The sequence below is a fragment of the Dipodomys spectabilis genome, unplaced genomic scaffold (assembly GCF_019054845.1).
Source record: "Dipodomys spectabilis isolate Male_0828 unplaced genomic scaffold, ASM1905484v1 ptg000266l, whole genome shotgun sequence".
Taxonomy (NCBI): Eukaryota; Metazoa; Chordata; class Mammalia; order Rodentia; family Heteromyidae; genus Dipodomys; species Dipodomys spectabilis.
The window spans coordinates 5,250,029-5,320,729 of NW_024870943.1; the positions used below are offsets into that span (position 1 = coordinate 5,250,029).

The window sequence follows — 70,701 nt, forward strand, 5'->3', positions numbered from 1 at the left end:
CATCTCCCAGGGAGATCTGTGGCTTCACCCTCTTGAGCAAGCAGAGGGCAGAGGGGACATGAGGGGACAGTGCCTTCCTGCCCTGACCCAGTCTGATGTCATTATTTCTCCAGGCATCACAGGGGACTGGAAGAACCACTTCACCCCAGCCCAGGCCCAAGCCTTCGAGGAAACATTCCAGGAGAAGATGGCGGGACTTCCTCTGGAGCTGTTCCCATGGGACTAAGCCCAGATTTCGCTCTGTGTCTATGGGGATGAAGACATGTGTCCCCATCTTACAGAGGTGACAGGACTGGGAGTGCATCATACCATAAGTCTCTCACTCAAATCTGGACATCTGAATTTTCTTTTTTTGTGTGTGTCCGCCATGGAGCTTGAACTCAGGGCCTTGAGCACTGTCCCTGAGCTTCGTTTGCTCAAGGCTAGCACTCTACCACTTGAGGCACAGCACCACTTCTGGCTTTCTCTGCGTATGTGGTACTGAGGAAGCGAACCCAGGGCTTCATGCATGCTAAGCAAACACTCTACCATTAAGCCACATTCCCAGTCTGACTTTGCCTGTCACATCTTTGGTGCAATCACCAGGAAGGGTGGCAGCCACATGCAGGTGAGGAGCACAAAGGGACCCGTGTGTGTTCTTGCTGAAATAAATGGGGCCACAGCACCGAGGGCTGACAAACATGGCTTAGTGTTCTGTTTAGCAAAGACGACCTGGGTGAAAGGCTGTAGAGGTCCCTCGGGTGGGAGCAGTGGGCTGCCCATGGCAGGAGGCTGCCTGAGGGTTTGCTGGATGTCCTGGGGAAGGGGTTGTCTTCCCTCCACCTCACTGATCTTGATTAGAAGCTCTGTCCCAACTTGGGACAACCTGGGATGAAGCAGGAACAGACACCAGATCCTGGAATTGAGGTTTGGGGCACCAGGAGCCTGAAGCCTTTTGCCAGCTTCCGGTGCCCTGAGTCCATTTGACAAGGTATTTATTGAGTAGGGCACAGGGGTGTACGTGTAAAAAGTGAGATCACCATTTCCTGACATCACAAGCACCAATACTACAATACAATCTTAATCACAAGCACCCATTGTGTGGTATCATCTCCCTCAAGTGATAAATAACTCCTTCATCTTAAGCAGCAGCTGTAAGCAGTAAATGACTTAGAGTTCACACAGATTTTTGTCTATGCCAAAGATCCCAGAAGGTCTGATGTGGAATTAGCCTACACCCAAGAAAGAAATCTGAAGTCCTATCAATCCAGAAGGGATTGACCTTTCCAGGAAGCTCTCAGGATTCTAAGAGTCCATGTTCAGAGGAGGCCTTCCATCCTCCCAATCCATTCAGCTCTCACAGCTCGGCTTATGGGGGCTCACAATCCCCTCTTTTCCTATGATTTCAGAAAGCATAATTCTTTTTTTTCTAGATAATATAAAAAATTTAATAACCTCTTTTAAAAAATTCTTGAGGATTAAATTTTAATATAATTTCCATAATCTATGCTTTAAAGAGTAGTTTCGGAGTTCCGGGAAGATGGCGGAGGAGAAGCTGGAATCTGAACAAGCTCTTGCATAGAAAACAGTTTCAGAGTTCCAGTGAACAGTCCCAAGCCAGAAAATCACACCAAGTGTGCCATCACAGGACAGAGAGTTAGTCAAGAGAGGGGAAGCTAAGCAGACACATCTGAGCGCCTGCCAGCAGCTGCTGCTGCGGCGGCAGGGTCGCGGCAGCGACCACCGCCGCGGGGGCCATACCTGAGACGCAGTCCGGGACGAAGGAGCCAGACGCAGGACGAGCGGATTCTACTCAACACCAGCAAGAACCGACAAGGAGCGGACAACTTCATCCTGCACTTTGCAGACCAGAGACGACCCAGGATCCAAGACTCGGCGTGAGTAGAAGCCCGACTTCCTCACTCCTTCTCAGGGAGCAGAGGAGGGAAGGCCACCCCTCCCCCCCCAGCACCGGTGATCTCCATCTTGGATACCGACAAAGCTCGGAGGAGCGCCTAGCTCCAGCTCAGGCCTTGGAATAAAACTAGTCATTTAGCAGGTCACAAGAACTTAACGGCGAAGTGACCTCACAGACTCAGTTCCATCCAGGGAAAAGTCACCCAGCTCAGGCGCCAGCCATTGGAGTGGCTCTCCTCACCGGGTAACCAGAGCCAGAGGCTGCCCCTCCCTCTAGCAGCCACCACAATCAATTGAAAAACAGAAACCCTGAGAATGGCTCCAGGCTAGGTGCTGTGAGTTTTTTTTCACAAAATAGCTCCAGGGAAAAGCTATTGTTTGTTGAAAGGCCTCAACTCTACCCAGAACCTAGCCTCATCACTGCATCCCCCTCTTTTGTGATTCTCAAAGCAGATCACCCTCCCAGTAAACTAACCTGGGAGGGGGATCTCAAAATCTTGGGTAAAGCAGAGCATTTTCCTGCCTGTTCCAACAAACTGACTTAAGAAACCAATCAAGCCACAGGACCTCAAGCTGACCAGAGACTCCAACCAGACTCTGGTTACAGACAAAAGGGAGATACAGGACTCTTCCCACCCCTCCCAAAAAAAAAAAAAATCAAAGAACTTTTTTTTTTTCTTCTTCTTCTTCTTTTCTTTTTTTTGTTTTGTTTTTTTTTTCGTTTTTTGTTACCTTATATATATAAAAAAAATTTTTTTGCTTTTCTAAAACTTTTATTAATCTTTAATTTTTGCCTCTTCTGAAAAAATAATTGTTTTCCATTAACTTTTTTTTTTTTCTCTTCTTATAATTTTTATTTTAGGAATACGTGAATGTGTGTTTTCCTTTCTTTTCTTGTCTTCTTTCTCTTTTTCTTTCATTCTTAATTATCTTTTTGTTTTTTTGTCTAGCTCTACTGAACTTCTGATCTTTTCTTCTCACTTTCCTATCCTTTCTATCTTTTCCTCTTTGTTCTTCTTTATGTGACTTAACTCTTGTCCTGCACATCCTCAGATAAACCCGTAGTTAACCAGTAGACCCTATCCCCCATTGTGTACACACTTAATCCACAAACTTATTACTCAATTCAAAACCTCTGAGACTTAAATTCATTAATAGCAGTACTACCTCTTTATACCTATATAATATTTTAAGCATTTTTTTTAAAGTTTTTCACATCTCCTCTATGTCCCTCCCTTTCTCTCAACATATTCATATTCCTCTATAAATAGATGATCTTTTAATCTCTAAAATAACATTAATTTTTACGTTTCTATTTTTTTTTTCTGGTCTCTTTTCATTCCCCTATCCCTTTCTTCTTTTTCTCTCTCTCTCTACTTGCATCCTACCCAACCTATTTCCTGCATTGTGATTAGGACATAGTTAACTCTCCCTGTGCCTCCCCACACCAATCTATCCCTATTTTTTACCCACATCTCTCCCTAACCCTAATAATCGCTGGTTTTCCAAATTCCTCTCTGCGGTTCGAAGCCCTTTAACATATAGTTGTTTGATGTCGAATAGATGTATCTGTTGAACTAGATTGTATCTGTAGACTATTGACTGTACAAATGCAAACTTTGGTTGATGGTTGCCTTAAGATAGTGTTCTAGAGTTCCGGGAAGATGGCGGAGGAGAAGCTGGAATCTGAACAAGCTCTTGCATAGAAAACAGTTTCAGAGTTCCAGAGAACAGTCCCAAGCCAGAGAATCACACCAAGTGTGCCATCACAGGACAGAGAGTTAGCCAAGAGAGGGGAAGCCAAGCAGACACATCTGAGCAGCTGCCGCTGCGGCGGCAGGGTCACAGCGGCGACCACCGCCGCGGAGGCATACCTGAGACGCAGTCCGGGACGAAGGAGCCAGACGCAGCGGACGAGCGGATTCTACTCAACACCAGCAAGAACCGACAAGGAGCGGACAACTTCATCCTGCACTTTGCAGACCAGAGACGACCCGAGATCCAAGACTCCGCGTGAGTAGAAGCCCCACTTCCTCACTCCTCTGGGAGCAGAGGAGGGAAGGCCACCCCTCCCCCCCCAGCACCGGTGATCTCCATCTTGGATACCGACAAAGCTCGGAGGAGCGGCTAGCTCCAGCTCAGGCCTTGGAATAGAGCTAGTCATTTGGCAGGTCACAGGAACTTGGCGGCGAGGTGACCTCACAGACTCAGTTCCATCCAGGGAGGGGTCGCCCAGCTCAGGCACCAGCCACTGGAGTGGCTCTCCTCGCTGGGTGGCCAGAGCCAGAGGCTGCCCCTCCCTCTAGCAGCCACCACAATCAATTGAAAAACAGAAACCCTGAGAATGGCTCCAGGCTGGGTGCTGTGAGTTTTTTTTCACAAAATAGCCCCAGGGAAAAGCTACTGTTCGTTGAAAGGCCTCAACTCTACCCAGAACCTAGCCTCATCACTGCATCCCCCTCTTTTGTGATTCTCAAAGCAGATCACCCTCCCAGTAAACTAACCTGGGAGGGGGATCTCAAAATCTTGGGTAAAGCAGAGCATTTTCCTGCCTGTTCCAACAAACTGACTTAAGAAACCAATCAAGCCACAGGACCTCAAGCTGACCAGAGACTCCAACCAGACTCTGGTTACAGACAAAAGGGAGATACAGGACTCTTCCCACCCCTCCCAAAAAAAAAAAAAAAAAATCAAAGAACTTTTTTTTTCTTCTTCTTCTTTTCTTTTTTTCTTTTTCTTGTTTTGTTTTTTTTCGTTTTTTGTTACCTTATATATATATAAAAAATTTTTTTTGCTTTTCTAAAACTTTTATTAATCGTTAATTTTTGCCTCTTCTGAAAAAATAATTGTTTTCCATTAACTTTTTTTTTTTCTCCTCTTATAATATTTATTTTAGGAATACGTGAATGTGTGTTTTCTTTTCTTTTCTTGTCTTCTTTCTCTTTTTCTTTCATTCTTAATTATCTTTTTGTTTTTTTTTCTAGCTCTACTGAACTTCTGATCTTTTCTTCTCACTTTCCTATCCTTTCCATCTTTTCCTCTTTGTTCATCTTTATGTGACTTAACTCTTGTCCTGCACATCCTCAGATAAACCCGTAGTTAACCAGTAGACTCTATCCCCCATTGTGTACACACTTAATCCACAAACTTATTACTCAATTCAAAACCTCTGAGACTTAAATTCACTAATAGCAGTACTTTATACCTATACAATATTTTAAGCATTTTTTTAAAGTTTTTCTCATCTCCTCTATGTCCCTCCCTTTCTCTCAACATGTTCATATTCCTCTATAAATAGATGGTCTTTTAATCTCTAAAATAACATTAATTTTTACGTTTCTATTTTATTTTCTGGTCTCTTTTCATTCCCCTTTCCCTTTCTCCTTTTTCTCTCTCTCTCTACTTACATCCTACACAACCTATTTCCTGCATTGTGATTAGGACATAGTTAACTCTCCCTGTGCCTCCCCACACAAATCTATTCCTATTTTTTACCCACATCTCTTCCTGACCCTAATAATTTCTGGCTTTCCAAATTCTTCTCTGCGGTTCGAAGTTCTTTAACATATAGTTGTTTGATGTCGAATAGATGTATCTGTTGAACTAGATTGTATCTGTAGACTATTGACTGTACAAATGCAAACTTTGGTTGATGGTTGCCTTAAGATAGTGTTCTAGCACAAAACTGGTGCTATCTTCATCTCAAATGGGCAGAGTAAGCCGGAAAAACACAAGAAAAATGGCAAATTCGGGTATCTCAATTCCCAATCCTGATAATCAGGGGTTAGAACAGATAATGAATAATCCAGAGGAGAGTTCCCAAACAGCTCTACAAACACTGGTGGCAAACATGATAAATGAAAAGTTTGACAACGTACAAAGGACTCTGTATGAGCGTGATAGGGAGAGAGAGGAGGCATCCCAGAAGTTTATACAGGAATATCATAAGCGTGAGGAAGCTACTCAAAAACTGATACAAGATTTGCGTGAACAACTTGAGAATACTCAAAGAGAAAGGGAGGAATGGCGTGAGCAGGCTGAGAACACTCAAAGAGATCTGCAGGAATCCCACGAACGGGAGGAAGCTAATCAAAGAGTAATACAGGAATTGAGAGACCAGGTAGAGAACACACAAAGATCACTAAAGGCATTCATAGAATCCATTAACAAAGAGCTGAAGGAAGTCAGGGAGACCACAAAGGGAATGCTGAATGGAACCCAACAGAAGGAATGGGAGCCCAAAGAAACCATAACCAATCAACTAAGTGATTTGAGGACAAACACTGAACACCAAATTAAGGAAGTAAAGAAATTCATACAAGACCTAAACCAGAGCTTCAACAAAGAACTTGAAGCCATCAAAGCTGACCAACTAGAAGGAAAAGAGATAAAAAACAAAGTAGAGAGTCTTGACAGCAGGTTAGACCATGCAGAAGATCGAATCTCAGGGATTGAAGACAGCCTAGATATTATAGAGAAAGAACATACAACCATCCAAGACAAGTCCAAGAAATATGATAGATCTATCCAACACCTGGAAGACACCATCAGAAGGACTAATCTAAGGATAATGGGTGTAGAGGAACACCTAGAAACAGAAGTTAATGGTCTAGGAAATCTGTTTAACAGGATCCTAGCAGAGAACTTCCCAAACATGCAAAAAGATAGGCCTGTCCAGATACAAGAAGCCTTTAGAACCCCAAATAGACCAGACCAGAATAGGACATCCCACCGTCACATTATAATCCACACAGGATCAACTCAGAACAAGGAAAAGATCCTTAAAGCTGTCAGGGAGAAAAGGGTAATCACTTATAAAGGGAAACCAATTAGAATCACCTCAGATTTCTCAGCAGAGACAATCAAAGCAAGAAGAGCCTGGAATGATGTATGCCATGCCCTAAAAACAAACAACTATCAACCAAGAATACTGTACCCAGCTAAACTCTCCTTCATAACTGAAGGCCAAATAAAAACCTTCCATAGCAAAGAAAAATTGAAACAATACATCTCCACCAAACCAGCCCTACAAAAGATTCTTAAAGATGTCCTACACATAGAAAACCAACAAGACCGCAATAAAGGCCAAGAAACTGCACCCAAACTGAGAATCCAAGAACCATAGGAAGAACCCAGTTTTCGCAGCCCCCAAGAAGGTAGATAACATGGCAGGAACTCCCAAATACCTCTCAGTCCTATCTCTTAACGTTAACGGACTGAACTCTCCAATTAAGCGACATAGACTGTCTAGTTGGATTAAAAAACAAGACCCTTCTATCTGCTGCCTGCAGGAGTCACATCTTGCCCATAAAAACAAACACATTTTCAATGTTAAAGGCTGGAACAAAATCTACCAAGCAAACGGACCGCATAAACAGGCGGGAGTTGCAATCCTAATATCAGATAAAATAGACTTCAAATTAAAATTCATGAAAAGAGATAAAGAAGGTCGCTACATACTAATTAAAGGATCTCTCCTTCAGGAGGATATTACAATTCTAAATATCTATTCGCCAAACAATGGAGCACCCAAATTTATCAAAGAAACACTACTTTCCCTCAAATCCCATATAGATCCAAAGACATTAATCGTTGGGGATTTTAACACACCACTCTCCCCACTAGATAGATCAACTCGGCAAAAACTCAACAGAGAAACCGCAGATCTAAACAGCTGCATAGATCAACTAGACTTAACAGACATTTACCGAACATTTTACCCAGCAGCATCAGAATACACGTTTTTCTCAGCAGCACATGGAACGTTTTCTAAAATAGACCACATTTTAGGCCACAAAGCAAACTTGTCTAAATTCAGAAACATTGAAGTTATACCTTGCATTCTCTCTGACCACAAGGGAATAAAATTAGAACTCAACACCAAAAGCCACCAAAGAAAGTCCGGTATCACATGGAGGCTGAACAACACACTGCTGAATCATGAGTGGGTCATGGAAGAGATTAGAAAGGAAATTCAAATGTTCATGCTATTCAACAAAAATGAACACACAAAATACCAGCTCCTCTGGGACACAGCAAAGGCATTACTCAGAGGCAAGTTTATAGCTCTGAGCTCCTACATCAACAAATTGGAGAGATCTGAAACTAACAATTTAATGACACATCTAAACCTCCTTGAAAAAGAGCAGCAAGATAAACCCCAATCCAGTAGACGGAAAGAAATAATCAAAATTAAATCAGAATTAAATGAATTAGAATCCAAAAAAACTATAGAAAGAATCAACAAAACAAAGAGTTGGTTCTTCGAAAAACTTAACAAAATTGACAGACCCTTAGCAAATCTTATCAGAAAAAGAAGAGAACACACCCAAATTAATAAACTCAGAGATGAGAATGGAAGCATCACCACGGAAACAAGCAAGATTCAGAACAGTATAAGGGAATACTTCTCAAAACTTTATGCTAATAAGTTTGAGAACTTGACAGAAATGGACCTCTTCCTAGCAAATATTGACATGCCAAAACTAAACCAAAATGAGTTAAACTATCTTAACAGGCCCATATCAATCATTGAAATAGAAACAGCAATAAGAGACCTCCCAGCTAAGAAAAGTCCAGGGCCAGATGGTTTTACAGCGGAATTTTACAAGGCCTTCAAAGCAGAGCTCACACCAATTCTCCTTCAACTCTTCAATGAAATTGAAAGAGAAAGCTCACAACCGAACACATTCTATGAAGCCATTATAACCCTCATCCCAAAACCAGGCAGGGACTCATCAAAGAAAGAGAACTATAGACCCATTTCTTTGATAAACATTGATGCAAAAATTCTCAACAAAATTTTGGCCAACCGACTTCAACAATTCATCCAAAAAATCATACACCACGATCAAACAGGATTCATTTCAGGGATGCAAAGCTGGTTCAATATACGCAAATCAATTAATATTATTCATCACATCAACAGGAGCAAGAATAAGAACCACATGGTTATCTCAATAGAGGCAGAAAAAGCATTCGACAAGATCCAACACCCCTTCCTGATGAAGGTTTTGGAAAAATTAGGAATCCATGGAACATTCCTCAATACAATAAAGGCTGTATATGACAAACCTACAGCCAGCATAATACTCAATGGTGAAAAACTAAAGCCATTTCCTCTTAACTCAGGAACAAGACAAGGATGCCCACTCTCTCCACTTCTCTTCAATCTAGTATTAGAATGCCTAGCTACAGCAATAAGACAAGATGCAGACATAAAGGGGATCCAAATAGGGAAAGAAGAAATAAAACTCTCCCTCTTTGCAGATGACATGATCTTGTATTTAAAGAATCCCATAGACTCCACTCCCAAATTACTCAAGCTGATTCAAAACTTTGGCAAAGTAGCAGGTTATAAAATTAACCCCCAAAAATCAATGGCTTTTCTGTATGCCAACAATGAGAAAAGTGTGGCTGAAATTAGGAAAGCAACTCCATTTGTAATAGCCCCACAAAAAATAAAATACCTAGGAATTAACTTAACTAAAGAAGTGAAGGACCTCTATGATGAAAACTTTAAAATCTTGAAAAAGGAAATCAACACAGAACTTTAAAAATGGCAAAACCTCCCATGCTCCTGGATTGGAAAGATTAACATCGTGAAAATGGCAATACTTCCCAAGGCTATCTACAAATTCAACGCAATACTTATCAAAATTCCACCCTCATTCTTCAAGGAAATAGAAGAGGCAATCCAAAAATTCATATGGAACAATAAAAGACCCCGAATAGCAAAAACGCTCCTCAACGGAAAGAACACTGCTGGAGGAATATCAATAACAAATTTCAAACTCTACTGTAAAGCCATAGTAATCAAAACAGCTTGGTATTGGCATAAGAACAGACCTCAGGACCAATGGAATAGAATTGAAAACCCAGAAATGAACCTACAGACCTATAGCCATCTAATCTTCGATAAGGGAGCTAAAACAATAGAATGGAAGACAGACAGCCTCTTCAGTAAATGGTGCTGGCAAAACTGGTTAACTACATGTAGAAAACTAAAGCTAGATCCTTATATATCACCCTGCACCAGAATCAACTCCAAATGGATCAAAGACCTTGAACTCAAAGCAGACACTCTGAAAACATTACAGGATGGAATAGGAGAAACCCTGGGTCTCCTTGGCTCAGGCCGAAATTTTCTGAATAGAGACCCGGAAACACAACAAATCAAAGAAAGGTTGGACAAATGGGATTGTATAAGGTTGCAGAGCTTCTGCAGGGCAAATGACATAGCTAGCAAGATCAATAGAAAGCCCACGGACTGGGAGAAGATCTTTACTAGCCATACAACGGACAAGGGTCTCATATCTAAAATATACTTGGAACTCAAAAAATTAAACCACCCAACAACAAATCCTCAAAGAAACAACTGCCCAATAAGTAAGTGGGCGAAAGACTTAAAGAGAAGCTTCTCTGAAGAAGAAAGAAGGATGGCCAATAGACACATGAAGAAATGTTCAACATCCCTAGCCATAAAAGAAATGCAAATCAAAACAACATTGAGATATCACCTCACTCCAGTTAGAACAGCAAAAATCAAGAACTCTAACAACAACAGATGCTGGAGGGGATGTGGACAGAAAGGAACCTTACTTCATTGTTGGTGGGAATGTAAACTTGTTCAACCACTTTGGAAAGCAGTATGGAGGTTCCTCAAAAGACTTCACATAGAACTCCCCTATGACCCAGCAATCCCACTTTTGGGCATTTACCCAAATGATCACAAACAAGGCCACACTAAAGCTACCAGCACAACTATGTTTATTGCAGCATCATTTACCATAGCTAAGGTATGGAACCAACCCAGATGCCCCTCAGTAGATGAATGGATCAAGAAGATGTGGTATATATACACAATGGAATTCTATGCCTCCATCAGAAAGAATGACATTTCCCCATTTGTTAGGAAATGGAAAGGCTTGGAAAAAATTATATTAAGTGAAGTAAGCCAGGCCCAAAGAAACATAGGTCCCATGGTTTCCCTTATTTGCAATATCTAGTATAGGTATGAGTCAAGCGGAAAAAGTCAGAGAATGTGATGTTAGGAAAACGAACCCTCAAATATGTATTTTAATGTTTCTGTTTCTTTCATGCATGTGTTTCTAATGCATTTATAAGATTATTTCTTTGTTGCTTTGTATGTCCCTCCCCCACAGTGTAACCCCCGCTTTCACTATATTTGATGTCAGTATAACATGTGGAGGAGACAGGGACAAACAAGTCGTTTAAGGATTCAGGTGGACCTGTTGCAACAATGAGAAATACAAAATGTCATGTCAAAACCAGCTTTACAACGTCGGTGGGGGGGGGGGGAGGGTATGATTGGGTGGAGGTGAGGGGGGAGGCTGGGAAGGGAGGTGAAGGGTAAACAAAGGAGGAGGCTGCAATGCTTGGTAAGAAATGTATGCATTATCCTGCCCATGTAATTGTAACCCCTCTGTACAGTATGTTCTCAAATAAAATAAAATAAAATTTAAAAAAAAAAGAGTTGTTTCCACATTTTTACATTATAAAATTTATTTTTACATTATAAAATTTTTTTTATTGTGAAAATAATGTACAGAGGGGTTACAATTACATGGGCATGATAGTGAGTACATTTCTTATCAAGCATTGTAGCCTCCTCCTTTGTTTACCCTTCCCATCCATTTCCAGCCTCCCCTCCCTCCCATCATATCCTCCCCCCCACCAAAGTTGTAAAGTTCATTCAGAAAGCATAATTCTCATTTCTGTTTGAGCTAGCGTATGCTGCATGATAGAAGACAAACCTTGAAATAGACAGGAGGCTACCTGGATAATCCATAAAACAGAGGATCTTGGGTCCACAAAAGCAAAAAATAAAAAAACAGGAAAACTATTCTGGAAGTCCCCAGTTATCACTGAATTTTAACTTTTTCAGCTCCTGTTTCAGCTGCTCTAGCTGGTTCTGAATCCTTTGAGAATTGCCAGTTATCTTAAAGCAGCTCAGTCCTTCAAACAGTTCACATCCTACATTCAACAGCAAACAATCTGTGGTGGTTCCAATGTGTCAAATTATTGTTCTTCCCTTTTTCATTTCTTGATTGATTGATTGATTGATTTGTTGATTGATTTCTTGATTTATTCATCTGTCACTTGGTTGAAAATACAAGGTTGTCTGCTGCCTTCTTTCTGGACACCTTCTTCAAGTCTAGGGACAGACAGAATAAAAGCTGCAGCTACAGCCCTATCCACAGTATTTAACAGCATTAAGTTATCACAGTTTCGTGTGAGATCTTGTCTCATGCATCTCTTATTCTGATGGGTCAAATTACTAAGACAGACAGGCACCATACTCCTAACACAACAGCCACAGGATAATTTGTCTGTAGAGCGCCCATATGCCTTTCCTCCACAAAAGAATGAACAGCCAATGCTGACTCTTTTTCCTTGAGGCAAACAGAGTCTTGTCACGGATGAACAGTTGCTAAGGTCATTTGTATAGCAGAAGCATGAAAACTCACAGTGAACTATGAATTCAAGGTCCAAAATTAATTTATTCTCTAAAATCTCATCTTCTTGACGACTAATTTCATCCTGAGTCATATTTTTTCCTCTTTTAAACTGACAGCATGTCCTACTAAACATTGTGTTAGAACTTTTTTTTGTGTGTCAGTTATGGAGCTTGAACTCTGGGCCTGGGCGCTGTCCCTCAGCTCTTTAGCTCAAGGCAAGCGCTCTACCACTTGAGCTACAGCACCACTTCCAGTTTTCTGGTGGTTTATTGGAGATGGGAGTCTCACAGTCTCTCCTGCCTGGGCTGGCTTTGAACCGCAATCTTCAGATCTCAGCCTCCTGAGTAGCTAGGATTACAGGCATGAGCCACCAGTGCCCGGCTGTGTTAGAACATTTTGCACAGAAGAGCCTTCTTTGATACAAAAGGAAGTTTCATTCATGTTTTGTTTTGTTTTTTTGGTTGGTCATAGGACTTGAACTTTGGGCCTGGGCACTGTCCCTGAGCTCTTTAGCTCAAAGCTAGCACTCCATGACTTGAGCCACAGCACCACTTCCGGTTTTCACCACTTCTCCCCAGGGCTGGCTTTGAAATGCGATCCTCAGATCTCAGCTTCCTGAGTAGCTAGGATGACAGGCATGAACCACTGGCACCCAACCTGACTAAATATCTTAACTCCATCTTTATATCACTGAGCAGGTCCCATTTCTGAGTTGTTACATATCGCAGTACAATTTAAGTGCAACAGTTTACCCAGCATAGGAACTCCCCAAACAGAGGCTTATACTGAGCAGAAGGCACCAGCAGTCTGAATAAGCATCATTATAAACAACCACGACGATGTATTCACTTCCTGTTCCTTGAACTTTTAGCATCTCTCAGCTTCTAGAGAAAGCTTCTTCACAGGTCCCCAGGTGGGAAGGGTCCCTGTTTCTCTTTCTCCCTGAGCCTTTAGTCCTCTTGAAGATTTTCTCCAGAGGTTCCTGGAGTTTGGAAGCATTTTCTCTTTATTTCTGGGTTTTCATTTCAGGGTAGGTAGACAGATGTCCGCTGAACCTGTGCACCCACAGGAATAACCACCACCCAATATTTTGACAGTTCCGGGTCTCTAGTTATTACCAATGTCATCCTTTCAGCGTATAGGTTAAGGTAAAGAAGCAATTTTTTCAGGTCTTTCCAAAGTATATCTTTGCTGAAGTATTGGATGGAAAAAGTAAATTTTCATAATTAAGGGTATAGAATGCCATTGCTATCTGTTCTTGGGGTTTCTAGTGACCTACATATATCTCCTCCGCCGCCCCTTTTTTTGTCAGTCCTGGGGCCTGAACTCAGGGCCTGGGCACTGACCCTGTGCTCTTCAGCTCAAAGCTAGCACTCTATCACTAGAGACACAATGCCACTTTCAGCTTTTTCTGAGTACTTTATTGAAGATAAGACTCTCACGGACTTTCCTGCTCCAGGCTGGCTTTAAACTGCTATCCTCAGATCTCTTGAGTAGCTAGGATTACAGGTGTGAACCACCAGCATCCCACTTGAAGTGCATGTGAAGTAGTCCTACTTTTCCCTTTTCCACTTTGAAACAAATAGTTTGGATAACTTTTCTTTCCAAGTCCTCATTTTAAGGCTACTCACATTGTTGATTTGCATTTAAGTTAACCCTTTTGAAACCTAGAGCCACTGAGAAACAACCATTTCTCTCCTGGCCATCTGGAATTTAAAACTGACTCTTTTTTTTTTTTCTGTAGTCTGAGTTAACTCTTAGAAAACCTTTAAACTCAAATAGCATAGTTTTTCTTTACATGTAGGAAACACTGTACCAAGAACCCAGACTTAATAAACTAATGATTCCAGAACAAGCTTGTTCTTCCCAATTTGTATCTAATTGCAGAATAGCAATAAAACCAAATTATATTATACAGATTAACCCTTTTTTCTTTATAATTCTCCTTTTAAAGGTTTTAATTTTTAATACATCCCAAGGGGCAGTTTTTAGGAATACTAATCACATTGCCTATATTACTGTTAGTTTTTAGTGTCTGTCTGAAAGGGAAAGAGAGAAGCATCTATATGAAATTGGCATAAAGTATGAAGTATTGGTATTGGGGCTGGGAAGGTGGCTCAGTGGTAGAGTGCTTGCCTTGCATGCATGAGGCACTGGGTTCCATTCCTCAGCACCACATAAGCAGAAAAAGCCAGTAGTGGAGCTGTGGCTCAAGTGGTGAGCACTAGCCGTGAGCTGAAGAGCTGAGGGACAGCGCCCAGGCCCAGAGTTCAGGCCCCACAACTGACAGAAAAAAAAGAAAGAAAGAAATGAAATATTGGTATTATAGTGCATTACTTGTGACCTTATTTAAATCACAGCCAATGTCTCTACATGTCAACTTTACTAATAAGTTCTTTACCTTATAAATTTAAAACATACTCATACCATCAGACATTTACTTGAACCTTAAGTGGTTAGACTTATTCATTTCTATATTTTGAAACGAACATTTAAGACAACTCTTACCTCCCAAATGCTTTTCTCAGCTCAAGGAAACTTTCTTTGGTTTTTGGTGTTGTGTTTGTTTCTTTTTGTTGGTCATGGGGCCTGAACTCTGGGCCTGGGTGCTATCTCTGAGCTCTTCAGCTCAAGGCTAGTGCTCTACCACTTGAGCCACACCACCACTTCTGGCTTTTTCTGCTTATATAGTTCAAGAAGAATCAAACCCAGGACCTCATGCATGCAAGGCAAGCACTCTAGCACTGAACCACCATCCCAGAACTGTTTTTTTTACACCATCATAATAGATTTTAAGCAGTAAAATACTAGATTATTTTGAACATTTTCACATACACTTACTTTTATACTTATGTACAAGAGTTTTAAAGCTCAATTAGATTATAAAAATGAAAGTTGGCCATGTGCCTGTTGCTCACACCTGTAATCCTAGCTACTCAGGAGGCTGAGACTGAAGATCCAGGTTCAAAGCCAGCCCATGCAGGGAAGTCCATGAGACTCTTATCTCCAATTAACAACCAGGAAACTGGAATTGGCACAGTGGCTAGCCTTGAGCTGAAGAGAACAGAGACAATGCTCAGCCCAAAGTTCAACCCCTATGACTGACAATGTGTATATATATATATATATATATATATATATATATATATATATATATATATATATATATATATCTGCCATAGATTCTTTTGGAATCCCAATGGCAAAGTGACATTATTTTGTCCAATATGATAAAACTGTGTGGTCAGTATTAGACAGACAACACAAAGCAAACTATAAGGCAAAATACAAACACAACAAATAACACTTTTTACAGCTATTTGAGAACTAGATGACAAAGAACAGAAAATGTTTAGAGAACTTTGTTAGCATGGCATATTAGTATACAAATGTATCTTTGAACATGTCTGAGGCATCTACTCTTAAGGGTCTCTAAAGAAAATTGGGCAAAAAGAGGGAACTCTTCCTAAATCAATTTATAGATGTAAAAGAAGTTTATAGAAGGGTCTGGAAACCCCCATCCTATCCCAAGATGGTTACTTAACTCTTACAAGGCTCAGAATTTGCTAAGAATTCTTACCTTTTGAACAATTTCTTTTTATTTATCCCGTTTGTTTGACATCAAAAACATTTTAAGACGTTTTATGGTGGATCCCATTATGGCTGCAGCAGAGGAGCCAATGTCATTACAGACTTCAATATGATTTGTAACATCACCGTTTGCAGCCTTGATGGAGTGTAAAGCCTTTGAACACTCAATTAGCATTCTTCAATGGTATATATTTGGAGAAGTTAGTCTCTTAACTCAGTTTGCACTTACAGTTTTATGAAGATTATCTTTAACCTGGCTCTGAAATCAACCAAAGGTTCCAGGCCTCCTTGCCTGCTATGTACAGAGGTGATAGCTGTTTATCCTGGCTGAGTTACCTCTTCCCTGTTCTGATTCCTGATCAATCACTTCATTTATGCCCAGTACCTGTAGGATCACTCCCAGTCTTTTAAGCTGGTCCTCTTCAGTTACTATGGGAGGGTAGACACGTTTATTTTTTTTTTTGGTCACTCCTGGGGCTTGAACTCTGGGCCGTGGCACTGCCCCTAGATCTTCAACTCAAGGCTAGCGCTCTACCACTTGAGCCACAACGCTGCTTCTGGTTTTTTCTGCTTATGTGGTCCTGAGGAATTGAACCCAGGGCCTCATGCATGCAAGGCAAGCACCCTACCACTGAGCCACCTTCCCAGCCCCAAGAATGTCTATGGTGGTTTTTTTGTTTGTGTGTTTGTTGTTCTTTTTGTTGATCATGGGGACGTGTTGATTTTTCAAAGCCTGGAAATGAGCTTCCTCATTCACTATATTTCAAATTATAGCTATTGACAGGGCTTTAGGCAGGTTTTGGTCACCTTTTCCCAGTCAAGAGTGGAAGAGAGATCGCCTCTCAGGGGACCCCATCACACCTAAGAGGGTGCAATGACATCACAGCTTAGGTCTAACAGGATCACAGCCCTGGCCCTGGGTGGATATGTGGGTGGATATCACCCCCTTAATGCCCTGTGATTCATTCATGTCCTGTGGGTTCCAGACTGCTGGGTCTGGCATAAAAATGTCAGTAAGAAATGTCAGTATAGGGAATGCATGAAGTGCTATGTTATTCAAGTGTTTGCTAGTCCTGACACTTGAACTCAGGGCCTGGGCACTGTCCCTCAGTTTTTCGCTCAAGGCTCACACTCTACCACCTGAGCCAGAGCTCCACTTCCAGTGCTCTGCCTTGGAACCTCCAGGCCTGCAGCCCCCATTCCCTCCTGCTATCTACAACATAGGGACCATATAGTAGCTCTGTTATTGAAGACCTGTGGCTAACACGGTAGAGCGCCAGGTAATTAAACCCAAATATCCACAGAGAAATGGCTGCATCATCCAAACCAAGTTAAGAGATCAAAATGGAATATTACTCAGTGTTGAAAATGCAGACAACTCAGATCCATGGGAAGCTCATAACACAACACTGGCATTAACAAAAACCTGAGCATTACCTTACTCATGTAACTGTAACCTCTCTGTCCAGTATCTTTACAATAAAATTAAATTTAAAAAAATTAGCACTGGGAAGTTGGCTCAGTGGTAGAGTGCTTGCCTCATATAAGTGACGCCTTGGATTCAATTCGTTACCATCGCATAAACATAAAAAGCCAGAAGTGGCGCTATGGCTCAAGTGGTAGAGTGCAAGCCTTGAGCAAAAGAAGCTCAGGAATAGCACCTTGACCCAGAGTAAAAGCCAAGGACTGAAAGAGAAAAAAAAAAAAAAACAGGCACCAGTGGCACACACCTGTAATCCCAGCTAATCAGGAAGTAAGGATCAAAGTTGGAAGCTAGCCCAGGCAGGAAAGGCCAAAAGACTCTTATATCCAAAGAGCCACCAACAAGACAAGAAGTGGAGCTGTGCCTAAGTGGTTGAGCCCCAGTCTTAAGCACAAAAACACAAGGACAGTGCCCAGGCCCTGAGTTCAAGCCCCAGGAGAAAAAATAAAATGGCTTTTTCCTCCAGAGAGAACATCCCACTTCCCGGGTACAGCCTACACCAGGCACAACCCCAAACAGTTCCCAGTTCAATGCTACCTAGATTTGTTCACTCCTGAATATCATAGACATGGGTTCCTGGCGGCTGGGAAGGTGACTCAGTGGTAGAGTGTCTGCCTCACATTAATGAAGCTCTTGGTTCGATTCCTCAGCAGCACATAAACAGAAAAGGCCGGAAGGGGCACTGTGGCTTAAGTGGTACAACACTTGCCTTGAGCTAAACAACTGAGAGACCCAGGGCCAGTTCAAGGCCCATGACCTACTACAAAAGAAAGAAAGGAAAGAAAGAAGGGAGGGAGGGACGGAGGGAGGGAGGGAGGAGGGAAAGAGAAGGAAGGAAGGAAGGAAGGAAGGAAGGAAGGAAGGAAGGAAGGAAGGAAGGAAGGAAGGAAGGAAGGAAGGAAGGAAGGAAGGAAGGGAAAAAAGAAAGAAAGAAATGGGTTTCTGTGGTGTGAACATACACACACACACACACACACACACCTTAAATGTACAGCTACATACTCAGATATGCACAGTCCCACACTCACACCATCCCCATAAAGTTACAGAAGTATTTACTGTTTCTCAAGTCTGTAAGGTCAGGATAAAGAAAAGAAGTCTGAGAAACTGTCCCTGCATCCAGGGGCCTGAGGAGCCGTGGAGACCCATGACCTGGGGGATCATGGCTGCCATCCTGGAGTGGAGAGAGATCCTAGGGGAAACAGAAGAAATTGGAAGGACAATGCATTGAGGAATCTTGGCTGAGATCTTTGAGTGATATTAGTAGATTGAACTTGGGGTGTTGATCCAGAAGGCCAGCCTTCCCTCTATGCGATTTTTCTGATACCTAAATCTCTTGGCAAAATAAACGATTGGTGCATTTAAAAATATTTTTTAATCCTATACTCTAGCATATTTACTCTTGAATTTCTGGTTTTCTGCCACGAACTGAAGATCAAATGAGCATAGTTCACCCTTTGAATGATTTCACAGTTGCCCAATAAAAATCCCTGGGGACAATCACAGGGTTTTTTTTTTTTTTTATCATCAATTAATCTTAGTTAATGATTGTCTTCACCATCCAGACTCAGCCACCACTTCCACGGTGGCAGTGCCAGTGGCCTGGGACCAAGAGCCAGGCACCCAAGACTCTGCCATGGCTCAGGACTATCTGTGGTACCAGGGCATTCCTTTCCCTCCTACGGATTTCTACCCTGAAGTCATAAAAGCAGCCCATGAGGAGCTGGTGCTGAAGGACGAAGACATCATCACGGTGACCTACCCCAAATCAGGTGAGCAGACAGAGCTGTGGATGCTTGGGAAAGGCCAGAGCTGTGGCCTCATTCCCAATTGTGTCCCACGTAGGAATGGTGTAGTAGCTCATTATTGAAGACCTGTGGCCCTGTGGTTTTGTGCCAGTCTTCACCGCAACAGCTCATGGACAGCGCCTAGGCCCTGTTCAAGCTCCAGGGTTGGCACCACAATTTTTAAATAGGTGTTTTTGAGGTGCTCCATGGTTCATAAAATGAAAAGGATGATTTTGAGGTTACCTGGAGAAAAGGTAAGATCTCAAATAGAAGAATCATGATGGGACATAGTTAGGACCTGGAAAACTTGGGGTAAACACAAGGCACTGGCAGGCCAGGGAGCCTGTGTGAAGGGGCCCGGGGAGTGGGGAGGGAGCACTGAGGGCACACTGCAAGGGAAATGTGCTGAAAACCACAGCCAGTGGGGCATTGCAGGATTTCAGCAACAGCTGACAGCTGCATTGAACCCAAATATCCACAGAGAAATGGCTGCACAATCCCAAACAAGTTGAGAGATCAAAGTGGAATATTATACACTGTTGAAAATGCAGACAGCTCAGGAAAGGATCCATCACATCCTTCCCAGGGGACCAGGGGGAGGCAGGCAGGCACAGGAGAAAGATGATTACAAGGTTTATTAGAGGAGCCATTTCTCCCCCAGAGAGAGAGCTCATGACCACCTCCACTGTCTAGCAGCAGCAGGGGCTGGGGGTAGGAAGTGAGGTAGGTGGGAGCTCAGGTGGGTCTGGGTGGACAGAGGGAGGGGCTAGCTGTATGGCAAGATCTCCAGAGCAGGGAGGAGCTCAGAAATGGGTGGAGCTGAGGACCAAAGGTGAGCATAATGCTTCCTAGTTAGACCCAATGTTCTACTATTATCAGGACATTTTGCCACTTGAAACCACATGAGTCAAGGCCATAGTGCAAAAAAACAAACAAACAAACAAACAAACTGTGTACTATTGCACTAACATACAAGGCCTAGAACTTCCAAAGTCACGCAGATGATAAGAAAATGATGTGGGTAAGAGCAGGTGGCACCAAATCATTATTCTGTTGTCATGGACAGTGTAAACTTATTAGATGACAAAATTCTGGCACTGAGTGAGATATGATTAAAATACACTAAAGACTACTTATCCATATCAGATTGCATGCCTGAAAAGTTTATATCCGTAAGGTCTATGTTACTTATGCTTTACCATTATATATGTGTATGTATGCATGTATGTATGTGTGTATGTATATATATATATATATATATATATAATATTGTGTATTCAGATAGAAATGAGTAATCTCTGCTTTTCTTTCTGCTTCAGGAACCCATTGGGTGATTGAGGTTCTCTCTCTGATTCACAGCAAGGGGGATCCCAACTGGATCCGATCTGTGCCCACATACGTTCGTTCCCCATGGATCGAGACTGCAAGTGGAAACAGATGCACAGTGGAAAGGAAGGAGGGTCCCCCCCTCATCTCCTCCCACCTCCCCATCCAACTCTTCCCCAAGTCTTTCTTCACTTCCAAGGCCAAGGTCAGTGATCAGTACCCAATAACTGTTCCATCAAGGCCTTTTCCTCTTACAAAAGCACATAGCCAGCAGCTCTGGCATTCTCCCTCTGTAGTTCATGGAGGACCCCAGAGTCCCCTACATGAGGTAAGGGTCCTCAGACCAAACAGAGTCCAAGATGTGGACCACGGCTGTGTAATCCCTGACAGATGAACTGGATGACTAACTGAAAGACTAACCAAACAGTGTTTTAAGTGGATACCCAGGCCTCATGCAGTCATCCCAGCTAAACAAGAGGCTGAAATCTGAGGATCAAGATCAGAAGTCAGCCCAGGTAGGAAAAGCCTATCTCTGAGGAGCTATCAAAAATAAAGCCAGAAGTAGAGCAGCAGCTCAATTGGTTAAGCAACAGCTTGAGCACAAAAACACAGGGACAACACCTAGGCCTTGAGTACAACCTCCAGCCATGGAAAAAAGGAAAAAAACTCAGAAAAGAAAAAAGAAAAAGAAAGTTGAGGTTGTGTGGTTTCAGTGTCATATGACCTGGTATCAGTGGTCTGACTCTGAAGGCTGTGCAGTGAATAAACACCTGATGCTCATGGCCAGATCAGACCAGGAGCCTTTGTCCAGCTTCCCCAGCCCAGCCCACACCACACACGATGCACACTCTTCCCTGGTACAATGCTACCTAGATTTGCTCCTGAACACCATAGAAATGGGCGCCTGTGCTGTGAAATCTCTGTTGTTGTATCATTTCAGCTCCCTCCTTCCATGGATTCTTGTTGTTTTGTTTTTGTGCCACTCCTGGGACTTGAACTCACAGCTGTCCCTGAGCTTTTGTGCTCAAAGCTGTTATTCTACCAGTTTGCGCCATAGCTCCCCTTGAGGTTTTCAGGTAGTTAATTGGAGATGGGTGTCTCATAAGCTGTTCTGCCTGGACTAGCTTCAAACTATGATCCTCAGATCTGAGCTGCCTGAGTAGCTGTGGTTACAGGTGAGAGCCACCCATGCCCAGACGTTTCAATGAACAACTCATAAATCTGCAGCCAAGAAAGGCTGACCAGGGTCTGCTCTCCTGTGTTTAGTAGATAAATATCCCCGATATGTTTAGGAAATGCGATGTCCCACCATTGTTTAATCCCTGGCAAAGGGATTGGATTGTAGCAACTCTGAAAAGTATTTCACAAACTAATGCACAACCAAAAGATCAACAGATACTTCAAGGTTGCAACAAAAATGGCTAGAATTTCTCTGAACACCAAGAGTGCAAGAAATGATGGGAATATTGTTTAATTCTCTCCTTTCTCCCTTGAAGATGATCTATGTCATCAGAAATCCTAAGGATGTCCTTATATCTGGTTATTATTTCTGGGGTTCTACAAATCTGGCTAAGAAACCAGAATCATTGGAACAATATTTTGAATGGTTCTTGCAAGGATATGGTGAGTAGACTGTGAAGGGAATGGAGAAGGATTTAAACCTCTTTGAGTGTCCCCTCCCTCCAAGGTCTCCTTTAAATCTCACCGTCTGTGGGTCCAATGCTTCCTCCTCCTAGAACTCACATTGGCTAAAGGCAGCACCAGACTTCTCCCATGATGGAAGGTCCCAAGGTGTTTTGAGCCCCTGGAGCTTCCGTAGCCATGGAGGACCGGCCCCCTCCTGTGTGCTCTACTCCCAGATGTTGGCTCACAGCTTCTCACTGGCTTCCCACACAGCCCAACTCTACCTTCCCTACGTATTTTTATGTTTTAAATTTGTTTGGCTGTCCATGTCAGAGTTTCTCACTTGAAGTTGGGATCGCTCTGTTACTAGTCATGCAAAAGTTCTGGGTCTGGGGCTGGGAAGGTGGCTCAGTGGTAGAGTGCTTGCCTTGCATGCCTGAGGCCCTGGGTTTGATTCCCCAGCACCACAAAAGCACAAAGAAAAAAAGCCGGAGGTGCCGCTATGGCTCAAGGTGTAGAGCGCTAGCCTTGAGCTGAAGAGCTGAGGGACAGTGCCCAGGCCCAGAGTTCAGGCCCCACGACCAGACCTAAAAAAAAAGTTCTGGGTCATTCCTCACGCTTGTAATTTTGTCACTCGTCCATGGTTCTGTCAGGGGTCCATGGCCTGAGTTGGGTATGAAGGGTGGGGGACCCCACATCTGTGCTCTGTGTACCTCATCATCTGGTGTCTCAGGCCCTCTGGGTTTAGCTTCACAACCAGTAGAAGTGCTTGGTGAGCTGTTTCTCCCCTGATTCAACATCTCTTACCACTTGGATCTATAGTCAGGGCTGGTGGTTCTCGCCTATAATCTCAGCTACTCAGGAGCTGAGAGCTGAGGGTCAGAGTTGGAAGCCAACCCAGGCAGAAAGTCCTTAAGGCTCTCATACCCACTCAATCATCATGATGAAGGGAGTGAAGGTGTGGCTCAAGTGGTAGAGAGGAGTGTAGAAACCGAGGGACAGTGCTCTGGCCCTTATTTCAAGCAAAGATGTTTCCAGTAGAATAAAGCACACCAAGGCCTCTGCAGACTGACCTGCTGGGAGCCATGGGCAGGGATGGGAGGTGCCTCGTGTGCGTGTGTCACAGCTCAGACCTTGCACTCTGACTTGTGCTCAGTTGTACAACTGATGGATTTGGGCCAAGCTGGCATGGAAGGCCCTCAGCCTGAGTTCTGTGAGGGCCTGCGGAGCTCGTTGTCCCGGTCAGAGGTTTTGGTCTGGCCTTTTGGGACCTGCTTCAGATGGGGCAAAAGTTGTGCTACAGGAACAAATTGCTTAGAAATCCATGTCCTGGCTCCACAGTGCTTGTGTTTGCTCTCTTTCCCTCTCCCTCCCTCTCTACCCCTTCCTTCCCCCTCTCTCTCAGCCATGGGGCTTGAACTCTGGGCCTGGGTGTTATCCCTCAGCTCTTTAACTCAAGGCGAGCACTCTACCACTTGAGCCACAGTGCCACTTCTAGTTTTTTGGTGGTTCATTGGCAATAAGAGTCTCATAGACTTTCTTGCCCAGGCTGGTTTGAACAGTGATCCTCAAATCTCAGTGTCCTAAGTAGCTAGGATGACAGGCATGAGCCACCAGTACTCAGTAGTGCTCTCTCTTTGAGGCTATAAAGAGACAGGACTTATTTGTCGGTTACACCTTGGTGAAGTTGACAGGGACCAGAGCAATCAGTGCTGAGACAACCCTGCAGATCAGGAATGGTGGAGACTTTTCACGCTGCCCCACTGTTCCCCCTGCAGTGCCTTATGGGTCATGGTTTGATCACGTCCGAGGCTGGATGTCCATGAGGGAAAAGGAGAATGTGCTGGTCCTCAGTTATGAGCAGATGAAAAAGGTAATGATTGATTTTACATGCACCCACCACTGCCCTCTCCACCCCTTCTACCATCTCCCCTGTTTCTCTAGTACCTTCTTCCCCAGTATCCTCCCCCCAAGTCTCCATCCCACCTTCTATGTCAACTTTCCACATCCTGTTGTGTGTTATTCCTTCTTGCACTCCTCTCATCCTCCTTTTCTTTCTTTTTTATTTTTTTATTTTATTTATTTTTTTGAGTCCAGTCATGGGGCCTGAACTCTGGGTCTGGGCGCTGTCCCTCAGCTCTTCAGCTCAAGGCTAGCTCTCTACCACTTGAGCCATAGCACCACTTCTGGCTTTTTTCTTTTTGCTTATGTGGTGCTGAGGAATCGAACCCAGGGCCTCATGCATGCAAGGCAAGCGCTCTACCACTGAGCCACCTTCCCAGCCTTTCTTTTTTATTTTTGTTTCAAGGTGGAGTCTTGAACTCAGTTTTGCTTTTTTTGTTGTTGTTGTTGGTCGTGGGGCTTGAACTCCGGACCTGGGCGCTATCCCTCAGCTCTTCAGCTCAAAGCGAGCGCTCTACCACTTGAGGTACAGCGCCACTTCCAGTTTTCTGGTGGTTTATTGGAGATAGGAGTCTCACGGTCTCTCCTGCCCGGGCTGGCTTTGAACCGCGATCCTCAGATCTCAGCCTCCTGAGTAGCTAGGATTACAGGCGTGAGCCACCAGCGCCCGGCCAGTTTTGCTTTTTGGCTGGTGCTCTACCCACTGAGTCACACCCCCAACTCCACAGGCCAACTATCTTCTCTCCTGCCAGTGCCTTCTGCTGTTTCTCTCTTCTCCTGCTCCCTGGTCCTCACTCCTGCTCTGTTGTCCCCTCTCATACAGGAGCCCTTGTTTTCTCTCCTTAGGACCCAAGGAGCATGGTTGAGAGGATCTGTGGGTTCCTGGGGAAGGTGCTGGAACCAGGAGAGCTGGACTTGGTCCTGGAGAACAGTTCCTTCCAGGCGATGAAGGAGAACAAGATGTCCAACCTCCCTGGTATCCCAGAGGAGCTTGTTCCTGCTGGTTTCAAAATCACCAGGAAAGGTAAGGAAATGTCCCAGGGAAGGAGGTGCTGGAAGCCAGAGAAAGAAATCTGGTCTCCAACCACACACTCCTGGCCAGGGATCAGCCAGGAACAGGCTGGCTGTTCACTTCCAGCTTGTGTTAAAACAAAGTAAACTGGAAGTGGAGCTGGGGTTCAAATGCCAAGCCTTCAGCAAAAGAAGCTCAAGGTCAGTGCCCAGCCCCAGACTTTAACTCCTACAACAGACAAACAAGTAATGTGATAGTATGTGAATCTGAAAAGAAAACAAAGTATAAGTACCAGCTGGGTGTCAATGGCTCAGGCCTGTAATCCTAGCTGCCCAGAAACCTGAGATCTGATTATCACAGTTCAAATCCAGACAGCGTAGCATAGTCCAGGAGATTCCTTCTCTCCAGTTAACTACCAAAAAGACAGAAAATGGAGTTGTGGCTCAAGAAGTAGATCATGAGGCTTGAGCAGAAAATAACTCCCAAATAGCACCTATGCCCTGAGTTCAAACTCCTGTATAGACACACACATGCACACACATGTACACATGTACACACACTAAACTCTATTATATAAAACTCTATTCAACTTCCTATTAAATAAAAATGCTATTGTGTGACTATGAGACCACATCCTGAGCTTCCTGACTCCCACACATCTGGGGAGGATGTGCCCCTCTGGTGGCAGGGGCAGAACTTGAGAGGAGAGCACTGGACATGGAGCGTGGTGGCTGTGGAGTCCATCTCCCAGGGAGATCTGTGGCCTCACCCTCAGGGCAGGCAGAGGGCAGAAGGGACATGAGGGGACAGCGCCTTCCTGCCCTGACCCAGTCTGGTGTCATTGTTTTTCCACGGCCTAGGTATCACGGGGGACTGGAAGAACCACTTCACCCCAGCCCAGACCCAAGCCTTCGAGGCAACATTCCGGGAGAAGATGGCGGGGCTTCCTCCGGAGCTGTTCTCGTGGGACTAAGCCCAGTTTTAGCTCCTTGAGTGTTGGGATGAAGACTTGTGTCCCCATCTTATGAAGGTGACAGGATTGGGCAGAGATCATAGCATTAGTCTGTCACTCTTTGGTGCAATCACCAGAAAGGGTGGCAGCCACATGCAGGTGAGGAGCACAAAGGGACCCGTGTGTGTTCTTGCTGAAATAAATGGGGCCACAGCACCGAGGGCTGAAAAACATGCCTTAGTGTTCTGTTTAGCAACGACGACCTGGGTGAAAGGCTGCGGAGGTCCCTCTGGTGGGGACAGTGGGCTGCCCATGGCAGGAGGCTGCCTGGGGGTTTGCTGGATGTTCTGGGGAAGGGATTTCTTCCTCCGCATTGATCTTGAGTGGAAGCTCTGTCCCAACTTAGGACAACCTGGGATGAGGCCGGAATAAAAACCAGGTCCTCGAACTGAGGTTTGGGGCACCAGGAGCTTGAAGCCTTTTGCCAGCTTCCAGTGCCCAGAGTCCATTTGACAAGGTATTTATTGAGTAGGACACAGGGGCTTACATGTACAACGTGAGATCACCATTTCCCTGACATCACAAGCACCAATACGACAATACAATACTAATCACAAGCACCCATCCTGAGATGTCATCTCCCTCTGGTGATAAATAACTCCTTCATCTTAAGCAGCAGGTGTAAGCAGCAAATGACTTAGAGTTCACATAGATTTTTGTCTATCCCAAAGATCCCAGAAGGTCTGATGTGGAATTAGCCTACACCCAAGAAAGAAATCTGAAGTCCTATCAATCCAGCAGCGATTGATATTTCCAGCGAGCTCTCAGGATTCTAAAAGTTCATGTTCAGTGGAGGCCTTCCATCCTCCCAATCCTTCCAGCTCTCACAGCTCAGCTTTTGGGGGCTCTCAAAATCCCCCCTTTTCCTATGATTTCAGAAAGCATAATTCTTATTTCTGTTTGAGCTAGCATATGCTGCATGCTAGAAATAAACATTTAAATAAACAGGATGCTAGCTGGATAATCCATAAAATAGAGGATCTTGGGCCCAGAAAAGCCAAAAAAAAAAACTGGAAAACTATTCTGGAAGTCCCAGTTATCATTGAATTTTAACTTTTTCAGCTCCTGTTTGAGCTGCTCTAGCTGGTTCTGAATCCTTTGAGAATTGCCAGTTAGATCAAAGCAGCTCAGTCCTTCAAACAGTTCACATCCTAGATGGTTTTTCAACAGCAAACAGTCAGTGGCGGTTCCAATGTGTCAAATTATTGTTCTTCCCTTTTTCATTTCTTCATTGATTGATTGATTTGTTGATTGATTTCTTGATTTATTTATCTGACACTTGGTTGAAAATACAAGGTTTCTGCTGTACTCTTTCTGGACACCTTCTTCAAGTCTAGGGACAGGCAGAATAAAAGATACAACTACAGCCCTATCCACAGTATTTAACAGCATTAAATTATCACAATTTCAAGTGAGATCTTGTCTTATGCATCTCTTATTCTGATGGGTCAAATTACTAAGACAGACAAGCACCATTCTCCGAACATAACAGTCATGGATAATTTGTCTTTAGAGCGCCATATGCCTTTCCTCCACGAAAGAAAGACCAGCCAATGCCGTCTCTTTTTCCTTGAGGCAAACAGAGTCTTGTCAGTGATGAGCAGTTGCTAAGGTCATTTGCATAGCAGAAGCATGAAAATTCACAGTGAACTATTAATTCAAGGTCCAAATTAATTCATTCTCTCAACTCTCATCTTCTTGACGACTAATTTCATCCTGAGTTATATTTTTACCTCTTTTCAACTGCCAGCATGTCCTACTAAACTGTATATTGGCACATTTTGCACAGAAGAGCCTTCTTTGATACAAAAGGAAGTTTCATTCATGGTCTTTTTTTTTTTTTTTGGTTGGTCGTAGGCTTGAACTTTGGGCCTGGGGGCTGTCCCCGAGCTCTTTAGTTCAAAACTAGCGCTCTATGACTTGAACCACACCACCACTTCCAGTTTTCACCACTTCCTGCCTGGGTTGGCTTTGAACTGCTATCCTCAGATCTCAACCTCCTGAGTAGCCAGGATGACAGGCATGAACCACTGACACCCGGCCTGACTAAATATTTTAACTCCGTCTTTACATCAGTGGACAGGTCCGATATCTGCGTTGTTACATATCAAAGTACAATTTAAGTGCAACAGTTTACCCAGCATAGGAATCCCCCAAACAGAGGCTTATACTGAGCAGGGGGCACCAGCAGTCTGAATAAGCATCATTATAAACAACCACGACGACGATGCATTCACTTCCGGTCCCTTGTCCTTTTGGTATCTCTCAGCTTCTAGAGAAAGCTTCTGCACTGGTCCCCAGGTGTGAAGAGTCGCTGTTTCTCTTTCTCCCCGAGCCGTTAGATATCCTCATGCTCTTGAAGGTTTTCTTCATAGGTTCCTGGAGGTTGGATGCATTTTCTCTTTATTTCTGGGTTTTCATTTCAGGGTAGGTAGACAGATGTCCTCTGAGCCTGTGCACCCACAGGAATAACCACCACCCCATACTTTGACAGTTCCGGGTATCTAGTTATTACCAATGTCATCCTTTCAGCGTATAGGTTGAGGTGAAGATAGCAATTTTTGGGGGGTGGGGTCCGGTCGTGGGGCCTGAACTGTGGGCCTGGGCGCTGTCCCTCAGCTCTTCAGCTCAAGGCTAGCGCTCTACCACTTGAGCCATAGCGCCACTTCTGGCCTTTTTCTTTTTTCTTATGTGGTGCTGAGAAATCGAACCCAGAGCCCCAGGCATGCAAGGCAAGCGCTCTACCACTGAGCCACCTTCCCAGCCGAAGAAGATAGCAATTTTTTCAGGTCTTTCCAAAGTTTATCTGCTGCTGAAGTATTGGATGGAAAAAGTAAATTTTCAAAATTAAGGGTATAGAATGCCATTGCTATCCGTTCTTTTGGGCTCGAGTAACCTACACCTATCTCCTCCCCCCACCTTTTATTTGTCAGTCGTGGAGCATGAATTCATGGCCTGGGCGCTGCTCCTGGGCTCAAAGCTAGTGCTCTATCACTTGAGCTACAGCGCCACATCCAGCTTTTTCTGAGTAGTTTATAGAAAATAAGACTCTCACAGACTATCCTGCACAAGGATGGCTTTGAACTGTGATCCTCAGATCTCAGCCTCTTGAGTAGCTAGGATTACAGGTGTGAACCACCAGTTCCCACTTGAAGTGAATGTTAAGTAGTCCTAATTTTCCCTTTTCACTTTGAAACAAATAGTTTGGATAACTTTTCTTTCAATCCTCTTTTAGGCCACTCCCATTGTTAATTTGAATTTAAGTTAACCCTTTTGAAACCAAGAACCACTGGGAAACAACCATTTATCTTCTGGCCATCTGGAATTTAAAGCTGACACTTTTTTTTTTCTGTAGTCTGAGTTAACTCTTAGAAAACCTTTGAACTCAAATAGCATAGTTTTTCTTTACATGTAGGAATCACTGTACCAAGAACCCAGACTTAATAAACTAAGAATCTCAGAACAAGCTTGTTCTTCCCAATTTGTATCGAATTGCAGAATAGCATTGAAACCAAATTACATTATACAGATTAACCCTTTTTCTTTTTAATTCTTCTTTTTAAAGTTTTAATTTTTAATACATCCCAAGGGGCAGTTTTTAGGAATACTAATCACATTGCCTATATTACTGTTAGTTTTTAGTGTCTGTCTGAAAGGGAAAGAGAGAATCATCTACATGAAATTGGCATATAGTATGAAATATTTCTATTATAGTGCATTACTTTTAACCTTATTTAAATCACAACCAATGTGGCTACATGTCAACTTTACTAATAAGTTCTTTATCTTACAGATTTAAGACATACTCATACCATCAGACATTTGCTTGAACCATAAGTGGTTAGTCTTATTCATTTCTATATTTTGAAACAAACATTTAAGATAAGTCTTACCTCACAAATGCTTTTCTCAGCTCAAGGAAACTTGTTTTGGTTTTTGTTGTTGTGTTTGTTTGTTTTTGTTGGTCATGGGGCCTGAACTCTGGGCCTGAGTACTATCTCTGAGCTCTTCAGCTCAAGGCTAGTGTTCTACCACTTGAGCCACACCACCACTTCTGACTTTTTCTGCTTATATGGTGCACAGGAATCAAACCCAGGACCTCATGCATGCAAGGCAAGCACTCTAGCACTAAACCACCTTCCCAGAACTGTTTTTTTTACACCATCATGACAGATTTTAAGCAGTAAAATACTAGATTATTTTGAACATTTTCACATACACTTACACTCATACTTATGTACAAGAGTTTTAAAGCTGAATTAGATTATAAAATTGAAAGTTGTCCAGGTACCTGTGGCTCACACCTGTCATCCTAGCTACTCAGGAGGCTGAGACTGAAGATCCAGGTTCAAAGCCAGGCCAGGCAGGAAAGTCAATAAGACTCTTATCTCCAATTAACAACCAGAAAACTGGAAGGGGCACAGTGGCTAGCCGTGAGCTGAAGAGAACAAGGACAATGCTCAGGCCCAAAGTTCAAGCCGTATGACTGAATAAATGTGTGTGTGTGTGTGTGTGTGTGTGAGTGTGTGTGTGTGTGTGTGTGTGTGTGTGTGTGTGCATATATATATTTATATATGTATATATCAGCCATAGACTGTTTTGGAATTCCAATGGCAAAGTGACATTTTTTTGTCCAATATGATAAAATTGTGTGGTCAATATTAGACAGACAACACAAAGCAAACTATGAGACAAAATACACACACAACAAACAACATTTTTCACAGCTATTTGAGAACTAGATGACAAAGAACAGAAAATGTTTAGACAACTTTGTTAGCAAGGCATATTAGTATACAAATGGATCTTTGAACATGTCTGAGGCTTCTAGTCTTCAGGGTCTGTAAAGAAAATTGGGCAAATAGAGGGACCTCTTCCTAAATCAATTTATAGATGTAAGAGAAGTTTATAGAAGAGTCTGGCAACCCCCATCCTACCACAAGAGAGTTATTTAACTTGTACAAGGCTCTGAATTTGCTGAGTTCTTCTCTTTTGAACAATTTCTTTTTATGTATCACATTTTTTCACATCTAAAACATTTTAAGACGTTTTATGGTGGGTCTCATTATGGCTGCAGCAGAGGAGCCAATGTCATTACAGACTTCAACATGATTTGTAACATCGCCGTTTGCAGCCTTGATGGAGTGTAAAGCCTTTGAACACTCAATTAGCATTCTTCAACGGTATATATTTGGAGAAGTTAGTCTCTTAACTCGAGTTTGCAGTTACAGTTTTATGAAGATTATCTTTAACCGGGCTCTGAAATCAACCAACGGTTCCAGGCCTCCTTGCCTGCTATGTACAGAGGTGATAGCTGTTTATCCTGGCTGGGTTACCTCTTCCCTGTTCTGATACCTGATCAATCACTTTATTTTTGCCCAGTACCTGTAGGTAATCTGATCCTCCTCCATTACTATGGTAGTGTAGACATGTTGATTTTTTTTTTTTTGATCGGTCGTGGTGCTTAAACTCTGGGCCATGGTACTGTCCATTAGATCTTCAGCTCAAGGCTAGTGCTCTACCACTTGAGTCACAGCGCTGCTTCTGGCTTTTTCTGCTTATGTGGTCCTGAGGAATTGAACCCAGGGCCTCATGCATACAAGGCAAGCACCCTACCACTGAGCCACCTTCCCAGCCCCAAGAATGTCTATGGTGGTTTTTTTGTTTGTGTGTTTGTTGTTCTTTTTGTCGGTCATGGGGATGTGTTGATTTTTCAAAGCCTGGAGATGAGCTTCCTCACTCACCACATTTTAAATTGTAGCTATTGACTGGGCTTTAGGCAGGCTTTGGTCACGTTTTCCCAGTCAGGAGTGGAAGAGAGATCGCCTCTCAAAGGACCCCATCAGACCTGAGAGGGTGCTACAGCAAAACAGCCTAGGTCTCACGGGGTCACTGCCCAGGCCCTGGGTGGATATGTGGGTGGACACCACCCCCAAAATGCCATGCAAGACATTCATGTCCTGTGGGTTCCAGACTGCTGGGTCTGGCACAAAAATGTCAGTAAGAAATGTAAGTATGGGAATGCATCAAGCGCTATATTATTCAAGTGTTTGCTAGTCCTGAGACTTGAACTCAGGGCCTGGGCACTGTCCCTCAGTTTTTCGCTCAAGGCTCACACTCTACCATCTGAGCCAGAGCTCCACTTCCAGTGCTCTGCCTTGGAACCTCCAGGCCTGCAGCCCACATTCCCTCCTGCTGTCTACAACATAGGGACCATATAGTAGCTCTGATATTGAAGACCTGTGGCTAACACGGTAGAGCACCAGGAAATTAAACCCAAATATCCACAGAGAAATGACTGCATCATCCAAACCAGGTTGAGAGATCAAAATGGAATATTGCTCAGTGTTGAAAATGCAGACAACTCAGACCCATGGGAAGCACATAACACAAGAATGGCTTCAACAAAATCCTGAGCATTACCTTACTCATGTAACTGTAACCTCTCTGTCCAGTATCTTTACAGTAAAATGAAAGCCTAAAAAAAAGTTAGTGCTGGGAATTTGGCTCAGTGGTAGAGTGCTTGCCTCATAAGCGTGAGGCCCTGGATTCAATTCCTTGCCATCACATAAACAGAAAAAACTGGCAGTGGTGCTATGACTCAAGTGGGAGATTGCTAGCCTTGAGCAAAAGAAGCTCAGGAATACCACCTTGACCCAGAGTTCAAGCCCAGGACTGAAAGAGAAAAGAAAAAAAGCCAGGCACCAGTGGCACACACCTGTAATCCCAGCTAATCAGGAAGTAAGGGTCAAAGTAAGGATCAAAGCCCAGGCAGCAAAGGCCAAGAGACTCTTATGTCCAAGAAAAGAAGTGGAGCTGGCGCTAAAGTGGTAGAGCACTAATTTTAAGCACAAAAACACAGGAACAGTGCCCAGGCCCTGAGTTCAAGCCCCAGGAAGGCAAAAAAAAAAAATGGCTTTATCCTCCAAAGAGAACATCCCACTTCCCAGGTACAGCCTATACCAGGCACAGCCCCAAAGAGTTCTCAGTGCAATACTACCTAGATTTCACCACTCCTGAACATCATAGACATCGGTTCCTGGGTATGGGAAGGTGGCTCAGTGGTAGAGCATTTGCTCACATTCATGAGGCCCTGGGTTCGCTTCCTTAGCACCACATAAACAGAAAAGGCTGGAAGTGGTGCTGTGGATCAAGTGGTAGAGCGCTTGCCTTGAGCTAAAGAACTGAGAGACCCAGGGCCAGGTCAAGCCCCATGAACAACTACAAAAGAAAGAAAAGAAGGAAGGAAGGAAAGAAAGAAGGAAAGAAGGAAAGAAGAAAGAAGGAAGGAAGGAAGGAACAAAGGAGAGAAATCAGTTTCTGTTGTTTGTACACACACACACACACACACACACACACACACACACACACACACGCACACCATCCCCATAAAGTTATAGAAGTTTTTGTTGTTTGTCAAATCTGCAAGGTCAGGATAAAGAAAAGAAGTCTGAGAAACTGTACCTGCGTCCACGGTCCTGAGGAAATGTGGAGACCCATGACCTGGGGGATCATGGCTGCCATCCTGGAGTGGAGAGAGATCCTAGGGGAAACAGAGGAAATTGGAAGGACAATGCATTGAGGAATCTTGGCAAAGATCTTGGAGCGATATTAGTAGATTGAACTTGGGGTGTTGATCCAGAAGTCAGCCCTTCCCTCTCTACGATTTTTTCTGATATCTACACCTCTTCTCAAAATAAAGGATTAGTATATTAAAAAATATTAGATAATCTTATGCCTTAGCCTATTTCCTCTTGTATTTCTAGTTTTCTGCCATGAACTGAAGATCAGATGAACACAGTTCACCCTTTGCATGATATCACAGTTGCCCAATAAAATTCACTGGGAACCAAATGTTTACAAACAAGACAACACTAAAGCTACCAGCACAACTATGTTTATTGCAGCATTATTTACCATAGCTAAGATATGGAACCAACCCAGATGCCCCTCAGTAGATGAATGGATGAAGAAAATGTGGTATATACACACAATGGAATTCTATGCCTCCATCAGAAAAAACGACAGTGTCCCATTTGTTAGGAAATGGAAAAACTTGGAAAAAATTATATTAAGTGAAGTAAGCCAGGCCCAAAGAAACATAGGTCCCATGGTTTCCCTTATTTGAAATATCTAGTATATGTGTGAGTCAAGCGGAAAAAGGTCAGATAATGAGATGTTAGGAAAATGAACCCTTAGATATGTATTTTAATGTTTTTTTCTTTCATGCATTTGTTTCTAATGCATTTATAAGATTATTTCATTGTTGCTTTGTATGTCCCTCCCCCAGAGTATAACCGCTGCTTTCACTATATTTGATGAAGTATAACTTGTGGAGGAGATGGGGAAAAATAAGTCATTTAAGGATACAGGTGGACCTGTTGCAACAATGAGAAGTACAAGTTGTCATGTCGAAAACGAACTTTACAACTTTGGTGCTGGGGGGAGGGAGGGAGAAAGTTAGAGTTGCTGGTGGGGGGGGGGGGAAGCTGGGAAGGGATGTGAAGGGTAAGCAAAGGAGGAGGCTGCAATGTTTGATAAGAAATGTATGCATTATCCTGCCCATGTAATTATAACCCCTCTGTACAGTATGTTCACAAAAATAAAAATAAAAATAATCACTGGGAACAATTACAGGGTTTTTTTTTAAATCACCAGTTTATCTTAGTTAATGATTGTCTTGACCATCCAGACTCTGTCACCACTTCCACAGTGGCAGTACCAGTGGCCTGGGACCAAGAGCCAGACACCCAGGACTCTGCCATGGCTCAGGACTACGTGTGGTACCAGGGCATTCCTTTCCCTGTTGTGTATATCTGCCCTGAACATCTAAAAGCAGTCCATGAGAAGCTGGTGCTAAAGGACGAAGACATCATCACAGTAACCTACCCCAAATCAGGTGAGCAGAGGGGGCTGTGGCTGTGTGGGAAAGGCCAGAGCTGTGGCCTCACTCCCAACTGTGTCCCACATAGGAATGCTGTAGTAGCTCCTTATTGAAGACCTGTGGCCCTGTGGTATTGTGACAGTCTTGAGCGCAACAGCTCATGGACAGTGCCCAGGCCCAGTTCAAGCTCCAGGGTTGGCAGCACAGTTTTTTAAATAGGTGTTTTTGAGGTGCTCCATAGTTCATAAAATGAAAAGGATGATTTTGAGGTTACCTGGAGAAAAGGCATGATCTCAAATAGAAGAATCATAATGAGCCATAGTTAGGACCTGGAAATCTTGGGGTAAATACAAGGCACTGGCAGGCCAGGGAGCCTGTGTGAAGGGGCCCGGGGAGTGGGGAGGGAGCACTGAGGGCACACTGCAAGGGAAATGTGCTGAAAACCACAGCCAGTGGGGCACCGCAGGATTTCCGCAACAGCTGACAGCTGCATTGAACCCAAATATCCACAGAGAAATGGCTGCACAATCCCAAACAAGTTGAGAGATCAAAGTGGAATATTATACACTGTTGAAAATGCAGACAGCTCAGGAAAGGATCCATCACATCCTTCCCAGGGGACCAGGGGGAGGCAGGCAGGCACAGGAGAAAGATGGTTTATTAGAGGAGCCATATCTCCCTCAGAGAGAGAGCTCATGACTACCTCCACTATCTAGAGACAGCAGGGGCTGGGGGTAGGAAGTGAGGTAGGTGGGAGCTCAGATGGGTCTGGGTGGAGAGAGGGAGGGGCCAGCTGTATGGCAAGATCTCCAGGGCAGGGAACAGCTCAGAAATGGGTGGAACTGAGGACCAAAGGTGAGCATAATGCTTCCTACTTAGACCCAATGTTCTACTATTATCAGGACATTTTGCCATTTGAAACCACATGAGTCAAGACCATAGTGCAAAAAAAAACAAACAAACTGTGTACTATTGCACTCACATACAAGGCCCAGAACTGCCAAAGTCCTGGTGTGATAAGAGAATGATGGGGCAGGTGGCAAGCAAATCAATATTCAGTTGTCATGGACAGTGTAGACTTATTAGATGACAAAATACTGGCACTGCGAGAGCTATGATTCAAATACACTAAACACTACTTATCCATATCAGATTGCATACCTGAGAAAGTTTATATCCCTAAGGTCTATGTTACATCATATGCTTTACCATTATCTATGTGTGTGTATGCATGTATGTATGTGTATGTGTGTGTGTGTGTATATATATATATATATATATATATATATAATATTGTGTATTCAGATAGAAATGAGTGACCTCTGCTTTTCTTTCTGCCTCAGGAACACATTGGTTGATTGAGGTTCTCTCTCTGATTCACACCAAGGGGGATCCCAACTGGATTCGATCTGTGCCCACAGGTCTTCGTTCCCCATGGATCGAGAGTGAAGTTGGATTCCAAACCATAAAAGACAGGAAGGAGGATCCCCCCCTCATCACCTCCCACCTCCCCATCCAACTCTTCCCCAAGTCTTTCTTCACTTCCAAGGCCAAGGTCAGTATTCAGTGCCCAATAGCTGTTCCATCAAGGCCTTTTCCTCTTAAAAATGCACATAGCCAGCAGCTCTGGCATTCTCCCTCTGTAGTTCATGGAGGACCCCAGACTCTCCTTCATGAATTCAGGGTCCTCAGACCAAACCAGAGTCCAAGATGTGGACCATGGCTGTGTGATCCCTAACAGATGAACTGGATGACTAACTGAAAGACTAACCAAACTGTGTTTTAAGTGGATACCCAGATCTCATGCAGTCATCCCAGCTAAACAGGAGACTGAGATCTGAGGATCAAGATCAGAAGTCAGCCCAGGTAGGAAAGGCCAGGTGATTCTTATCTCTGATGAGCTATCCAAAATAACACTAGAAGTGGAGCAGCAGTCAAGTGGTAAAGCACCAGCCTGAGCACAAAACCACAGGGACAGCACGTAGGCCCTGAGTAAAAAAAAAAAAAGAAAAAAAGAAAAAGAAAATTGTCTTGGATGGTTGTATGTTCTTTCTCTATAATATCTAGGCTGTCTTCAATCCCTGAGATTCGATCTTCTGCATGGTCTATCCTGCTGTCAAGACTCTCTACTTTGTTTTTTATCTCTTTTCCTTCTAGTTGGTCAGCTTTGATGGCTTCAAGTTCTTTGTTGAAGCTCTGATTTAGGTCTTGTATGAATTTCTTTACTTCCTTAATTTGGTGTTCAGTGTTTGTTCTCAAATCACTTAGTTGATTGGTTATGGTTTCTTTGGGCTCCCATTCCTTCTGTTGGGTTCCCTTCAGCATTCCCTTTGTGGTCTCCCTGACTTCCTTCAGCTCTTTGTTAATAGATTCCATGAATGCCTTTAGTGATCTTTGTGTGTTCTCTATCTGGTGTCTCAATTCCTGTATTACTCTTTGATTAGCTTCCTCCCGTTCCTGGGATTCCTGCAGTTCTCTTTCCTCCCGTTTGTGGGATTCCTGCAGTTCTCTTTGAGTGTTCTCAGCCTGCTCGCGCCATTCCTCCCTTTCTCTTTGAGTATTCTCAAGTTGTTCACGCAAATCCTGTATCCGTTTTTGAGTAGCTTCCTCACGCTTATGATATTCCTGTATAAACTTCTGGGATGCCTCCTCTCTCTCCCTATCACGCTCATACAGAGTCCTTTGTAAGTTGTCAAACTTCTCATCCATCATGTTTGCCAGCAGTGTTTGTAGAGCTATTTGGGAACTCTCCTCTGGATTATTCATTATCTGTTCTAACCCCTGATTATCAAGATTGGGAATTGAGATACCCGAATTTGCCATTTTTCTTGTGTTTTCCGGCTTACTCTGCCCATTTGAGATGAAGATAGCACCAGTTTTGTGCTAGAACACTATCTTAAGGCAACCATCAACCAAAGTTTGCATTTGTACAGTCAATAGTCTACAGATACAATCTAGTTCAACAGAGACATCTATTCAACATCAAACAACTATATGTTAATGGACTTCGAACCGCAGAGAAGAATTTGGAAAACCAGAAATTATTAGGGTTAGGGAGAGATGTGGGTAAAAAAATAGGGATAGATTGGTGTGGGGAGGCACAGGGAGAGTTAACTATGTCCCAATCACAATGCAGGAAATAGGTTGGGTAGGATGCAAGTAGAGAGAGAGAGGAAAAGAAGAAAGGGAAAGGGGAATGAAAAGAGACCAGAAAAAAAAAATTAATGTTGTCATAGAGATTAAAAGACCATCTATTTAGAGAGGAATGTGAATACATTGAGGGAAGTGGGGGGATACAGAGGAGATGTGAAAAACTTAAAAAAATGCTTAAAATATTATATAGGTACAAAGGTATATAGGTATATATACTTCAATGTGGCAGCAAATATGGCTAGAATTTCTCTGAACACCAAGAGTGCAAGAAATGATGGGAATATTGTTTAATTCTCTCCTTTCTCCCTTGAAGATGATCTATGTCATCAGAAATCCTAAGGATGTCCTTATATCTGGTTATTATTTCTGGCGTTTTACAAATCTGGCTAAGAAACCAGAGTCACTGGAACAATTTTTTGAATGGTTCTTGCAAGGATATGGTGAGTAGATTGTGAAGTGAATGGAGAAGGATTTAAACCTCTTTGAGTGTCCCCTCCCTCCAAGGTCTCCTTTAAATCTCACCGTCTGTGGGTCCAATGCTTCCTCATCCCAGAACTCACATTGGCTAAAGGCAGCACCAGACTTCTCCCATGATGGAAGGTCTCAAGGTGTTTTGAGCCCCTGGAGCTTCCGTAGCCATGGAGGACCCGCCCCCTCCTGTGTGCTCTACTCCCAGATGTTGGCTCACAGCTTCTCACTGGCTTCCCACACAGCCCAACTCTACCTTCCCTACGTATTTTTATGTTTTAAATTTGTTTGGCTGTCCGTGTCAGAGTTTCTCACTTGAAGTTGGGGTCGCTCTGTTTCTACTCATGCAGAAGCTCTGGGTCATTCCTCATGCTTGTAATTTGGTCACTCGTCCATGGTTCTGTCAGGGGTCCATGGCCTGAGTTGGGTATGAAGGGTGGGGGACCCCACATCTGTGCTCTGTGTACCTCATCATCTGGTGTCTCAGGCCCTCTGGGTTTAGCGTCACAACCAGAGGAAGTGCTTGATGAGCTGTTTCTCCCCTGATTTAACATCTCTTACCACTTGGATCTATAGTCAGGGCTGGTGGATCATGCCTATAATCTCAGCTACTCAGGAGCAAAGAGCTGAGGGTCAGAGTTGGAAGCCAACTCAGGCAGAAAGTCCTTGAGGCTCTCATACCCACTCAATCATCATGATGCAGGGAGTGAAGGTGTGGCTCAAGTGGTAGAGAGGCGTGTAGAAACCGAGGGATAGTGCTCTGGCCCTGATTTCAACAAAGATGTTTCCAGGAAACCAAAGCACACCAAGACCTCTGCAGACTGACCTGCTGGGAGCCATGGGCAGGGATGGGAGGTGCCTCTTTTGCTTCTGTCACAACTCAGACCTTGCACTCAGACTTGTGCTCAGTTGTGCAAGTGATGGATTGGGCCAACTTGGATTGGAAGGCCCTCGGCCTGAGTTCTGTGAGGGCCTGCGGAGCTCTTTGTCCTGATCAGTGGTTTTGGTCTGGCCTTTGGTGACCTGCTTCAGATGGGGCAAAGGTTGTGCTACAGGAAAAATTTGCTTAGAAATCCATGTCCTGGCTCCACAGTGCTTGTGTTTGCTCTCTTTCCCTCTCCCTCCCTCCCTATCCCATTCTTCCCCCTCTCTCTCAGCCATGGGACTTGAACTCTGGGCCTGGGTGTTATCCCTCTGCTCTTTAACTCAAGGCGAGCACTCTACCACTTGAGCCTCAGCGCCACATCTAGTTTTTTGGTGGTTCATTGGCAATAAGAGTCTCATAGACTTTCTTGCCCTGGCTGGTTTGAACACTGATCCTCAAATCTCAGTCTCCTAAGTAGCTAGGATGACAGCCGTGAGCCACCAGTACTCAGGTAGTGCTCTCTCTTTGAGGTTATAAAGAGACAGGACTTATTTGTCGGTTACACCCTGGTGAAGGTGACAGGGACCAGAGCAATCAGTGCTGAGACCACCATGCAGATCGGGAATGGTGGAGACTTTTCACGCTGCCCCACTGTTCCCCCTGCAGTGCCTTACGGGTCATGGTTTGATCACGTCCGAGGCTGGATGTCCATGAGGGAAAAGGAGAATGTGCTGGTCCTCAGTTATGAGCAGATGAAAAAGGTAACGATTGATTTTAACTGCACCCCACCCAAAATTGCCCTCTTCACCCCTTCTGCCATCTCCCCTGTTTCTCCACTATGTTCTTCCCCAGTATCCTCCCCCCAGACTCCATCCCACCTCCTATGTCAACTTTCTACAACCTGTTGTGTATTATTCCTTCCTGCATTCCTCTAATGCTCCTTTTCTTTCTTTTTTATTTTTGTTTCAAGATGGAGTCTTGAACTCAGTTTTGCCTTTTGGCTGGTGCTCTACCCACTGAGTCACGCCCCCAACTCCACAGGCCACCCATCCTCTCTCCTGCCAGTGCCTTCTGCTGTCCCTCTCTTCTCCTGCTCCCTCCTCCTCACTCCTGCTCTCTTGTCCCCTCTCATACCTGAGCCCTTGTTTTTCTCCTCTTAGGACCCAAGGAGCATGGTAGAGAGGATCTGTGGGTTCCTGGGGAAGGCACTGGAACCCGGAGAGCTGGACTTGGTTCTGGAGAACAGTTCCTTCCTGGCAATGAAGGAGAACAAGATGTCCAACCTCCCTTGTATCCCAGAGGAGATTGTTCCTGCTGGTTTCAAAATCACCAGGAAAGGTAAGGAAATGTCCCAGGGAAGGAGGTGCTGGACGCCAGGGAAAGAAATCTGGTCTCCAACCACACACTCCTGGCCAGGGATCAGCCAGGAACAGGCTGGCTGTTCACTTCCAGCTTGTGTTAAAACAAAGTAAACTGGAAGTGGAGCTGAGGCTTAAATGCCAAGCCTTCAGCAAAAGAAGCTCAAGATCAGTGCCCCGGCCCAGACTTTAAGTCCTACAAAAGACAAACAAGTAATGTGATAGTATGTGAATCTGAAAAGGAAACAAAGTATAAGTACCAGCTGGGTGTCAATGGCTCAGGCCTGTAATCCTAGCTGCCCAGGGACCTGAGATCTGATTATCACAGTTCAAATCCAGATGGTATAGCATAATCCAGGAGATTTCTTCTCTCCAGTTAACCACCAAAGAAACAGAAAAGGGAATTGTGGCTCAAGTAGTAGAGCATGAGGTTTGAACAGAAAATAACTCCCAAATAGCACAAGGCCCTGAGTTCAAACTCCTGTATAGACACACACTTGCACACACATGCACACATGTACACACACTGAACTCTATTATATAAAAACTCTATTCAACTTCCTATTAAATAAAAATGCCATTGTGTGAGTATGAGACCACATGCTGAGCTTCCTGACTCCCACACATCTGGGGAGGATGTGCCCCTCTGGTGGCAGGGGCAGAACTTGAGAGGAGAGCACTGGACATGGAGCGTAGTGGCTGTGGAGTCCATCTCCCAGGGAGATCTGTGGCCTCACCCTCAGGGCAGGCAGAGGGCAGAAGGGACATGAGGGGACAGCGCCTTCCTGCCCTGACCCAGTCTGGTGTCATTGTTTTTTCATGGCCTCAGGTATCACGGGGGACTGGAAGAACCACTTCACCCCAGCCCAGACCCAAGCCTTCGAGGAAACATTCCAGAAGAAGATGGTGGGACTTCCTCCGGAGCTATTCTCGTGGGACTAAGCCCAGTTTTACCTCCTTGAGTGTTGGGATGAAGACGTGTCACCACCTTATGGAGGTGACAGGACTGGGTGGAGATCATAGTATTAGTCTGTCACTCGAATTAGGAGGTCTGACTTTGCCTGTCACATCTTTGGTGCAATCACCAGGACAGGTGGCAGCCACATGCAGGTGAGGAGCACAAAGGGACCTGTGTGTGTTCTTGCTGAAATAAATGGGGCCACAGCACCGAGGGCTGAAAACCATGCCTTAGTGTTCTGTTTAGCAAAGACGACCTGGGTGAAAGGCTGCACAGTTCCCTCGGGTGGGGACAGTAGGCTGCGCACAGCAGGAGGCTGCCTGAGGGTTTGCTGGAGATCCTGGGGAAGGGATTTCTTCCCCCGCATTGATCTTGCGTGGAAGCTCTAACCCAACTTGGGACAACCTGGGATGAGGCCGGAACAGAAACCAGATCCTTTAAGTGAGGTTTGGGGCACCAGGAGCCTGAAGCTTTTTGTCAGCTTCCAGTACCCAGAGTCCATTTGACAAGGTATTTATTGAGTAGGGCACAGGGGCTTACATGTACAACGGGAGATCACCATTTCCCTGACATCACAAGCACCAATACGACAATACAATACTAATCACAAGCACCCATCCTGAGATGTCATCTCCATCTGGTGATAAATAACTCCTTCATCTTAAGCAGCAGGTGTAAGCAGCAAATGACTTAGAGTTCACATAGATTTTTGTCTATCCCAAAGATCCCAGAAGGTCTGATGTGGAATTAGCCTACACCCAAGAAAGAAATCTGAAGTCCTATCAATCCAGCAGGGATTGATGTTTCCAGCGAGCTCTCAGGATTCTAAAAGTTCATGTTCAGAGGAGGCCTTCCATCCTCCCAATCCTTCCAGCTCTCACAGCTCAGCTTTTGGGGGCTCTCAAAATCCCCCCTTTTCCTATGATTTCAGAAAGCATAATTCTTATTTCTGTTTGAGCTAGCATATGCTGCATGCTAGAAATAAACATTTAAATAAACAGGGTGCTAGCTGGATAATCCATAAAATAGAGGATCTTGGGCCCAGAAAAGCCAAAAAAAAAATGGAAAACTATTCTGGAAGTCCCAGTTATCATTGAATTTTAACTTTTTCAGCTCCTGTTTCAGCTGCTCTAGCTGGTTCTGAATCCTTTGAGAATTGGCAGTTATCTTAAAGCAGCTCAGTCCTTCAAACAGTTCACATCCTAAATGGTTTTTCAACAGCAAACAGTCTGTGGCGGTTCCAATGTGTCAAATTATTGTTCTTCCCTTTTTCATTTCTTCATTGATTGATTGATTTGTTGATTGATTTCTTGATTTATTTATCTGACACTTGGTTGAAAATACAAGGTTGTCTGCCGTACTCTTTCTGGACACCTTCTTCAAGTCTAGGGACAGGCAGAATAAAAGATGCAACTACAGCCCTATCCACAGTATTTAACAGCATTAAGTTATCACAATTTCAAGTGAGATCTTGTCTTATGCATCTCTTACTCTGATGGGTCAAATTACTAAGACAGACAAGCACCATTCTCCTAACATAACAGTCATGGATAATTTGTCTTTAGAGCGCCATATGCCTTTCCTCCACGAAAGAAAGACCAGCCAATGCCGACTCTTTTTCCTTGAGGCAAACAGAGTCTTGTCAGTGATGAGCAGTTGCTAAGGTCATTTGCATAGCAGAAGCATGAAAAATCACAGTGAACTATTAATTCAAGGTCCAAATTAATTCGTTCTCTCAACTCTCATCTTCTTGACGACTAATTTTATCCTGAGTTATATTTTTACCTCTTTCCAACTGCCAGCATGTTCTACTAAACTGTTTATTGGCACATTTTGCACAGAAGAGCCTTCTTTGATACAAAAGGAAGTTTCATTCATGGTCTTTTTTATTTTTTATTTTTGGTTGGTTGTAGGCTTGAACTTTGGGCCTGGGTGCTGTCCCTGAGCTCTTTAGTTCAAAACTAGCGCTCTATGACTTGAGCCACACCACCACTTACAGTTTTCACCAATTCCTGCCTGGGTTGGCTTTGAACTGCTATCCTCAGATCTGAACCTCCTGAGTAGCTAGGATGACAGGCATGAACCACTGACACCCAGCCTGACTAAATATTTTAACTCCGTTTTTATATCAGTGGGCAGGTCCGATACCTGCGTTGTTACATATCAAAGTACAATTTAAGTGCAACAGTTTACCCAGCATAGGAATCCCCCAAACAGAGGCTTATACTGAGCAGAAGGCACCAGCAGTCTAAAGAAGCATCATTATAAACAACCACGACGACGATGCATTCACTTCCGGTCCCTTGTCCTTTTGGTATCTCTCAGCTTCTAAGGAAAGCTTCTTCTCTGGTCCCCAGGTGTGAAGGGTCGCTGTTTCTCTTTCTCCCCGAGCCCTTAGATATCCTCATGCTCTTGAAGGTTTTCTTCAGAGGTTCCTGGAGGTTGGATGCATTTTCTCTTTATTTCTGGGTTTTCATTTCAGGGTAGGTAGACAGATGTCCGCTGAACCTGTGCACCCACAGGAATAACCACCACCCCATACTTTGATGGTTCTGGGTCTCTAGTTATTACCAATGTCATCCTTTCAGCGTATAGGTTGAGGTGAAGATAGCAATTTTGGGGGTGTGGGTTCCGGTCCTGGGGCCTGAACTCTGGGCCTGGGCGCTGTCCCGTAGCTCTTCAGCTCAAGGCTAGTGCTCTACCACTTGAGCCACAGCCCTACTTCTGGCTTTTTCTCCTTATATGGTACGGAATAATTGAACCCAGGATCTCATGCATGCAAGGCGAGCACTCTAGCACTGAACCACTTTGCCAGACCTGGTTTTTTTTTCACACCATCATGACAGATTTTAAGCATTAAAATACTAGATTATTTTGAACAGTTTCACATACACTTACACTCATACTTATGTACAAGAGTTTTTTTGTTTTATTGTTTTTTTGGGTCCGGTCATGGGTCCTGAACTCTGGTCCTGGGCACTGTCCCTCAGCTCTTCAGCTCAAGTTTAGCGCTCTACCACTTGAGCCACAGCACCACTTCTAATTTTTTTCTTTTTGCTCATGTAGTGCTGAGGAATCAAACCCAGGGCCTCAGGCATGCAACGCAAAGTGCTATACCACTGAGCCACCTTCCCTGCCCCTATGTACAAGAGTTTTAATGCTCAATTAGATTATAAAAATGAAATTTGGCCTGTGGCTCACACCTGTAATCCTAGCTACTCAGGAGGCTGAGACTGAAGATCCAGGTTCAAAGCAAGCCCAGGCAGGAAAGTCCATGAGACTCTTATCTCCAATTAACAACCAGGAAACTGGAAGTGGCACAGTGGCTAGCCTTGAGCCGAAGAGCTAAGAGACAATGCTCAGGCCCAAAGTTCAAGCCCTATGACTGAAAAAAAAAAAAATATATATATATATATATATATATATATATATATATATTGGCCATAGATTCTTTTGGAATTCCAATGGCAAAGTGACATTATTTTGTCCAATATGATAAAACTGTGTGGTCAGTATTAGACAGACAACACAAAGCAAACTATGAGGCAAAATACAAACACAATAAATAACATTTTTCACAGCTATTTGAGAAATAGATGACAAAGAACAGAAAATGTTCAGACAACTTTGTTAGCAAGGCATATTAATATACAAATGGATCTTTGAACATGTCGGAGGCTTCTAGTCTTCAGGGTCTGTAAAGAAAATTGGGCAAAAAGAGGGAACTCTTCTTAAATCCATTTATAGATGTAAGAGAAGTTTATAGAAGGGTCTGGCACCCCCATCCTATCCAAAGAGTGTTATTTAACTTGTACAAGGCTCTGAATTTGCTAGGAGTTCTTACCTTTTGAACAATTCCTTTTTATGTATCCCATTTTTTTCACATCTAAAACATTTTAAGACATGTTATGGTGGATCCCCTTATGGCTGCAGCAGAGAAGCCAATGTCATTACAGACTTCAACATGATTTGTAACATCGCCGTTTGCGGCCTTGATGGAGTGTAAAGCCTTTGAACACTCAATTAGCATTCTTCAATGGTATATATTTGGAGAAGTTAGTCTCTTAACTCAGGTTGCAGTTACACTTTTATGAAGATTATCTTTAACCGGGCTCTGAAATCAACCAACGGTTCCAGGCCTCCTTGCCTGCTATGTACAGAGGTGATAGCTATTTATCCTGGCTGGGTTACCACTTCCCTGTTCTGACACCTGATCTGATACCTGCCCAGAACCTGTAGGACAACTCCCAGTATGGTAAGCTGGTCCTCCTCAATTACTATGGGAGAGTAGACACGTTGATTTTTTTTTTTTTTTGGTCAGTCCTGGGGCTTGAACTCTGGGCCGTGGCATTGACCCTTAGATCTTCAAATCAAGGCTAGTGCTCTACCAATTGAGCCACAGTGCCACTTCTGGCTTTTTCTGCTGATGTGGTCCTGCAGAATTGAACCCAGGGACTCATGCATACAAGGCAAGCACCCTACCACTGAGCCACATTCCCAGCCCCAAGAATGTCTATGGTGGTTTTTTTGTTTCTGTGTTTGTTGTTCTTTTGGTCGGGCATGGGGACGTGTTGATTTTTCAAAGCTTGGAGATGAGCTTCCTCAGTCACCACATTTCATATTGTAGCTATTGATTGGGCTTTAGGCAGGCTTTGGTCAAGTTTTCCCAGTCAGGATTGGAAGAGAGATCGCCTCTCAGGGGACCCCATCAGACCTGAGAGAGTGCGATGACATCACAGCCTAGGTCTCACGGGGTCACAGCCCAGGGCCTGGGTAGATATGTGAGTGGTCACCACCCCCATAATGCCCTGCGAGTCATTCACGTCCTGTGGGTGCCAGACTTCTGGGTCTGGCACAAAAATGTCAGTAAGAAATGTAAGTATGGGAATGCATCAAGCGCCATGTTATTCAAGTGTTTGCTGGTCCTGACACTTGAACTCAGGGCCTGGGCACTGTCCCTCAGGTTTTCACTCAAGGATCACATTCTACCACCCGAGCCAGAGCTCCACTTCCAGTGCTCTGCCTTGGAACCTCCAGGCCTGCAGCCCCCATTCCCTCCTGCTGTCTTCAACATAGGGACCATATAGTAGCTCCGTTATTGAAGACCTGTGGCTAACACGGTAGAGCGCCAGGAAATTAAACCCAAATATCCACAGAGAAATGGCTGCATCATCCAAACAGGTTAAGAGATCAAAATGGAATATTGCTCAGTGTTGAAAATGAAGAAAACTCCGACCCATGGGAAGCACATAACACAAGACTGGCATTAACAAAAACCTGAGCATTACCTTACTCATGTAACTGTAACCTCTCTGTCCAGTATCTTTACAATAAAATTAAATTTAAAAAAATTAGCACTGGGAAGTTGGCTCAGTGGTAGAGTGCTTGCCTCATATGAGTGAGGCCCCGGATTCAATTCCTTACCATGGCATATACAGAAAAAGCCAGAAGTGGCGCTATGGCTCAAGTGGTAGAGTGCTAGCCTTGAGCAAAAGAAGCTCAGGAATAGCACCTTGACCCAGAGTTCAAGCCCAGGACTGGAAGAGAAATAAAAAAAAGCCAAGCACCAGTGGCACACTCCTGTAATCCCAGCTAATCAGGTAGTAAGGATCAAAGTTGGAAGCTAGCCCAGGCAGCAAAGGCCAGGACACTCTTAACTCCAACAAGACAAGAAGTGGAGCTGTGCCTAAAGTGGTAGAGCACTAATATTAAGCACAAAAACACAGGGACAGTGCCCAGGCCCTGAGTTCAAGTCCCAGGAAGGCAAAAAAAATGGCTTTATCCTCCAGAGAGAATATCCCACGTCCCGGGTACAGCCTACACCAGGCACAATCCCAAACAGTTCCCAGTGCAATGTTATCTAGATTTCTTTGCTCTTGAACATCATAGACATAGGTCCCTGGGGGTTGGGAAGGTGACACAGTGGTAGAGCATTTGCCTCACATTTATGAGGCCCTTGGTTCGCTTCCTCAGCACCACATAAACAGAACAGTCCAGAAGTGGTGCTGTGGATGAACAACATTTGAGCTAAAGAACTGAGAGACCCAGGGCCAGTTCAACCCCCTTGAACAACTACAAAAGAAAGGAAATAAGGAAGGAAGGAAGGAAGGAAAAAAGGAAGGAAGGAAGGAAGGAAGGAAGGAAGGAAGGAAGGAAGGAAGGAAGGAAGGAAGGAAGGAAGGAAGAAGGAAGGAAGGAAGGAAGAAGGAAGGAAGGAAGGAAGGAAGGAAGGAAGGAAGGAAGGAAGGAAGGAAGGAAGGAAGGAAGGAAGGAGAGAAAGGAAGGAGAGAAAGGAAGGAAGGAAGGAGAAAAATCGGTTCCTGTGGTGTGAACACACACACACACACACACACACAAACACAAACACTCACACCATCCCCATAAAGTTACAGAAGTATTTGTTTTTTGTCAAATCTGCAAGGTCAGGTTAAAGAAAAGAAATTTGAGAAACTGTCCCTGCATCCAGAAGCATGAGGAATCATGGAGACCCATGACCTGGGGGATCATGGCTGCCATCCTGGAGTGGAGAGAGATCATAGGGGAAACAGAGGAAATTGGAAGGACAAGGCATTGAAGAATCTTGGCAAAGATTTTGGAGTGATATTAGTAGACTGAACGTGGGGTCTTGATCCAGAAGTCCAGCTCTTCTCTCCCAGCGATGTTTTCTCATATCCTTTACCTCTTCGCAAAATAAAGGATTGGTGCATTAAAAAATATTTGTTAATCATATACCCTAGCCTATTTCCTCTTGTATTTCTGGTTTTCTGCCATGAACTGTAGATCAGGTGAGCACAGTTCACCCTTTGCATGATTTCACACTTGCCCAATAAAAACCCCTGGGGACAATCACAGGGGTTTTATTTATCACCAAATCATCTTAATTAATGATAGTCTTCACAATCCAGACTCAGCCACCACTTACACGGTGGCAGTGCCACTGGCCTGAGACCAAGAGCCAGACACCCAAGACTCTGCCATGGCTCAGGACTACATGTGGTACCAGGGCATTCCTTTCCCTGTTGTGGATTTCTACCCTGAAGTCATAAAAGCAGTCCATGAGGAGCTGGTGCTGAAGGACGAAGACATCATCACGGTGACCTACCCCAAATCAGGTGAGCAGACGGAGCTGTGGCTGCCAGGGAAAGGCCAGAGCTATGGCCTCACTCCCAACTGTGTCCCACATAGGAATGGTGTACTAGCTCATTATTGAAGACCTGTGGCCCTGTGGTATTGTGCCAGCCTTGAATGCAACAACTCGTGGACAGTGCCCAGGCCCTGTTCAAGCTCCAGGGTTGGCAACAGATTTTTTTAAATGAAAAGGATGATTTTGAGGTTACCTAGAGAAAAAGCATGATCTCAAATAGAAGAATCATGATGGGCCATAGTTAGGACCTGGAAAACTTGGGGCAAACACAAGGCACTGGCAGGCCAGGGAGCCTGTGTGAAGGGGCCCGGGGAGTGGGGAGGGAGCGCTGAGGGCACACTGCAAGGGAAATGTGCTGAAAACCACAGCCAGTGGGGCACTGCAGGATTTCAGCAACAGCTGACAGCTGCATTAAACCCAAATATCCACAGAGAAATGGCTGCACAATCCCAAACAAGTTGAGAGATCAAAGTGGAATATTATACACTGTTGAAAATGCAGACAGCTCAGGAAAGGATCCATCACATCCTTCCCAGGGGACCATGCGGAGGCAGGCAGGCACAGGAGAAAGATGATTACAAGGTTTATTAGAGGAGCCACTTCTCCCGCAGAGAGAGAGCTCATGACCACCTCCACTATCTGGCAGCAGCAGGGGCTGGGGGTAGGAAGTGAGGTAGGTGGGAGCTCAGGTGGGTCTGGGTGGAGAGAAGAAGGGGCCACCTGTAAGGCAGGAACTCCAGGGCAGGGAGCAGCACAGATCTGGGAGGAGCTGAGGACCAAAGGTGAGCATAATGCTTCCTACTTAGACCCATGCTCTACTATTATCAGGACATTTTGCCATTTGAAACCGCATGAGTCAAGGCCATAGTGCAAAAAAAGAAAAAAAAAAAAACTGTGTACTATTGCACTCACATACAAGGCCCAAAACTGCCAAAGTCCTATTGTGATAATAGAATGATGGGGGTCAGGGCAGGTGGCAAGAATATCAATATTCAGTTGTCATGGACAGTGCAGACTTATTAGATGAGAAAATACTGGCACTGAGTGAGCTATGATTAAAATACACTAAACAGGTGCTAGGAATGTGGCTCAGTGGTAGAATGCTTGCCTTGAACCTCTGAGGCCCTGGATTACATTCCTCAGCACCACATAAGCAAAAAGAAAACAGCCGGAAGTGGTGCTATGGCTCAAGTGATAGAGTGCTAGCCTTGAGCTACAAGCTGAGGGACAGCACCAAGACCAGAGTTCAGGCCCCACAACCAAACGCAAAAATAAGTAAATAATCTTTGTTGCTTTGTATGTCCCTCCCCCACAGTGTAACCCCCGCTTTCACTATATTTGATGTCAGTATAACATGTGGAGGAGATGGGGACAAACAAGTCGTTTAAGGATTCAGGTGGACCTGTTGCAACAATGAGAAGTACAAAATGTCATGTCAAAACCAGCTTTACAATGTCGGTGGGGGGGGGGGATATGATTGGGTGGGAGGGAGGGGGGAGGCTGGGAAGGGAGGTGAAGGGTAAACAAAGGAGGAGGCTGCAATGCTTGGTAAGAAATGTATGCATTATCCTGCCCATGTAATTGTAACCCCTCTGTACAGTATGTTCTCAAGTAAAATAAAATAAAATTTAAAAAAAAAAATAAGTAAATAAATAAATTAATTAATTAAACCAAATACACTAAACACTACATATCCATATCAGATTGCATGCCTGAGAAAGTTTATATTCGTAAGGTCTATGTTACATATGCTTTACCATTATATATGTGTGTGTGCATGTATGTATATGTGTGTGTGTATATAAATATGGGTGTATGTAATATTGTGTGACCTCTGCTTTTGTTTCTGCCCCAGGAACCCATTGGTTGATTGAGATTCTCTCTCTGATTCACACCAAGGGGGATCCCAACTGGGTTCGATCTGTGCCCACATACATTCGTTCCCCATGGATTGAGAATGAAAGTGGATACAAATTCAAAGTGGAGAGGAAGGAGGGTCCCCCCCTCATCACCTCCCACCTCCCCATCCAACTCTTCCCCAAGTCTTTCTTCACTTCCAAGGCCAAGGTCAGTGCTCAGTGCCCAATAACTGTTCCATCAAGGCCTTTTCCTCTTAAAAATGCACACACCCAGCAGGTCTGGCATTCTCCCTCTGTAGTTCATAGAGGACCATAGACTCTCCTTCATGAATTGAGGGTCCTCAGACCAAACCAGAGTCCAAGATGTGGACCATGGCTGTGTGATCCTTGACAGATGAACTGGATGACAAACTGAAAGACTAAACAAACTGTGTTTCAAGTGGATACCCAGGCCTCATGCAGTCGTCCAAGCTAAACAGGAGGCTGAGATCTGAGGATCAAGATTACAAGACAGGGCTGGGAAGGGGCTCAGTAGTAGAGCGCTTGCCTTCCATGCATGAGGCCCTGGGTTCGATTCCTCAGCACCACATAAGTAGAAAAAAAAAAGCCAGAAGTGACATTGTGGCTCAAGTGGTAGAGCACTAGCCTTGAGCTGAAGAGCTGAGGGACAGCGCCCAGCCCCAGAGTTCAGGCCCACGACCGGACCCCAAAAAAAAAAAAAAAAAAAAAAAAGATTACAAGACAGCCCAGGTAGGAAAGGCCAGGTAATTCTTATCTCTGATTAGCTATCAAAAACAAAGCCAGAAATAGAGCAGCAGCTCAAGTGGTAAAACACCAGCCTGAGCACATAAACACAGGGACAGCACCTAGGCCCTCAGTACAACCACCAACCATGGCAAAAAGGAAAGAAAAGAAAAGAAAAAGGAAAAAGAAAGTTGAGGTTGTGTGGTTTCAATGTCATGTGACCTGGTGTCAGTGGCCTGACTCTGAAGGCTGTGCAATGAATAAACACCTGATGCTCATGGCCAGATCAACCAGGAGCCTTTGTCCTGCTTCCCCAGCCTAGGCCAAACCAGACACGATGCACACTCTTCCCTGGTGAAATGCTACCTAGATTTGCTCCTGAACACCATAGAAATGGGCGCCTGTGCTGTGAAATCTCTGTTGTTGTATCATTTCAGCTCCCTCCATCAATGGATTCTTGTTGTTTTGTTTTTGTGCCATTCATGGGACTTGAACTCACAGCTGTCCCTGAGCTTTTGTACTCAAAGCTGTTATTCTACCAGTTTGTGCCATAGCTCCCCTTGAGGTTTTCAGGTAGTTAATTGGAGATGGGTGTCTCATGAGCTGTTCTGCCTGGGCTAGCTTCAAACTATGATCCTCAGATGTGAGCTGGCTGAGTAGCTGTGGTTACAGGTGAGAGCCATCCATCCCAGGTGTTTCAATGATGTTTACAAAACAATTCATAAATCTGCAGCCAGAAAAGGCTAACCAGCGTCTGCTCTCCTGTGCTTTCTAGGTAAATATCCCTGGTACATTTAGGAAATGCATTGTCCCACCATTGTTTTATTCCTGGCAAAGTGATTGGATTGTAGCAACTCTGAAAAGTATTTCACAAATTAATGCACAACCAAAAGATCAACACATACTTCAATGTTGGAGCAAAAATTCTAGAATTTCTCTGAACGCCAAGAGTACAAGAAATGATGGGAATTTTGTTTAATTCTCTCCTTTCTCCCTTGAAGATGATCTATGTCATCAGAAATCCTAAGGATGTCCTTATATCTGGTTATTATTTCCGGCGTTTTACAAATCTGTCTAAGAAACCAGAGTCATTGGAACAATATTTTGAATGGTTCTTGCAAGGATATGGTGAGTAAACAATGAAGAGAATGGAGAAGTATTTAAACCTCTTTGAGTGTCCCCTCCCTCCATGGTCTCCTTTAAATCTCACCGTCTGTGGGTCCAATGCTTCCTCATCCCAGAACTCACATTGGCTAAAGGCAGCACCAGACTTCTCCCATGATGGAAGGTCCCAAGGTGTTTTGAGCCCCTGGAGCTTCCGTAGCCATGGAGGACCCGCCCCCTCCTGTGTGCTCTACTCCCAGATGTTGACTGACAGCTTCTCACTGGCTTCCCACACAGCCCAACTCTACCTTCCCTACGTATTTTTATGTTTTAAATTTGTTTGGCTGTCCATGTCAGAGTTTCTCACTTGAAGTTGGGATCGCTCTGTTTCTAGTCATGCAAAAGTTCTGGGTCATTCCTCATGCTTGTAATTTTGTCACTTGTCCGTGGTTCTGTCAGGGGTCCATGGCCTGAGTTGGGTATGAAGGGTGGGGGACCCCACATCTGTGCTCTGTGTACCTCATCATCTGGTGTCTCAGGCCCTCTGGGTTTAGCTTCACGACCAGTAGAAGTGCCTGATGAGCTGTTTCTCCCCTGATTCAACATCTCTTACCACTTGGATCTATAGTCCGGGCTGGTGGATCACGCCTATAATCTCAGCTACTCATGAGCTGAGAGCTGAGGGTCAGAGTTGGAAGCCAACCCAAGCAGAAAGTCCTTGAGGCTCTCATACCCACTCAATCATCATGATGCAGGGAGTGAAGGTGTGGCTCAAGTGGTAGAGAGGAGTGTAGAAACCCAGGTACAGTGCTCTGGCCCTGATTTCAAGCAAAGATGTTTCAAGTAGAGGAAACCACACCAAGGCCTCTGCAGACTGACCGGCTGGGAGCCATGGACAGGGATGGGAGGTGCCTCGTGTGCGTGTGTCACAGCTCAGACCTTGCACTCAGACTTGTGCTCAGTTGTGCAAGTGATGGACTTGGGCCAAGCTGGCATGGAAGGCACTCAGCCTGAGTTCTGTGAGGACCTGTGGAGCTCTTTATACCGGTCAGAGGTTTTGGTGTGGCTTTTGGTGACCTGCTTCAGATGGGGCAAAGGTTGTGCTACAGGAAAAAATTGCTTAGAAATCAATATTCTGGCTCCACAGTGCTTCTGTTTGCTCTCTTTCCCTTTCCCTCCCTATCCCTTCCTTCCCCCTCTCTCCCAGTCCATGGAGCTTGAACTCTGGGCCTGGGGGCTGTCCCTCAGCTCTTTAGCTCAAGGCCAGCACTCTACCACTTGAGCCACAACGCCACTTCTGGTTTTTATTATGGTTCATTGGCGATAAGAGTCTCATGGACTTTCTTGCCCAGGCTGGTTTGAACAGTGTTCCTCAAATCTCAGTGTCCTAAGTAGCTAGGATGACAGGCATGAGCCACCAGTACTCAGTAGTGCTCTCTCTTTGAGGCTATAAAGAGACAGGACTTATTTCTCAGTTACACCCTGGTGAGGTGACAGGGACCAGAGCAATCAGTGCTGAGACCACCATGCAGATCGGGAATGGTGGAGACTTTGCACACTGCCACACTGTTCCCCCTGCAGTACCTTACGGGTCATGGTTTGATCACGTCCGAGGCTGGATGTCCATGAGGGAAAAGGAGAATGTGCTGGTCCTCAGTTATGAGCAGATGAAAAAGGTAACCATTGATTTTACATGTACCCCACCCCACCACTGCCCTCTCCACCCATTCTACCATCTCTCCTGCTCCTCCACTATCTTCTTCCCCAGTATCCTCCCCCTAGTCTCCATCCCACCTTCTATGTCAACTTTCTACATCCTGTTGTGTGTTATTCCTTCCTGCACTCCTCTTATGCTCCTTTTCTTCCTTTTTTTTTTTTTTTGTTTCAAGATGGAGTCTTGAACTCAGTACCTGATGTTTTGATTTTGGGCTGGTGCTCTACCCACTGAGTCACGCCCACAACTTCACAGGCCACCCATCCTTGCCCCTACCACTGCCTTCTGCTGTTTCTGTCTTCTCCTGCTCCCTCCTCCTCAGTCATGCTCTCTGTTGTCCCCTCTCATACCCGAGCCATGTTTTTCTCTCCTTAGGACACAAGGAGCATGGTAGAGAGGATCTGTGGGTTCCTGGGGAAGGCACTGGAACCCGGAGAGCTGGACTTGGTCCTGGAGAACAGTTCCTTCCAGGCGATGAAGGAGAACAAGATGTGCAACTTCCCTGATGTCCCAGAGTGGATTGTTCCCGCTGGTTTCAAAATCACCAGGAAAGGTATGGAAATGTCCCAGGGAAGGAGGTGCTGGAAGCCATGGAAAGAAATCTGGTCTCCGACCACACACTCCTGGCCAGGGATCAGCCAGGAACAGGCTGGCTGTTCACTTCCAGCTTGTGTTAAAACAAAGTAAACTTGAAGTGGAGCTGGGGTTCAAATGCCAAGCCTTCAGCCAAAGAAGCGCAAGATCAGTGCCCACGCCCAGAGTTTAAGTCCTACAAAAGACAAACAAGTAATGTGATAGTATGTGAATCTGAAAAGAGAACAAAGTGTAAGTACCAGCTGGGTGTCCATGGCTCAGGCCTGTAATCCTAGCTGCCCAGGAACCTGAGATCTGAGCATCACAGTTCAAATTCAGACAGCATAGCATAGTCCAGGAGATTCCTTCTCTCCAGTTAACTACGAACAAAACAGAAAATGGAGTTTTGGATCAAGTAGTAGAGCATGAGGCTTGAGCAGAAATTAACTCCCAAATAGAACCTAGGCACTGTGTTCAAACTCCGGTATAGACACACACATGCTCACACATGCGCACATGTACACACACTGAACTCTATTATATAAAAACTCTATTCAACTTCCTATTAAATAAAAATGCCATTGTGTGACTATGAGACCACATGCTGAGCTTCCTGACTCCCACACATCTGGGGAGGATGTGCCCCTCTGGTGGCAGGGGCAGAACTTGAGAGGAGAGCACTGGACATGGAGCGTGGTGGCTGTGGAGTCCATCTCCCAGGGAGATCTGTGGCCTCACCCTCAGGGCAGGCAGAGGGCAGAAGGGACATGAGGGGACAGTGCCTTCCTGCCCTGGCCAGGCTGGTGTCATTGTTTTTCCATGACCTAGGTATCACGGGGGACTGGAAGAACCACTTCACCCCAGCCCAGACCCAAGCCTTCAAGGAAACATTCCGGGAGAAGATGGCGGGACTTCCTCCGGAGCTGTTCTCGTGGGACTAAGCCCAGATTTAGCTCCTTGTGTGTTGGGATGAAGACTTGTGTCCCCATCTTATGGAGGTGACAGGACTGGGCAGAGATCATAGTATTAGTCTGTCACTCGAATCAGGAGGTCTGACTTTGCCTGTCACATCTTTAATGCAATCACCAGGACAGGTGACAGCCACATGCAGGTGAGGAGCACAAAGGGACCCGTGTGTGTTCTTGCTGAAATAAATGGGGCCACAGCACCGAGGGCTGACAAACATGCCTTAGTGTTCTGTTTAGCAAAGACGACCTGGGTGAAAGGCTGCGGAGGTCCCTCGGGTGGGGACAGTGGGCTGCCCATGGCAGGAGGCTGCCTGAGGGTTTGCTGGATGTTCTGGGGAAGGGGTTGTCTTCCCCCCAATTGATCTTGAGTGGAATCTCTGTCCCAACTTGGCACAACATGGGATGAGGCCGGAACAGAAACCAGGTCCTGGAATTGAGGTTTGGGGCACCAGGAGCCTGAAGCCTTTTGCGAGCTTCAGGTGCCCTGAGTCCATTGGACAAGGTATTTATTGAGTAAGGCACAGGGGTGTACATGTACAAAGTGAGATCACCATTTCCCTGATATCACAAGCACCAATACTACAATACAATCTTAATCACAAGCACCCATTGTGTTGTATCATCTCTCTCAAGTGATAAATAACTCCTTCATCTTAAGCAGCAGCTGTAAGAAGTAAATAACTTAGAGTTCACATAGATTTTTGTCTATCCCAAAGATCCCAGACTGTCTGATGTGGAATTAGCCTACATCATAAATCTGAAGTGCTATCAATCCAGAAGGGATTGACCTTTCCAGGAGGCTCTCAGGATTCTAAGAGTTCATGTTCAGAGGAGGCCTTCCATCCTCCCAATCCTTTCAGCTCTCACAGCCCCCCTTTTCCTATGATTTCAGAAAGCATAATTCTCATTTCTGTTTGCGCTAGCGTATGCTGCATGCTAGAAGATAAACATTGAAATAGACAGGAGGCTAGCCGGGTAATCCGTAAAATAGAGGATCTTGGGCCCAGAAAAGCCAAAAAAAAAAACCAAGAAAACTATTCTGGAAGTCCCAAGTTATCAATGAATTTTAACTTTTTCAGCTCCTGTTTGAGCTGCTCTAGCTGGTTCTGAATCCTTTGAGAATTGCCAGTTATCTTTTTTTTTTTTTTTGGTCGGTCGTGGGGCTTGAACTCTGGGCCTGGGCACTTTCCCTCAGCTCTTCAGTTCAAGGTGAGCCCCCTACCACTTGAGCTACAGTGCCACTTCCGGTTTTCTGGTGGTTTATTGGAGATAGGAGTCTCAAGATCTCTCCTGCTCGGGCTGGCTTTGAACCGAGATCCTCAGATCTCAGCCTCCTGAGTAGCTAGGATTACAGGCGTGAGCCACCAGCGCCTGGCAATTGCCAGTTATCTTCAAGCAGCTCAGTCCTTCAAACAGTTCACATCCTAAGTGGTTTTTCAACAGCAAAGAATCTGTGGCGCTTCTAATGTGTCAAATTATTGTTCTTCCCTTTTTCATTTCTTCATTGAATGATTGATTGATTGATTTGTTGATTGATTTCTTGATTTAATTATCTGTCACATGGTTAAAAATTCAAGGTAGTATTCTTCACTGTTTCTGGACACCTTCTTCAATCTAGGGACAGGCAGAATAAAGCTGCAGCTATATCCCTGTCCACAGTATTTAACAGCATTAAGTTATCACAATTTGGAGTGAGATCTTGTCTTATGCATCTCTTATTCTGATGGGTCAAATTACTAAGACAGACAGGCACCATTCTCCTAACATAACAGTCACGGATAATTTGTCTTTAGAGCGCCATATGCCTTTCCTCCACAAAAGAAAGACCAGCCAATGCCGACTCTTTTTCCTTGAGGCAGACAGGGTCTTGTCACCGATGAACAGTTGCTAAGGTCATTTGCACAACAGAAGGATGAAAACTCACAATGAACTATAAATTCAAGGACCAAAGTTAATTCATTCTCTCAACTCTCCTCTTCTTGACGACTAATTTCATCCTGAGTTATAGTTTTACCCCTTTTAAACTGATAGCATGCCCTACTAAACTTTATATTAGAACATTTTGCACAGAAGAGCCTTCTTTGATACAAAAGGAAGTTTCATTCATGGTCTTTTTTTTGTTTTGTTTTGTCATAGGGCTTGAACTTTGGGCCTGGGCACTATCCCTGAGCTCTTTAGTTCAAAACTAGCGCTCTATGACTTGAGCCACAGCACCACTTCTGGTTTTCACCACTTCCTGCCTGGGCTGGCTTTGAACTGTGATCCTCAGACCTCAGCCTCCTGAGTAGCCAGGATGACAGGCATGAACCACTGGCAGCCAGCCTGACCAAATATTTTAACTCCGTCTTTATATCACTGGACAGGTCCCATTTCTGAGTTGTTACATATCACAGTACAATTTAAGTGCAACAGTTTACCCAGCATAGGAACTCCCCAAACAGAGGCTTATACTGAGCAGGAGGCACCAGCAGTCTGAATAAGCCCCATCATCATTATAAACAACGATGATGCATTCACTTCCGGTCCCTTGTCCTTTTGGCATCTCTCAGCTTCCAGAGAAAGCTCTGCACTGGTCCCCAGGTGGGAAGGGTCGCTGTTTCTCTTTCTCCCCGAGCCTTTAGTTATCCTCATCCTCTTGAAGGTTTTCTCCAAAGATTCTTGGAGGTTAAATGCATTTTCTCTTTATTTCTGGGTTTTCATTTCAGGGTGGGTAGATAGATGTCCTCTGAACCTGTGCACATACAGGAATAAGCACCACCCCATGCTTTCACGGTTTTGGGTCTCTAGTTATTTCCAATGTCATTTTTTCAGCTTATAGGTTGAGGTGAAGAAGCAATTTTTCCAGGTCTTTCCAAAGTTTATCTGCTGCTGAAGTATTGGATGGAAAAAGTAAATTTTCATAACTAAGGGTATAGAATGCCATTGCTATCTGTTCTTTGGGGCTCCATGACCTACACCTATCTACTCACCCTCCTTTTCTTTGTTAGTTCTGAGGCCTAAACTCAGGGCATGAGCTCTGACCCTGTGGTCTTCACCTCAAAGCTAGCGCTCTACCACTTGAGCCACAGCGCCACATCCAGCTTTTTCTGAGTAGTTTATGGAACATAAGACTCTCACAGACTTTCCTGCTCAAGGCTGGCTTTAAACTGCTATCCTCGGATCTTAGGCTCTTGAGAAGCTAGGATTACAGGTGTGAACCACCAGGGCTTGGCTTGAAGTGAATTTTAAATAGTCCTAATTTTCCCTTTTCCACTTTGAAACCAATATTTTGGATAACTTTTCTTTCCAAGTCCTCATTTTAAGGCTACTCCCTTGGTTGATTTGCATTTAAGTTAACTGTTTTGAAACCTAGAACCACTGGGCAGCACCCATTTCTCTCCTGGCCATCTGGAATTTAAAGCTGACACTTTTTTTTTCTGTAGTCTGAGTTAACTCGTAGAAAACCTTTAAACTCTAATAGCATAGTTTTTCTTTACATGTAGGAATCACTGTACCAAGAACCCAGACTTAATAAACCAAGGATCTCAGAACAAGCTTGTTCTTCCCAATTTGTATCTAATTGCAGAATAGCATTGAAACCAAAACACATTATACAGATTAACCCTTTTTTTTTTAATTCTCCTTTTAAAGGTTTTAATTTTTAATACATCCCAAGGGGCAGTTTTTAGGAATAGTAATCACATTGCCTACATTACTGTTACTTTTTAGTGTCTGTCTGAAAGGAAAAGAGAGAAGCATCTATATGAAATTGGCATAAAGTATGAAATATTTCTATTATAGTGCATTACTTTTAACCTGATTTAAATCACAACCAATGTAGCTACATATCAACTTTACTAATAAGTTCTTTATCTTATAGATTTAAGACATACTCATACCATCAGAGATCTACATGAACCTTAAGTGGTTAGTCTTACTCATTTCTATATTTTGAAACAGACATTTAAGACAAGTCTTACCTCCTAAATGCTTTTTCAGCTCAAGGAAACTTGTTTTGGTGTTTGGTTTTGTATTGGTTTGTTTTTGTCGGTCATGGGGCCTGAACTCTGGGCCTAAGTGCTGTCCCTGAGCTCTTCAGCTCTACCACTTGAGCCACAGCCCCACTTCTGGCTTTTGCTGCTTATATGGTAGGGAGGAATTGAACCCAGGATCTCATGCATGCAAGGTGAGCACTCTAGCACTGAACCACCTTCCCAGACCTGTTTTTTTTTACACCATCATGACAGATTTTAAGCACTAAAACACAAGATTATTTTGAATGGTTTCTCATACATTTACACTGATACTTATGTATTAGAGTTTTTTTGATTTTTGCCATTTTTTGGTTTTTTTGTTTGTTTGTTTTGAGTCCGGTTTTGGCCCTGAATTCTGGGCCTAGGCCCTGTCCCTCAGCTCTTTAGCTCAAGTTTAGTGATCTACCACTTGAGCCACAGCACCACTTCCGGATTTTTTCTTTTTGCTCATGTGGTGCTGAGGAATCGAACCCAGGGCATCAGGCATGAAAGGCAAGCGCTCTACCACAATGCCACCTTCCCTGCCCCTATGTACAAGAGTTCTAATGCTCAATTAGATTATGAAAATGAAATTTGGCCATGTGTCTGTGGCTCACAGCTGTAATCCTAGCTACTCAGGAGGCTAAGACTGAAGATCCAGGTTCAAATCCAGCCCAGGCAGGAAAGTCCATGAGGCTCTTATCTCCAATTAACAACCAAGAAACTGGAAATGGCACAGTGGATAGCCTTGAGCTGAAGAGCTAAGGGACAATGCTCAGGCCCAAAGTTCAAGCCCTATGACTGACAAAAAAAAAAAAAAAAAATATATATATATATATATATATATATATATATATATTGGCAATAGATTCTTTTGGAATTCCAATCGCAAAGTACCATTGTTTTGTCGGATATGTTAAAACTGTATGGTCAGTGTTAGACAGACAACACAAAGCCAACTATGAGACAAAATACAAACACAATAAACAATATTTTTCACAGCTATTTGAGAACTAGGTGACAAAGAACAGAAAATGTTTAGACAACTTTGTTAGCAAGGCATATTAGTATACAAATGGATCGTTGAACATGTCCGAGACTTCTAGTCTTCAGGGTCTATAAAGAAAATTGGGCAAAAAGAGAGAACTCTTCCTAAATCAATTTATAGATGTAAGAGAAGTTTATAGAAGGTTCTGGCAACCTCCATCCTATCCCAAGAGGGTTATTTAACTTGTACAAGGCTCTGAATTTGCTAGGAGTTCTTACCTTTTGAACAATTCCTTTTTATGTATCCCATTTTTTTCACATCTAAAAAATTTTAAGACATTTTATGGTAGATCCCATTATGGCTGCAGCAGAGGAGCCAATGTCATTACAGACTTCAATATGATTTGTAACATCGCCGTTTGCAGACTCGATGGAGTGTAAACCTTTGGACACTAAATTAGCATCCTTAAATGGTATATATTTGGAGAAGTTAGTCTCTTAACTCAGTTTGCAGTTACACTTTTATGAAGATAATCTTTAACCGGGCTCTGAAATCAACCAAATGTTCCAGGCCTCCTTGCCTGCTATGTACAGAGTTGATAGCTATTTATCCTGGCTGTGTTACCTCTTCCCTGTTCTGATACCTGATCAATCACTTCATTTTTGCCCAGTACCTACCTGTAGGACCACTCTCAGACAACACCCCTGTCTGGTAAACTGGTCCTCCTCAATTACTATGGGAGGGTAGTCATGTTTTTTTTTTTTTTTTGATCAGTCAAGGGGCTTGAACTGTAGTCAGTGGCACTATCCCTTAGATCTTCAGCTCAAGGCTAGTGCGCTACCACTTGAGCCACAGCGCCACTTCTGGCTTTTTCTGCTTATGTGGTCCTGAGGAATTAAACCCAGGGCCTCATGCATGCAAGGAAAGCACCCTACCACTGAGCCACCTTCCCAGCCCCAAGAATGTCTATGGTGCTTTTTTTGTTTGTGTATTTGTTGTTCTTTTTGTCGATCATGGGACGTGTTTATTTTTCAAAGCCTGGAGATGAGCTTCCTCACTCACCACATTTCAAATTGTAGCTATTGACTGGGCTTTAGGCAGGCTTTGGTCACGTTTCCCCAGTCAGGAGTAGAAGAGAGATCGCCTCTCAGGGGACCCTATCACATCTGAGAGGGTGCGATGACATCACAGCCTAGGTCTCACGGGGTCACAGCCCAGGCCCTGGGTGGATATGTGGGTGGTCACCTCCCCCATAATGCCCTGCCAGACATTCATGTCCTGTGGGTTCCAGACTGCTGGGTCTGATACCAAAAGTCAGTAAAAAATGTAAGTATGGGAATGTATCAAGCGCTATGTTATTCAAGTGTTTGCTGGTCCTGACACTTGAACTCAGGGCCTGGGCACTGTCCCTCAGTTTTTCACTCAAGGCTCACACTCTACCACCCGAGCCAGAGCTCCACTTCCAGTGCTCTGCCTTGGAACCTCCAGGCCTGCAGCCCCCATTCCCTCCTGCTGTCTACAACATAGGGAGCATATAGTAGCTCCGTTATTGAAGACCTGTGGCTAACACGGTAGAGTGCCAGGAAATTAAACCCAAGTATCCACAGAGAAATGGCTGCATCATCCAAACCAGGTTAAGAGATCAAAATGAAATATTGCTCAGCATTGAAAATGCAGACAACTCAGACCCATGAGAAGCACATAACACAAGAGTGGCACTAACAAAATCCTGAGCATTACCTTACTCATGTAACTGTAACCTCTCTGTCCAGTATCTTTACAATAAAATGAGAGCCAAAAAAAAATTAGTGCTGGGAAGTTGGCTCAGTGGTAGAGTGATTGCCTCATAAGCGTGAGGCCCTGGATTCAATTCCTTGCCATCACATAAACAGAAAAAACTGGCAGTGGTGCTATGACTCCAGTGGTAGAGTGGTAGCCTTGAGCAAAAGAAGCTCAGGAATAGCACCTTGACCCAGAGTTCAAGCCCAGGACTGGAAGAGAAAAAAAAAAAAAGCCAGGCACCAGGCACCAGTGGCACATACCTGTAATCCCAGCTAATCCGGAAGTAAGGATCAAAGTTGGAAGCCAGCCCAGGAAGAAAAGGCCAAGAGACTCTTATCTCCAACAAGACAAGAACTGGAGCTGTGGCTAAAATGGTAGAGCACTAATCTTAAACACAAAAACACAGGGACAATGCCCAGGTCCTGAGTTCAATCCCAAAGAAGGCAAAAAAAAAAAAATGACTTTATCCTCCAGAGAGAACATACCACTTCCCAGGTACAGCCTACACAAGGCACAACCCCAAAGAGTTCTCAGTGCAATGCTACCTAGATTTCATCACTCCTGAACATCATAGACATCGGTTCCTGGGGGTTGGGAAGGTGGCGCAGTGGTACAGCATTTGCCTCATATTCATGAGGCCCTGGGTTCGCTTCCTTAGCACCACATAAACAGAAAAGGCAGGAAGTGGTGCTGTGGATCAAGTGGTAGAGCGCTTGCCTTGAGCTAAAGAACTGAGAGACCCAGGGTTAGTTCAAGCCCCATGACCAACTACTAAAGAAAGAAAAGAAGGAAGGAAAGACGGAAGGAAGGAAGGAAGGAAGGAAGAAAGAAAAGGAGAAAAATCAGTTTCTGTGGTGTGTATACACACACACACACACTCACACCATCCCCATAAAGTTACAGAAGTATTTGTTGTTTGTCAAATCTGCAAAGTCAGGATAAAGAAAAGAAGTCTGAGAAACTGTCCCTGCGTCCAGGGGCCTGAAGAATTGTGGAGACCCATGACCTGGGGGATCAATGCTGCCATACTGGAGTGGAGAGAAATCCTAGGGGAAACAGAGGAAATTGGAAAGACAATGCATTGATGAATCTTGGTAAAGATCTTGGAGTGATATTAGTAGATTGAACTTGGGGTGTTGATCCAGAAGTCCAGCCCTTCCCTCTCTATGATTTTTTTCTAATATCTACAACTCTTCCCAAAATATAGGATTAGTGCATTAAAAAATATTAGTTAATCTTATGCCCTAGCCTATTTCCTCTTGTAATTCTAGTTTTCTGCCATGAACTGAAGATCAGATGAGCACAGTTCACCCTTTAAATGATATCACAGTTGCCCAATAAAAATCCGTGGGGAAAATCACCGGGTTTTTTTTTTATCATCAATTAATCTTAGTTAATGATTGTCTTCACCATCCAGACTCAGCCACCACTTCCACAGTGGCAGTGCCAGTGGCCTGGGACCAAGAGCCAGGCACCCAGAGCTCTGCCATGGCTCAGGACTACGTGTGGTTCCAGGGCATTCCTTTCCCTGTTTTGGATATCTGCCCTGAACATATAAAAGCAGTCCAGGAGGAGCTGGTGCTGAAGGATGAAGACATCATCACGGTGACCTATCCCAAATCAGGTGAGCAGAGGGAGCTGTGGCTGGGGCGGAAAGGCAAGAGCTGTGGTCTCACTCCCAACTGTGTTCCACGTAGGAATGGTGTAGTAGTTCATTATTGAAGACCTGTGGCCCTGTGGTTTTGTGCCAGTCTTGAGCGCAACAGCTCATGGATAGCGCCCAGGCCCTGTTCAAGCTCCAGGGTTGGCAGCAGATTTTTTTAAATAGGTGTTTTTGACGTGCTCCATAGTTCAAAAAATGAAAAGGATGATTTTCAGGATAACTGGAGAAAAGGCATGATCTCAAATAGAAGAATCATGATGGGCCATAGGTAGGACCTGGAAAACTTGAAGTAAACACAAGGCACTGGCAGGCCAGGGAGCCTGTGTGAAGGGGCCCGGGGAGTGGGGAGGGAGCACTGAGGGCACACTGCAAGGGAAATGTGCTGAAAACCACAGCCAGTGGGGGCACTGCAGGATTTTAGCAACAGCTAACAGCTGCATTGAACCCAAATATCCACAGAGAAATGGCTGCACAATCCCAAACAAGTTGAGAGATCAAAGTGGAATATTATACACTGTTGAAAATGCAGACAGCTCAGGAAAGGATCCATCACTTCCTTCCCAGGGGACCATGCGGAGGCAGGCAGGCACAGGAGAAAGATGGTTACAAGGTTTATTAAAGGAGCCATATCTCCCTCAGAGAGAGAGCTCATGACCACCTCCACTATCTAGCAGCAGCAGGGGCAGGGGGTTGGAAGTGAGGTAGGTGGGAGCTCAGGTGGGTCTGGGTGGAGAGAGGGAGGGGTCAGCTGTATGGCAAGATCTCCAGAGCAGGGAGCAGCTCAGAAATGGGTGGAGCTGAGGACCAAAGGTGAGCATAATGCTTCCTACTTAGACCCATGCTCTACTATTATCAGGACATTTTGCCAATTGAAACCACATGAGTCCAGGCCATAGTTCAAAACACAAACAAACAAACTGTGTACTATTGCACTCACATACAAGGCCCAGAACTGCCAAAGTCCTGGTGTGATAATAGAATGATGGGGGTCAGGGCAGGTGGCAAGCATATCAATATTCAGTTGTCATGGACAGTGTAGACTTATTAGATGACAAAATACCGGCACTGAGTGAGCTATGATTAAAATACACTAAACACTACTTATCCATATCAGATTGGATACCTGAGAAAGTTTATATCGGTAAGGTCTATGTTACATATGCTTTACCATTATATATCTGTGTGTGTGCATGTATGTATATGTGTGTGTGTGTGTGTGTGTGTGTGTGTGTGTGTGTGTGTGTGTGTGTATATATATATATATATATATATATATAATATTGTGTATTCAGACAGAAATGAGTGATCTCTGCTTTTCTTTCTGCTCCAGGAACCCATTGTTTGATTGAGGTTCTGTCTCTGATTCACACCAAGGGGGATCCCAACTGGATTCGATCTGTACCGACATATGTTCGTTCCCAATGGATCGAGACTGAAACTGGATATAAATTCAAAGTGGAGAGGAAGGAGGGTCCCCCCCTCCTCTCCTCCCACCTCCCCATCCAACTCTTCCCCAAGTCTTTCTTCACTTCCAAAGCCAAGGTCAGTGCTCAGTGCCCAATAACTGTTCCATCAAGGCCTTTTCCTCTTAAAAATGCACATAGCCAGCAGGTCTGGCATTCTCCCTCTGTAGTTCATGGAGGATCCCAGACTCTCCTTCATGAGGTGAGGGTCCTCAGACTAAACAGAATCCAAGATTTGGACCATGGCTGTGTAATCCCTGACAGGTTAACAGGATGGCTAACTGAAAGACTAAACAAACTGTGCTTTAAGTGGATACCCAGGCCTTGTATGGTCATCCCAGCTAAATAGGAGGCTGAGATGAGGATCAAGATCAGAAGTCAGTCCAGGTAGGAAAGGCCAGCTGATTCTTATATCTGATGAGCTATCAAAAATAAAGCCAGATGTGGAGCAGCACCTAAAGTGGTAAAGCACCAACCTAAGAACAAAAACACAGGGACAGCATATAAGCCCTGACTAAAAAAAATAAAAAGAAAAGAAAAAGAAAACTGGGCTTGTGTGGTTTCAATGTCATGTGACCTGGTATCAGTGGCCTGACTCTGAAGGCTGTGCAGTGAATAAACACCTGTTGCTCATAGCCAGATCAGACCAGGAGCCTTTGTCCCGCTTCCCCAGCCCAGTCCACACCACACACGATGCACACTCTTCCCTGGCACAATGCTACCTAGATTTGCTCCTGAACACCATAGAAATGGGCACCTGTGCTGTGACATCTCTGTTTTAATCATTTCAGCTCCCTCCTGCAATGGATTTCTGTTGTTTTGTTTTTGTGCCACTCCTGGGACTTGAACTCACAGCTGTCCCTGAGCTTTTGTACTCAAAGCTGTTATTCTGAGAGGAAGAGGGAAGATGGCGGAGGAGAAGCTGGAATCTGAACAAGCTCTCGCATAGAAAGCAGTTTTAGAGTTCCAGTGAACAGCCCTAAGCCAGAGAACCACACCAAGTGTGCCATCACAGGACAGAGGTTTAGGCAAGAGAGGGGAAATGAAGGCAAAAAGACACATCTGAGCGCTTGCCAGCAGCCGCCGCGGTGGCGGCAGCGGTCGCAGCAGCAACTGCAGGGCACCATAACTGAGCCACAGAGTCCGGGACGAAGGAGCCAGACGCGGCTGGCGAGCGGATTCTATTCAACACCAGCAAGAACGGACAAGGAGCAAACATCTTCATCCTGCAGTTTGGGGACCAGAGACGACCCAGGAACCAAGACTCGGTGAGTAGAAGCCCGACTTCCTCACTCCTTCTCAGGGAGCAGAGAAGGGAAGGCCACCCCTCCCCCCCCAGCACCGGTGATCTCCATCTTGGATACCGACAAAGCTCGGCGGAGCTGTGAGCTCCAGCTCAGGCCTTGGAATAAAATGGGTCATTTAGCAGTTCACAAGAACTTAACGGCGGAGTGACCTGCCAGACTCAGCTCCATCCAGGGAAAAGTCACCCAGCTCGGGCGCCAGCCATAGAAGTGGCTTTCTGCACTGGGTAACCAGAGCCAGAGATTGCCCCTTCCTCTAGTAGCCTCCACAATCAATTGAAAAACAGAAACCCTGAGAATGGCTCCAGGCTGGGCTCTGTGAGGTTTTCACAAAATAGCCCCAGGGAAAAGCTACTGTTTGTTGAAAGGCCGCAACTCTACCCAGAACCTAGCCTCATCACTGCATTCCCCTCTTGTGATTCTCAAACCAGATCACCCTCCCATTAAACTAACCTGGGAAGGGGATCTCAAAATCTTGGGTAAAGCAGAGCATTTTTCTGCCTGTTCGAACAATCTGACTTAAGAAACCAATCAAGCCACAGGACCTCAAGCAGACCAGAGACTCCAACAAGAGGCTGGCTACAGACACAAGGGAGATACAGGATTTTTCCCACCCCTCCCAAAAAAATCAAAGAACTTTTTTTTTTCCTTCTTTTTTTTTTTTTTTGGTACCTTATATATATAAAAAAAATTTTTTCCTTTTCTAAAACTTTTATTAATCTTTAATTTTTGCCTCTTTTGAAAAAATAATTGTTTTCCAGTAACTTTTTTTTTCTCCTCTTATAATTTTTATTTTAGGAATACGTGAATGTGCGTTTTCCTTTCTTTTCTTGTCTTCTTTCTCTTTTTCTTTCTTTCTTAATTATCTTTTTGTTTTTTGTCTAGCTCTACTGAACTTCTGATCTTTTCTTCTCCCTTTCCTAACCTTTCCACCTTTTCCTCTCTTTTGTTCTTCTTTATGTGACTTAACTCTTGTCCTGCACATCCTCAGATAAACCCGTAGTTAACTAGTAGACCCTATCCCCCATTGTGTACACACTTAATCCACAAATTTATTACTCAATTCAAAACCTTTGAGACTTAAGTTCCTTAATAGCAGTACTACCTCTTTATACCTATATAATATTTTAAGCAGTTTTTAAGTTTTTCACATCTCCTCTATGTCCCTCACTTTCTCTCAATATATTCACATTCCTCTCTAAATAGATGGTCTTTTAATCTCTATAATAACATTAATTTTTATGTTTCTATTTTTTTTCTGGTCTCTTTTCACTCCCCTTTCCCTTTCTTCTTTTTCTCTCTCTCCCTACTTGCATCCTACCCAACCTATTTCCTGCATTGTGATTAGGACATAGTTAACTCTCCCTGTGCCTCCCCACACTAATCTATCCCTATTTTTTACCCACATCTCTCCCTAACCCTAATAATTTCTGGTTTTCCAAATTCTTCTCTGGGGTTCGAAGTCCTTTAACATATAGTTGTTTGATGTCGAATAGATGTATCTGTTGAACTATATTGTATCTGTAGACTATTGACTATACAAATGCAAACTTTGGTTGATGGTTGCCTTAACATAGTGTTCTAGCACAAAACTGGTGCTATCTTCATCTCAAATGGGCAGAGTAAGCCGGAAAAACACAAGAAAAATGGCAAATTCGGGTATCTCAATTCCCAATCTTGATAATCAGGGGTTAGAACAGATAATGAATAATCCAGAGGAGAGTTCCCAAATAGCTCTACAAACACTGCTGGCAAACATGATAAATGAGAAGTTTGACAACTTACAAAGGACTCTGTATGAGCGTGATAGGGAGAGAGAGGAGGCATCCCAGAAGTTTATACAGGAATATCATAAGCGTGAGGAAGCTACTCAAAAACGGATACAGGATTTGCATGAACAACTTGAGATTACTCAAAGAGAAAGGGAGGAATAGCGTGAGCAGGCTGAGAACACTCAAAGAGAACTGCAGGAATCCCACGAACGGGAGGAAAGAGAACTGCAGGAACCCACGAACGGGAGGAAGCTAATCAAAGAGTAATTCAGGAATTGAGAGACCAGGTAGAGAACACACAAAGATCACTAAAGGCATTCATGGAATCCATTAACCAGGAGCTGAAGGAAGTAAGGGAGAACACAAAGGGAATGCTGAATGGAACCCAGCAGAGGGAATGGGAGTCCAAAGAAACCATAACCAATCAACTATGTGATTTCAGAACAAATACTGAACACCAAATTAAGGAATTAAAGAAATTCATACAAGACCTAAAACAGAGCTTCAACAAAGAACTTGAAGCCATCAAAGCTGACCAATTAGAAGGAAAAGAGATAAAAAACAAAGTAGAGAGTCTTGACAGCAGGTTAGACCATGCAGAAGATCGAATCTCAGAGATTGAAGACAGCCTAGATATTATAGAGAAAGAACATACAACCATCCAAGACAAGTCCAAGAAATATGATAGATCTATCCAACACCTGGAAGACACCAACAGAAGGACTAATCTAAGGATAATGGGTGTAGAGGAACACCTAGAAACAGAAGTTAATGGTCTAGGAAATTTGTTTAACAGGATCCTAGCAGAGAACTTCCCAAACATGCAAATAGATAGGCCTATTCAGATACAAGAAGCCTTTAGAACCCGAAATAGACCAGACCAGAATAGGACATCCCACCGTCACATTATAATCCACACAGGATCAACTCAGACCAAGGAAAAGATCCTTAAAGCTGTCAAGGAGAAAAGGTTAATCACCTATAAAGGGAAACCAATTAGAATCACCTCAGATTTCTCAGCAGAGACAATCAAAGCAAGAAGAGCCTGGAATGATGTATGCCATGCCCTAAAAACAAACAACTATCAACCAAGAATACTGTACCCAGCTAAACTCTCCTTCATAACTGAAGGCCAAATAAAAACCTTCCATAGCAAAGAAAAATTGAAACAATACATCTCCACCAAACCAGCCCTACAAAAGATTCTTAAAGATGTCCTACACATAGAAAACCAACAAGACCGCAATAAAGGCCAAGAAACTGCACCCAAACTGAGAATCCAAGAACCATAGGAAGAACCCAGTTTTCACAGCCCCCAAGAAGGTGGATAACATGGCAGGAATTCCCAAATACCTCTCAGTCCTATCTCTTAACGTTAACGGACTGAACTCTCCAATTAAGCGACATAGACTGTCTAGTTGGATTAAAAAACAAGACCCTTCTATCTGCTGCCTGCAGGAGTCACATCTTGCCCGTAAAAACAAACACATTTTCAATGTTAAAGGCTGGAACAAAATCTACCAAGCAAACGGCCCCCATAAACAGGCGGGAGTTGCAATCCTAATATCAGATAAAATAGACTTCAAATTAAAATTCGTGAGAAGAGATAAAGAAGGTCCCTACATACTAATTAAAGGATCTCTCCTTCAGGAGGATATTACAATTCTAAATATCTATTCGCCAAACAATGGAGCACCCAAATTTATCAAAGAAACACTACTTTCCCTCAAATCCCATATAGATCCAAAGGCTTTAATTGTTGGGGATTTTAACACACCACTCTCCCCACTAGATAGATCAACTCTGCAAACACTCAACAGAGAAACCGCAGA

The 70,701-nt window shown here is 44.1% G+C and overlaps 4 protein-coding genes and 1 long non-coding RNA gene across 7 annotated transcripts in view; 4 read left to right on the top strand and 1 right to left on the bottom strand.

Moving 5' to 3' along the window:
• The first annotated feature begins 19,087 nt into the window (after positions 1–19,087).
• Positions 19,088–26,074, top strand: LOC122125782 (sulfotransferase 2A1-like). The gene is made up of 4 exons (XM_042700389.1): positions 19,088–19,223; positions 20,558–20,769; positions 22,061–22,187; positions 25,962–26,074. Exons 1-4 carry the CDS (start codon positions 19,088–19,090, stop codon positions 26,072–26,074), a joined length of 588 nt encoding a protein of 195 aa, XP_042556323.1.
• An 8,802-nt stretch (positions 26,075–34,876) lies between these two features.
• On the top strand, positions 34,877–41,783 carry LOC122125772 (sulfotransferase 2A1-like). Of its 2 annotated transcripts, XM_042700375.1 has the most exons (6): positions 34,877–35,012; positions 36,341–36,552; positions 38,464–38,590; positions 40,150–40,244; positions 40,644–40,821; positions 41,671–41,783. In XM_042700375.1, the coding sequence occupies exons 1-6, from the start codon at positions 34,877–34,879 to the stop codon at positions 41,781–41,783; spliced, it is 861 nt and encodes a 286-aa protein (XP_042556309.1). The 2 variants fall into 2 exon arrangements, with proteins under 2 accessions (XP_042556309.1, XP_042556310.1); XM_042700376.1 differs by lacking the exons at positions 40,150–40,244; positions 40,644–40,821.
• On the bottom strand, positions 36,450–51,014 carry LOC122125790. Its single transcript, XR_006150779.1, has 3 exons — positions 50,956–51,014; positions 43,833–43,839; positions 36,450–36,489 (listed from the first exon to the last, which is right to left on the bottom strand). It is a non-coding gene; the product is annotated as an uncharacterized LOC122125790 (long non-coding RNA).
• Positions 48,776–55,878, top strand: LOC122125776 (sulfotransferase 2A1-like). Of its 2 annotated transcripts, XM_042700382.1 has the most exons (6): positions 48,776–48,911; positions 50,799–51,010; positions 52,548–52,674; positions 54,232–54,326; positions 54,740–54,917; positions 55,766–55,878. In XM_042700382.1, exons 1-6 carry the CDS (start codon positions 48,776–48,778, stop codon positions 55,876–55,878), a joined length of 861 nt encoding a protein of 286 aa, XP_042556316.1. The 2 variants fall into 2 exon arrangements, with proteins under 2 accessions (XP_042556316.1, XP_042556317.1); XM_042700383.1 differs by lacking the exons at positions 54,232–54,326; positions 54,740–54,917.
• An 8,277-nt stretch (positions 55,879–64,155) lies between these two features.
• Positions 64,156–70,701, top strand: part of LOC122125777 (sulfotransferase 2A1-like) — a 14,265-nt gene continuing 7,719 nt past the window's right edge. Inside the window, exons 1-2 of the mRNA XM_042700384.1 lie at positions 64,156–64,291; positions 65,661–65,872. Of these exons, the coding sequence (XP_042556318.1) occupies positions 64,156–64,291; positions 65,661–65,872 (348 nt within the window). The remainder of the gene's footprint in view (positions 64,292–65,660; positions 65,873–70,701) is intronic.

Coding starts and splice junctions, on each gene's coding strand:
- LOC122125782 (XM_042700389.1), top strand. CDS start 19,088: ATGGCTCAGGACTATCTGTGGTACCAGGGCATTCCTTTCCCTCCTACG. Junction 19,224..20,557: donor GGTGACCTACCCCAAATCAG/GTGAGCAGACAG, acceptor TTTCTGCTTCAG/GAACCCATTGGGTGATTGAG. Junction 20,770..22,060: donor TCTTCACTTCCAAGGCCAAG/GTCAGTGATCAG, acceptor TCTCCCTTGAAG/ATGATCTATGTCATCAGAAA.
- LOC122125772 (XM_042700375.1), top strand. CDS start 34,877: ATGGCTCAGGACTACGTGTGGTACCAGGGCATTCCTTTCCCTGTTGTG. Junction 35,013..36,340: donor AGTAACCTACCCCAAATCAG/GTGAGCAGAGGG, acceptor TTTCTGCCTCAG/GAACACATTGGTTGATTGAG. Junction 38,591..40,149: donor ATGGTTCTTGCAAGGATATG/GTGAGTAGATTG, acceptor TTCCCCCTGCAG/TGCCTTACGGGTCATGGTTT.
- LOC122125776 (XM_042700382.1), top strand. CDS start 48,776: ATGGCTCAGGACTACATGTGGTACCAGGGCATTCCTTTCCCTGTTGTG. Junction 51,011..52,547: donor TCTTCACTTCCAAGGCCAAG/GTCAGTGCTCAG, acceptor TCTCCCTTGAAG/ATGATCTATGTCATCAGAAA. Junction 54,327..54,739: donor GTTATGAGCAGATGAAAAAG/GTAACCATTGAT, acceptor TTCTCTCCTTAG/GACACAAGGAGCATGGTAGA.